At 38.3% G+C, this 72,089-nt stretch overlaps 1 protein-coding gene across 10 annotated transcripts; it reads left to right on the forward strand.

The window, feature by feature from the left end:
* Positions 1–12,443: 12,443 nt before the first annotated feature.
* LOC126713906 (NADPH-dependent diflavin oxidoreductase 1) lies at positions 12,444–49,311 on the forward strand. Of its 10 annotated transcripts, XM_050413859.1 has the most exons (14): positions 12,507–12,645; positions 15,202–15,372; positions 16,288–16,365; positions 16,481–16,585; positions 17,242–17,333; positions 18,266–18,371; positions 22,970–23,154; positions 33,527–33,624; positions 35,299–35,373; positions 35,683–35,793; positions 44,384–44,515; positions 47,702–47,821; positions 48,245–48,461; positions 48,547–49,311. In XM_050413859.1, exons 4-14 carry the CDS (start codon positions 16,542–16,544, stop codon positions 49,074–49,076), a joined length of 1,710 nt encoding a protein of 569 aa, XP_050269816.1. In that variant the 5' UTR covers positions 12,507–12,645; positions 15,202–15,372; positions 16,288–16,365; positions 16,481–16,541; the 3' UTR covers positions 49,077–49,311. The 10 variants fall into 10 exon arrangements, with proteins under 10 accessions (XP_050269814.1, XP_050269815.1, XP_050269816.1 ...); XM_050413858.1 differs by lacking the exon at positions 15,202–15,372 and having other exon boundaries at positions 12,449–12,645; positions 16,337–16,365; positions 16,481–16,514; XM_050413862.1 differs by lacking the exon at positions 18,266–18,371.
* Positions 49,312–72,089: the final 22,778 nt, after the last annotated feature.

Below are 72,089 nucleotides of genomic sequence, written 5' to 3' on the forward strand. Positions count from 1 at the left end.
CCTGCTAGCTTTTTGAGCTTGTGGGCCAGTTTCCTGTCGATTGGCAGGATCCCCTGAGTCAGGTATCCTATGAAAGGAACCCGCCAATCTTCTGCAATAAACACCGCGTAGCTTTCTTCTTTATCAATTGCCAAACGACACTCCTGGCATTTCTCCTGTATAATTGCTGCTTCCTTGTCCATATTTGGCCAGTAATATCCCATGCGTTGCATCCTTCTATATAGGCTGACCTTTTCTGCAACTCCACATGCTTGGGCATGTAATTCTTCTAGTTTCGACTTTCCTTCCTTCTTGGCGATACATCTAGACAATATTCCTCCTGGCAACCTTCTATACAATTCTCCTTTTATCTGAGTGTAATCCATTAGTTCTTTGATGTTCCCTCTAGGCCCTGCCTCTTTCATCTTTTCTTTGACTTCGTCCCTCGAGTCCCACTGTTTGGACTCTCCGGGGTACATCCCTTGGAGGATCCTTACAATAGAATGTTCCTGCCTTCCTATTTTTATCAACGTATCTCTCCCATTAAATGGCATTTGGGATCCTAGGGTGGCGAGTGCATCAGCAAACCTGTTTTCACTTCTTTGAGTGTACTCTATGCTGAAGGTCTGAAATTCCATCTCCAGCCTTTGTGCCCAAGTCCTGTAGGCTGCTAAGCTTTGTTCCTGTAATGCGAAGTCACCTTTCACTTGGGAGACTACAAGATTGGAATCTCCTAACACTCTCATATGTTTCACTCCTATGCTGAGTGCTATAGTCAACCCAGTTAAGTATGCCTCATATTCAGCTGCATTATTAGAGCATGAGAAACCAAGCTTGAAAGACAAGGGCATGATATCCCCATTTTCACAGCTTAGTACAATTCCTACCCCATTTGAAGTTGCTGTAACCGATCCGTCAAACCTCATGGTCCATTTCTTCCCTGGGATCTCCATCACTGCTACCTTACCAGGGATTTCTTCGCTCAGCGGGCTTTCCTCCTTCCCTGGGAATTGAGCTAGCAAATCTACTATGGCCTGGCTCTTGACAGCCTTGGGAGTTCTTATGCCTATATCATATTGAGAGAGCAACACTAGCCATTGTGCTACCCTTCCCATAAGAAGGGGCTGGTGCAGGAGTGCTTTTATGGGGTGGGACTTGGTTACCAAGAGGATTTGGTGAGCTGAGAAGTACCTCTTCAGCCTTTGGGTTGCATAAATGATCACTAGGCAGGCTTTCTCTATTATGGGGTACCTGGTCTCGGTATCCTTGAGTGTTCTGCTTACATAATATACAGGCTATTCATTTCCTTGGTCATCTTCTTGTGCCAGCAAAGCTCCTATTGCCTGGGAGTTTGATGCTAAGTATAGCAACAGAGGTCACCCACGTACTGGTGCCTGGAGGGTGGGCAGATGATTCATGATGCCCTGAATTCTTTGAAAAGCTTCTTGCTGCTCTGTCCCCTAGGTAAATTCATTCCCCTTTTTCAACAGTTTGGATAGGCTTGCTGTAACTGAGGCTAAACCAGGCACAAATTTCCTAGTATAGGAGACCCTTCCCAAGAAGCTTTTGAGTTCCATTGGTCTTCTCATTGTGGCGATAGCTGTGGCCTTGGCTGGATCCACACTTATGCCTTTGTGATGTACCAGGAACCTAAGGAACTTTCCAGCAGACACTCCAAAGGCGCACTTCATAGGGTTCATTCGTAACTTGTACTTCCTGCATCTTTCAAAGACTTGCTCAAGTACTTGGAAATGTCCTGTTCTGGTTTTTGACTTGACCACAATGTCATCTACATAATCTTCCATCTCCTCATGCATCATGTCATGGAAAATGGCTGTCATGGTTCGCTGATACGTAGCCCTCGCATTTTTGAGGCCAAAGGGCATTACAGTGTAGTAAAAGTTCCCAATCGGAGTTCTGAATGCCGTCTTCTCTGCATCTTTGGCTGCCATACGAATCTGGTTGTACCCACTATACCCATCCATAAATGAGAACATTGAGCTTCCTGCAGCTGAATCAATAAGGAGGTCGATATTGGGTAAGGGGAATTCATCTTTAGGACATGCCTTGTTCAAGTTGCGAAAGTCTACACAGCAACGGATCTGACCGTTTTTCTTCTTCACAGGTACAATGTTGGAAAGCCATTTTGGGTGTTGGATGGGTTTGATAAAACCAACTGTTAGCAATTTTTTGACCTCTTGAACTATTTGAGCTTCTATCTTAGTGTGGAAGACCCTAGTCGGTTGGACTACTGGCCTCATCCCTGGGTCCACATTAAGAGAATGGACTACCAACCCTGGGTCTAGACCAGGCATCTCATCATAGGTCCATGCAAACACATCTCTGTATTTTTGAAGCAAGGTTACCAGTTGTTCTCTTTCTTGCACCACCAATTGACTGCTAATGAAGACAGGCTTTTGGGATCCCGGTTCTGTCCCCAAATCTATTTCCTTTAATTCTTCCTCAGGCTGAATCTGGACCTCCTTAACTGGTTCTTCTGGAAATTCTTCTTGGGCCATCATGCAGCTTGGTGGTCCGGGACCTTCCTGCACAATGCATTCGGGTCCCGCGCACCTTCACAAACGATAGATTAGCCTTCCCCCAGGTTCCCGCACCACCACACATTCTCGGGATCCTGAAGAGCTGGGCTCCCTTTTTTGTCTTTTTCTTTCCAGAAGGTTCCTCAGGTCACGGGTGCCCCTCCCTCCTCCTTCTTCTTCTAGGATAGGTGTCATTGGGGTCCCCGGGGCGGGATTCTCAACATCTGGCTCCAATTCATCATAAAACATTGTTTCTGCAAAGTTCACTTCTCCCTAGCTGAAAGGATTATGGTTGGCAGGGATCCTTATGGGCCTCCCATTCAGTCTCCCTTTAATGCATTGATGGAACGTGGATGGAATAAGACGATGTTTATGAAGCCACAGGCATCCCAGCAACACATGATAAGAAACTTTTGCATTAATCACATGAAACCTTGTCAGGGCTACTATTGGCCCTACCCTTAAGGCTAGCTACACGTATCCTTCTGTTGATTCCACCGATCCTCCAAATCCTGTTATTTCCATGGGAGCCCCCAGGATCCTTCTGACAACTAAGCCCACAACTTCCAGGGTACATAAGGCTATAAGATTGAGTGATGCCCCCGTGTCCACCAGTGCTCTTCTGGCTTGAACGCCGTTTATGGTGGCCATTAGATAAAGGGGTCTACGGTGGTCTGGGTGCTCAACCTCCATGTCTTCATCAGTGAAGGTTATTGCATTGGCTGTCTCCAGGAAAGCTCGACTAGCATGTAACTCTACTGTAAAGCATTCCATCCCTGAATCTGCTGCTATGCTCATGAGAGACTCTGTGGCCACTCTTCTTGCTTCTGGTCCGAATCCTAATTGATTGAATAGTGACCTGAACTTAGGATTCTTCTGGAGGGTCCTGACTGTGCTCGGGTGGAAGGATCCTTCAGATTCTCCTGCTTCTGCCGGGTTCCCATGTATTACTACTAATACCACCCCTTTTCCTTTGTGGTTAGGCAAGGGGTTCCTCTACACTTCTGGCTCCTTCTGAGTGAGTTCCAGGGTTCCTTCTCTCAACTTTTTGGGGAAGAGTCTGCAAAGGGTCCAGCAATCCTTGGTGGAGTGCTTGACATAATTATGGATTCTGCAAAATAAAGGATTCTTCCTTTCTTCTTTAGTTGGTGGCCTGGACACAGTGAATGGCCTAACAACCCCATCTCCGATCCATTTGTCTAAGACATGGCTTAACTCCTCAGTTGTACATGGGATCACTGGTGGTTCCTCGAACACCTTCCCATCTAGTTTCTTCCTTTTTTCTCCTACTGATGCTGTCATAGCTTGGGACGCGGGCAGCCTTTTTGTCCTCATGGTTTGCGCCGTCCTTCTGGTTCTCTGTAGCAAGTCAGCAAACTGCGTGATACATAGATTTTCAAGGTTGAGCCTGCAATCAAAAAGCATGTTGGCTACACAGGTTTCCATGAGCTCCTTTTCTTCATGGTCCCCATAGCAGTCTAGGGACACATCTTTAAATATTTTAATGAATTGGACGGGATCCTCTCCAGGTCTCTGCCTCACTATTTACAAATTCTGGAAAGTGATCTTGTTTTTACCAGGGTAATATTTGGCGCAGAATTTTTCCATCATCTCATCCTAGGTTTTGATGGACCCGGGTCTCAGCGTGGTGTACCAAGTGTATGCCTTATCCACTAAGGACTTGGCGAACTCCCTTAGACATAATTCTCTGTCTCCTGCATAGGGGCCCATAGTGTGGACAAACCTACTCACATGTTCCATGACACTTCCATTTCTTCCATCGAAAGGATGAAACTTTGGGGGTTCGTACCCCTTAGGGTATGGTTTGCCAAGAAGTTCTGGAGGGAACGGGGGATCCCGAGAGAATTGCTTGGGGATCCCTGAGAGTTTTTCCCTTTCTTGCTCCAGGAGGGCATTGACATCTGCCAGTGTTAAGTACTGAGGGTTGGCTCTTCCTCCCACTGCTGACCCTCCTTTTGGCTGCGTCCCATCTTGGTGACCAGTAGGGGGAACATTGTCTCTGATTTCCTGTGTCCTGCTTTCTTTGAGAAGATGAACTTCTTGCTCCAGATCCTTCAACATTGCTGTCATCCTGGCCATGAGGTCTGGTTTCTGCCTTGCGTGTCTTTGTTCTGACACAACCTCCTGTTCTACTAGGGGTATCCCGTCTCCTTGCCTGGAAGCTACCTCGTTTTCTCCTACGGGCTCAGAGGCCGTAGGTGGCACATTAGTTCCTTTGTTGTTTCTGTCTTGGAGGCATACTCTGTGAAGGGATTGCTTCTTCCTTCTTCTTTGCCCAGTCCCCAGCGGAGTCGCCAAGATGTGAGAGTGCCTTTTTCGTGACACTCAGGCCCAAGGATCCCGGGCCTAAATAAAAAAGGGATTTGGTGAACCGGGCCTTGACTCACCGCAGCTAACGAGCTGTTTAAGAATCAAGTGGAATACAGGGGATGCTCCTGACAATGTAAAAAAAATAACAAGCAAGGATATTCGTATCGAGGAATGCCAAAAGAAATTAACAAGGTAAATTCAGAAGGAAAGAAACAGGATTAGCAAAGCGATAAAAATTAATGCTGAGAGGATCCTGAGAAATACGAAGTATATTTCATTAATATTGTCTATTTGATTACAAAAAGCTCACTCAGACGTGATACAAGATTCAATCAAGCTCAAAAATTACAGCCTTGAATGGCTATTTCAGCCTTCAAACTTGCAAAGTTTGATTCTCGTTGAATCCGAGTATGTGCAATAGTGGCTTTTACAGGATACCGGGAAGCAATGTTTGTTTTTCCCTTAGTATTTTCTCTTCACCATAGATTTTACTGATAGTTTTTCTAGAGAATCTCTTCCTTTTTGTGTTTCTCTCTTTTTTTCCGCTCCCCTTTCTTCACAACCCATCCCCTCCTTTTATAATGGGGTTTTTGGTCTTCCCGGGGAACCGTTGGTTCCCCTGTTTTGCCTTTTTGCAAACAGAGCACGTCCTGTTCCCATCATCTCGGTAAGTCCCGTTTCCATTTTTTCTCATTCTTTCCTTCTTTCAGCTTTGATTCTTTTGAAAGTTCCTGGTTGGCCATCTTCTTTGGGATGTGCTGAGGTATGCCCTTCTCTGCATCCCCATTTCTGGCGTCTTCCACTTTTCCCTTTTCTTTTCCATTTGGGTGGAATCCTGTTCTGCCATTTTTGAAAGTCGTTTGTTACCATTCTTCTTCTCTGTTCTGGTTCCCCGAGGCTTTTTTTTCTGTCTGTGCCATGAGAGGTCGCTCGCGTTCTTTTTTGCTTTTGTTTCTTGTTTTTCTTCTTCTGTCTTTTTCTATCGAGCTGTCCTAGTCTTCCTTTGTCTTTGTGCCTGAAGGGATCTGCGCCTTTTGATGGTTTCCGAGGATCTTTGCTTCTTATCCCTTGCCGTGGTTCTTTTTTTTTTTGGATACTTCTTTGTCTGGGCTTCAGGATCCTCTAGGCCTTTCTTTTATTCCCTCATGGGTCTCCTGTATCTACTACTTTTGGGCTTGACTTATTCTTTTTGGGCTTACTTCACTATGATCCTTTTCAGACCTCAACAGTGATGAAGTCCCATTTCCCATTAGACTTCAGTTGCTAGTACAACCTCTAGGCACTGTTCATGTCAGGGAGAGGGTGACAGAAAGTTGATGGAACAATCCCTAATTCATTCTTAAGGATTTGGTTCTCTTTTAGACGCCTCCAGCTGGACCTTGGTCAAGGATGAATAAGAGGGAAGCTGGTTGTCTATTTCAGTCCTCTGCCTTTGTTGGAGTTCTTTGGATTGGGCTTGCTCACATGGGCTGGACCCTTTGGGCTAGGCTATGTTCATCCCCTTTTTACTTGGGCTTGTTCTCCTTTTACAACATATTTGGACCTACAAAATGGACATCAATGACACATATTGCCATGGGTTTTCATCCCTTATGGACTCTTATAATTAGTGAATATTTTAGGTTTTGATAGATATTTGTAATGGGTCTTTGGGCAATGAGTTGTAATATTTAAAATAACAGCATAAACTTAATTACTTCAAAATGCTTTTGTAAATAACATTTACTATTTTTTGAAATGATGAATTCCATATCATAAGTAATGTTTATGGTTCCCAATAATCACGACATAATTTAAATGGTGAGCTTGTAGGATGAATAGTTACCATGAGCTTTGAAAATAAATATTATGAATGTTGTGATATAAATAGTGACCATGAGTTCTTACCATATAAATTTTATGGGTTTATAATATGGTATGAGATAAATATCATAATTTTAAGGTAATTAACTTTCCATGAGATTTTACAAGATGATTGCCATGATTTTTGAGAATAGGTAATTTCCATAAATTATAGTAATGTTTAAGAAATTGAAACATTGTTCATCATTGGACTTTTTTGTGAAATAATTGTGATATAGTATTTTTTTTTCCAAGTGTTAATAATCTTGGGCTTTTGATAAAAGAGTGCCAATGTAAATTGGGCTTTTGATTTTGCAGTGAGAACTGGGCTTTTTGATATTGCCAGTGAGAACTAGGCTTTTTAATGTTGCCAGTGAGAATTGGACTTTTAATAAATAATTTGCCATGAGATGGAATCATGGGCTTTGCTTTTGAATTTGAATTTCATTGATAAAATTGTTTTGCCATGTATTTGAATCATGAGTTTTGATCATGGATTTGAATTTCATTGATAAAATCGTTTTGCCATGTATTTGAATCATGGGTTTTGATTATAGATTTTAATTCTATTGATAAAATTGTTTTGCCATGTATTTGAATCATGAGCTTTTCAAATATTTCTAAGCATAAACATTCTTGGGCTTTAGAAAAGAATGAGATTTTAACTTGCTCAATAAAATAAATAATTTGGGATTAGGCTTTACAAAAATATTGGGTCATATAACGTTTTATATTTGTAGCCCAATTTTGTGATGGAAAGAACAATGATTGTGGGCTAGCATAATAATAGTAAAAAATATTTAGGGAAGCCCAATAATTTGTTGGTGATGTTTGAAAATAAATAGGTGTTATTTAAATAATACTAGGTGTAAAAAAAATGTACCCTAACACTATTCAATGCTTGGATAGGGAAATTGGCTTTGATAGTGTCCGAAATATTAGCAGTGATATTCTTTCCAATTCTACTTTAGTCAACTCAACTTTTGAAAACTCTTTCCTGTGTGAGAATGCCAACTTATGTCCTACTCAGGATATTTCAAAAGCCCATGGACTTGTCCCCTCATCCTCACTCAATGCTAGGTTTGGCTAATCCGAGTGAGCCACTCATTCCCAGTACTCGGCCCATTGAAAGCACCTGGAATCGCTTCCTTCGCCCAGGCAACTCAAGCCCAAATAAAGCAAACTTGTCAGGTATGACTTATCGTAGAGCTCTAATTGAGTACGATGACCCCAAACCTCTTAAACACCCTTCCAAACTAAAAAAAAAAAAAAAAGATGATTCTCTCCTTGTATCAGCGGTGGTGGCTAGTCCCTATAAATTGTTTAAGTTGGAACTACCATGGTCTCGGGCGATCATAAGCAATTCGAGAGCTAACTGATCTGGTGAATAGCAAAACCCCATCGATTGTCTTCCTCATGGAAACACGCTTGATGAAGAAATTTTTGGAGCGCCTTCGTTGTGATTTGAAGTGAGATAACTTGTTTATTGTTCTGAGGGTCAACACTAGAGGAGGTTTAGCTCTTTTCTGGCAGAATGATATTGTCCTTGATGTTATGAATTTCTCCCCTAACCATATTGATGTTGTGGTTAACCTAGGGGTGGATGACGCCTAGAGGTTTATGAGGTTCAACAGAGCTCCAAAAACCTCCAACTGGAACACTATTAGGTGACCCTCAAGCATCTCTGTCTCAAGATGGATTTGCCATGGATTTATGTGGGTGATTTTAATGAGATTGTTCGTAGTGAAGAGAAGTTGGAAAAGCACATCGAAGAGAAAGATAGATGACAAATTTTCGAGATGCACTAGATTCTTGCAGTTTCAGAGATTTAGGGTATGTTGGTTCCCCATTTACTTGGTGTAATAATCAGTTTAAAGGCGAAGTAATTTGGTGCCACTTGGATAGGGTAGTGGCAGCCTTAGGTTGGTCTATGAAATTCCCTACTATTTGAGTCCACCATATTGATGGCTCTTTGTTTGATCATTCTCCACTTTAGGTTTGCTTAGATGACGAAAACATCAGGTTCTACAAAAAGTGGAGACTTTTCCGATTTAAGGCAAGTTGGATGAAGGATAATTGATGCAAAGGTGTGGTTCAACGAGCCTGGGATGCTCAGTCCTTAACCAACTAGATGGATTTGCTAATTTGTAAGGTTGATTCTTGTGGAAAAAATTACAAATTTGCAACAAACATTCTTTTGGGAATATTTGGAGTGCATTGGCAAAAAAAAGAAACTACTTTAACAAGTAGAGGCCATCTCTATGACAAGTAGAAATCACACTTCGGTTCGCACCTTAAGAGACGATGTTAGTGATTTAATGGCTAAAGAGGAGTGCCTATGGCAGCAAAGGGGACATGTAGAATGGTTGAAATTAGGGGGCCGTTTGGTAATGTTGTTTGTATTTTTTGGAAATACACGTGGGTGAAAAAGTGTGTGAAAATATGTGTAATATTGTTTAAAAACTGAAAACATGTGTTTAAACACATGTACCAAACGGGTCCTAGATGACCAAAATAAAAGCTATTTTCATAGTCGGGCGAGCCAAAGAAATAAACACAATTTTTTTTCTAAGCTACATCTGGATGATGACGTAATGGTGGAAGATGAAGCTCAAATCAGGGAAGCACTAGTTGACTACTTCCGTAACATGTTCATCTCCTCCAATCCTACAAGTTTTGACCCCATTCTTAATGGTGTGGAAGCAAGAATTACTCCTTAGATGAATGTAAGCTTGACTAGAGATTTCACTGCTTTGGAGGTAAAATGTGTTCTCAAACAAATGAAACCTCTCACAGCGCTTGGGCCTGACGGTATGCCTCCTATCTTTTATAAAAATTACTAGAACATTGTTGGTCAAGATGTTATAGATGCTTCCCTTTTAGTTTTAAATTCTGGCTCTTTACTTGCTTCCATTAAGCTAAGGATTTTGGGTCCATCAGTCTCTATAACGTTCTGTATAAGATAATCTTCAAGGTCATTGCAAACTGCCTGAAAAAATTTCTCCCTCAGTTGGTCTCGAAAACTCAGAGTGCTTTCATGTCAAACAAACTCATCTCAAACAACATCTTAGTTGTTGTTGAAACCCTCCATTATTTGAAGAATAAGCACAAGGGCAAAATAGGGTTTATAGCTCTTAAGTTGGATATGAGCAAGACCTACGACAGGGTAAAATGGATCTTCCTTGAAAAGCTGGTGGAAAGAATGGGCTTCGATGGAAAATGGATAACTCTGATTAGTGCCTACATCCGTTCGATGTCCTACTCTGTCTTGGTTAATGGTGAGCCGTGTGGTCAAATTCACCCTACTAGAGGACTTCGTCAAGGAGATCCACTTTCACCTTTCCTCTTTCTATTATGTGTAGAAGGTCTACACTTTCTTCTCCAAAAAGCAGAAAGTAACAGAGTTATCTAGGGAGTATCTATTTGTCAATAAGGGTTGAAGGTCTCACACATTTTTTTTTGCCGATGACAGTCTCATTTTTTGCAAAGCAACAGAGAATGCATGTCTAAAAATTCTGGAGATTCTTACTACTTATGAAAAGGTACTGGGACAACAAATAAGTATGGACAAAACTCATCTTTTTTTCAGCGCCAATACTTGTTCCCACCCAAATGAAAGACAGAATGAAGCACCTCTTGGAGTTCCAACTATAGCCCAATACGAAAAATACTTAGGTCTTCCTTCACTGGTAGGGAGAGGCAAGAAATAAAGCTTCATAAACATCAAAGAGAGAATTTGGCATAAGCTTCAATGTTGGAAGGAGAAGCTTCTCTCTCAGGCAGGACGTGAAGTCTTGATAAAGGTTGTAGTTTAGGCAACGCTAGCATGCACCATGAATTGCTTCAAATTGCTGAAGGGTCTTCATAATGAGATTGAAACACTGATTAGAAAATTTTGGTAGGGATATCAGGGTGAACACAGGAAAATTTATCGGGTAAGTTGGAAGAAGCTATGCTTACCAAGAATCAGGGGGGAATGGGTTTCAAGGATTTAGAACGTTTTAATGATGCTCTCCTTGGCAAAACAAGTTTGGAGGCTTCTCACCAATCCAAACTCTCTTTTTTACAAAGTTTTTAAAGCAAGATACTTCCCCCATTGTTTAGTCATGGATGATGAAGTTCAGTTCAGAGGCTCTTATGCTTGGCAAAGCATTTTTGAAGCAAGGACAGTGATAGCTTTGGGCTCTACTTGGCGCATAGGAAATGGAACTAATGTGTTGATCAAAGGGGATAAATGGTTACCTGATCCTCACTCTCGAACTTACCAAGTAACACACGGGTTTGTGCTTTAATAAATAAGGAGGAATCAAGTTGGCTGTTTGACCGGGTCAATCTGGAAATTTTGCCCCATGAAGCTCAAGCCATTCTTAGCATTCCTCTGAGTATCTATAAACCGGATGACTCCGTCATTTCGCATGGTACCTCTCAGGGTGTTTACTCAACTAAGAGCACCTATAAACTCCTTTTCGAATCTGATTGCCAAGCACAAGCTAATTCTTCAAGTCCATCTGCTCATAGTGGTTTTCGGAAGTCAATCGAGAGTCTAAATGTCCATAGTAAAGTGAAGCATCTTATTTGGAGGGCTAACTGCGATTCTTTGCCCACTAAATTATATCTCTTGAAGTGGCATGTTACCCAAAATTCTATGTGTGAGATGTGTAAGGAAGATCAAGAGGATGCAGTCCATGCTCTTCGGGGATGTATTTCAGTCAAGGGGGTGTGGTGGGAAGGGCAGTGATTTAGACCTTTTTTATCAGAGAGGTTTGTTAATTTTGCTGATCTTTTTGTTGGCATTCTTAGTCTCCTAGATTCACTAGATGCTAAGATTTTTGCTATGGTGACCTGGAGCTTGTGGTACAGAAGGAATGCTCTCTAACTTCAACAACCTTCCCTACCAAGCTCACAGATTTTCTCTTCAGTAGTAGACCGCCTACGAGAATTCCATAAGGTACACGATTATCCTCTATCTCCCCCTCTCCTTAGGCCCACTCACAGAGCATCTTGGATTCCCACCTTTCATGCCTCTTTCAAAATCAACTTTGATGGAGCTTTGTTCAAGGACATCTTTGTTGCTGGATGCTGGTCTGAGTGTAGTTATCCGTAACAACCAGGGGGAGGTCATTGGTGCAATGTCAGAGAAGATCTCACTCCCTTACTTGATGGTGGACATGGAAGCTTTGGCTTGCAGAAGGGCTGTAATTTTTGCTCGGGAACTCAGTATTACTGAAACTAAAGTTGAAGGGGATTCGACTATGGTCATTGATTTCATCAATTCCAAAGGCTGTTGTATGGTAGGTTACGGTCACATAATTGAAGATTCGCGGTTACCTATGCTTGATTTTGGCTTTATTTATTTCTCTCATGCAAAATGATCTGGTAATTCCATAGCTCATAATTTAGCAAAAAAAGTAAAAGGTTTGTTAAAACCTCTGTTTTGGTTGGAGGAGGTGCCTGAAGACATCACTCCTTTTATAAACCGTGACAAAATTTACAGTCTTGATATGCTACGTGTAGCTTTCTCTTGAGATATGCTACGTGTATGCATTTTTTTGGCAACTTGTTGAGATCATACTTGTGTAATGGGCCTTAAACACAAACAAATTAAAGAAAATAAACAAAACCTTGGGCCCCAGATAGCTCGTAAAAAACTCAATCCAAGAAAGTGGGCTCTGTGTAAAAGAAAAAGAAAAAGAAAAGAAAGTGGGCTCTGGGCCTAAGCCTAAGCCCAACTCATAAAAATAACAAAGTAAAAGGACGAAACCACACACCTTTTCGTGTGGTTTTGTTCAGAAACTCTCAAAGAGAGAGGAGCATGGAAGACAGACGACCGAAACTAGTGATACTATACGCTACACAAACCGGTAATGCGTTGGATGCCGCTGAGCGTGTGGCTCGAGAAGCCGAGCGCCGAGGTTGCCCAGTTATGCTCCTTTCCATCGACGAATACGACGTTGTATGTCTTCCTTCGTTTCTCTACTTTTCATTCTTTTAATTTTGTTTTTTTCAAAGCTAAGTCTGGCTATTGAATGTTAAGGATTAAAAAGAAACAGACAGTTTTAGACTCAGAATCTTGTTGTTTTTGTTTTGTTTTGTTTTAATTGATTGAATTTGAGTTTTAGGCTTGAGCCTGTTACTATGTCTATGCCAATCGATCAATGGGTTCACTTGGTTCAAGTTTTTTTTTTACTTGGTGTAACACTTTCTAATGTAACGCTACTATAATTTTCAATTAAATTAATATTTTGGCCAAGTCCAATGCTGGATTTATTCCTCTGTAAGTGTGCTATAGATGTCATTGACTGTCCAATTCAAAACTCATTTGTTTAGTATATTTTTAAAATATAAAAGAGCATAGTTTTGAATATTTTTTTAGATGAGGTAGTTTTTAATCTGTGATTATCTTTATATATTTTTAGCAAGCATAATGGAGATTTGGAGGCTGTTTAATCTAATGGTGGGTTTATCAAGTGATTGATTGTCCTATGAGAAGCTATTAAATGGAGTAGCATTGTAAATGAGTTGATTATCGGGAAAAAAAATTGTGAACGAGTTAAGGCTGATGTAATTTTTGAACTGAATCCTATATATAGACACACACACACATACACATACACATACACACACAGAATGAGATAATATCTGTGTCGTGTTTGGCGATTATGAACTCAATTCTCAAATAGTAAAAGGAGGAAGGGGAAGCTGCTTATGTGGCTTGGGGATATGGGTTTTGGCATCAGAATCAACCCCACATTACAGCGTATTGAGTTTGAGTCTGAAAGTGTGACCTGCACATTAAGCAACCTAGGTTGGATTATAGTGTCTTGGGGTGGGATAGTGGAAACATCTGTGCTAAAAGGAAATTTCAGCTTTTACTAAATGAAGCAGGCTTGATTTGATCACAGCAGGAGGCTTCTACAGACTACCAGCTGTAATGTACATTATCTAAGTAGCATGGTGGAATGTTAGAATGTCATTTTTTCAGATATTTAGAAATGTATGAGAACTGATGTGAAAGAGTGGGTTATTTGAGGTTAATTCCTTTTATAGAGATTTTATACAGCGGAAGGACATTATTTTCCTTGGAAGGATAAAGTTCCTCTTAAGGTAGCATACTTTGGGGGACTACTGATGAAGTCTTTAAATATTCTTTAGTCGCATGGGATAAAGTTTGTTTACCGATGGAGGTAGGTGGCTTGGGGATACGGAGGGTGGGGTTGCTTAACAAAGCCTTGCTTGGTAAGTGGTTATGGTGCATTGGGAAAGAAGTTCACAAGTTATGGTGTCAGGTTATAGCAACCAAATATGGAGTGGGTAGTGGGGGCTGGTATTCTAGGGATGTTCGAGGGACTAATGGTTGTGGAATGTGGAAGAATATTAGAGCAGGAGCTGAGAGTTTCTTTAGACTGTTTGAGTATGTTGTGGGGGAAGGCCATCGTGTTCGTTTTTGGAACAACCCCTGGAATGGGCCTATCCCTCTAAAGGATCCCTATCCAAATATTTTTGCTTGTTTTGTGTCTAAAGAAACTTGGATTTTTGATTTGGTTGTTTCTACTTTAGAAGGGCGTAATCGAGCTGGAATTTACAATTCCATTGAGCTTTTCATGACAGGGAGGTAGAGGGAGTACGTTCTCTGCTTGAGCATCTTTACTCCAATATGCCAAGGGGTGAGGGAGATGATACGTTGACTTGGAAGTTGAATCGTTATGGCATTTTTTATGTTTGCTCTTATTATAATTTTTTTAGCTGTTCCAGATGGTTCTCCTTCTATCTCTTTCCCATGGAAATGCATTTGGAGTATAAAGGAACCTAAAAGGGTGTCTTTCTTTTTATGGAAAACAGCTAAGAGTAGTATTCTTACTATTGATAATCTTGTTCAAAGACGTCTACCTTTGGTTAATTGGTGTTGCATGTGCCGGTGTAATGGGAAAACTGTGGATCATTTTCTACTCCATTGTAAGTTTGTTTATGTTTTGTGGAGTGAAGTTTTTTTGATATTTGGGATCCAATGGGTGATGTCAAAGGCAATAGCCTCCCTTCTTTTTGGTTGGTGGAATTGGCTGAGGAAGCATTCCTCTAATATTTGGAATATGATTCTAGCTTGTGTTATATGGTTATTTGGTGGGAACATAATAATTGTACTTTTGAAGATATTGTGAGATCTGTAGATCTTTTGAAGCCTATACTAGTTGAGACTTTATTTATTTATTTTTTTTAAAGAAAGAGTTGGGACTTTATTTTAGTGGAGTAGAATTTGGGGTTTTACACAATGTATTTCTATTTTTGATTTCTCCTTTCTGTTTGTATCTCTTCTTTAGTTACTTGTATCCGTTTTAAGTTCAGAGTGTTCACCATTGTGAACATGATGTCTTTTTTATGCAATAAATCTTTGATTACCTATCAAAAAAAAAGAAAAGAAGAGAAGGCTGGGGTGATGGTTGATCATCTATTGCCATATTGTGAGTGCGCTAGTGAGTTCTGGTCCCTTCTGTTTTGTTTATTCGGGGTGCAGTGGGTTATGCTGCACAGAGTCCTTTGGTGTTTACCGTTTTTGGTGACGTGCTGGAAGGGGAGATATGCTAGACAGTGCTGTCTGGATTGCAGCACCTTTGTTCCTTATGTGGATTCTCTAGAGGGAGTGTAATCCTACAGCATTTGAAGGCTTTGAGAGGACTGCAACGAAGTTGAGTATGATTCTTTACGTGTTTTGTTTGATTGGACGGCTGCTTTAGCCAGCCATTCTTATTGTACTTTGTTAGATTTGATTGATAGTTGTACCTTTTCTTGATGCTGTTGCTCTTTAAGCACACTTTTGGTGTACTGGAAATTGTTTTTTTCTTCTAATAAAATTTTGTTACTTAAAAAAAATGATTTTTCCATTGTCAAACAGCAAAAAAGCACGAATTACATCCAAAGAATAATCCTCATTAAGGGGAATGAAATGTTAACAGAAATCCTATAGAATTAAAGACTCTCTATAGCTCAGTGATCGACTCCCTGTTGTCTGAATATTGAAGTCTAGAAAGGCTAGAAATCATTTCCAGCCAAATATGAAAACCATGAGATCATTGAGGACCCAACCTTAAGGATCTTACCTTAATGGAGAAGCCTCATACAGTTTTATATTATGCATTGACATCTGGTTGTTCAACTTGTTAGTAAAGGAGTCTAATATTCAATCCTTGTTTGCATATTGCTTCAAAGTATAATCACAAACCTAGATCTCCTCTTCTGTTCAGATTGAGCTGAGATTGTAGCCCTCTTGGTTGGCCTTAGAGAGAGTAAGTGGATGGAGATGACATGCATTGTAGTGAGGGTTATAAGGTAGTCATCTCGCGGAGGAGTATTGAGTAAGGATTTGCAGTATTTCACCTTGTGCATGATGTTTTGACATTTTTGGTGGAGTTCCAAAGGAGATTTCTCAGGGTTTTTTTTCTGTCTTTCCTGAATTCTTAGTGCTGACTGTTACAAGTGATCTGTATAATTTTCTACTACTAAGTAATGAAAACCCGTGCTTTCTGTTAATAAAATCATCATGGTACTTCTATGATGTCTTGAATGCATTTCTTATTAGCATGTTACTTGTTTATTGTCTCAGAGTTCCTTACCTCATGAAGACACTATAATTTTTGTTGTTTCTACAACAGGCCAGGGAGATACACCAGATTCCATGAAGGTTGGTATGGAGTTACTATGAATATTATTGTTTCTGCTTTGGGAGAGGCCAAAACCTCTATATTTGGGCCAATCTCCTTTTCCTTTTCTTCTGATCTCCTTTCATTTTTATGTAGGTCTTTTGGAAGTTTCTTCTGCAAAGAAATTTAAGTAAGCATTGGCTGGAAGGTGTTCGCTATGCTGTGTTTGGTTTGGGTGATTCTGGTTATCAGAAATATAATGTAATAATTTCTAGAGTTTTATTTATTATTTAGAAAATAGATAAAGGTTGACATCTGTGGGTTTGTTATGCAATTTATGTTATCAATCACCATGCTATAAAAATTGTGAAGTTTTTTTAATCTCCCCTCTTCTGCAGTGTATTAATAGACCTATATATGTATATATGTGTATTTACTTTATAACCTCTTTCTCTTTGTTTTTGCTTTTTTCCATTTCCTTCACTCCAATTGAGAGCTCATACATTGATGTTGAGAGCCAACTACTAAATGGAAGGTTTTGATTTTTCCATCTGAAATCTATGAGCATCAAAAAGTAGAAATTTCATATCCAAGCATGCCACATGAAGGGCTTTCTATTTGAGCCTTTATCTTTTTTTACCATCTTGATAGAAAGATTTATTTATATATATCCATGGTTTGCAAGCTTAATGGTTTGTTCATATAACAGCAATATATATTTTACTATTCATATAAAAAATGTCTTTTATTATCTTCATTAGATCAATGTAATTAACTTGTTTAGCTGTTTGATTTTACGTCTAGTGCTAAAATTTCCTAAATTTTGTTCTGCAAATTATGTCTCTGTTGTGTGGTTATAAATGTTATTTAAATAAAAATTTAGTAGAGGAATTTATCTTGTATCTTAATTGCTGCAGTTTGTTTCTAAGAAGCTTGACAAAAGACTTTCAGACCTTGGGGCAATGGCTATTGTTGAAAAAGGTTTGGGAGATGACCAGCATCCCTCAGGGTATGTTTATGCTGGAATATACTAATGAACATAATTTTGCTTGAGCTTACAGAATGATATTGACCCTCATTGAATTCTTTCTGGATGATAGTCGGCAACCAACCTGTATCATGGAATTCTTCTTCTTCTCCCTTTTTTTTTTGGTTTCTTTAGATGTAGCAGAATTAATTGAGACCAGCTAAAGGCTGCTTATGAAGTATAACCAATATATGATGTGATCATTGGACATGTCCACTCCTGTGGACAACACATCTTGTAGCGATCAATTTAACTGAAACATCTGCATTCTCCCAAGTAATGATAGCTGTTAGTGTGTGTATATATTTGAGAGAAAGAGAGAGATGAGGACAGCACACCTAATTAGATTGGATTTCTTATGTAGTTGGTTTTGTTTGGGATTCCTTTGTTTATTTTTGAGATTAGATAAGTATTAGTATTTGAGTTCGTTTAGGATTAGTTTTGGTATGTTGTTATCTTTATCTCTAGCTCTATATAAGAAACTCATTTATTTGTATTTTGGAATAGATGTGATTAATGAAAATTCAGATTGGATATTTTTCCCGTTGTTAGATGCTGACTCCTAACGCCTTAGGTGCTATGTTGCACTGACATGCCAATTTTGGCCTAGTACCCATGTCCGACATGTGTCAGACACGTGTACTGGTAAGACACGCCCAAAACCCGTACCCAGCGCTTGTCTTTTATTTTATTTTTTTTGAAATTCAAACACGGCTCCAACATGGTGTTGACTTGAAGGACACGGTAAATCAAAAAAAAAAAAAAAAGGAAAAGTCAGGATTTCGACATCTAGAGACACACTTACTGTTGATCTTGTTTGACTAAAGCCCAAAAAGGCTAAAATTTTCTGCTATCTGGGTTCTCACAATCTCACACTCACACCAACGCCTCACACACACAATACGCTCGTTCAGTCCTTCTCAGCTCTCTCTATCTCTCATCTTCCGTGATCTGCGACCACCGTAGATCGGCAACCATCAAGCCTCTCTCTCCCTCCGCTGTTTCTCTCTCCATCTTCAGGTATCGCTTTCTCTCTCTTTTCGTGACCTTTTTTTTTTTTTTTTTTCCCCTGGTTTGCTTTGGTTTTACGCTTACAAGTTATTTGCCTAGTGCCTAATATGTGTTCTTATATGGTATAGGCTTATTATTTATTATTATTTTTTTTGGTTTTAACTTTTATTTGTCTTATACTTGTGGTTGGTTTTTTTTTTTTTTTTCCCCTACCTTGTGTTGTTTACTTCTTTTATGTTTTTAGTTTGACCTTGAATGTGGTCTATTTAAACTTTTGGTTTGTACTTTAAACAACATTTTATGGGTGTTATTGTACTACTTTGGGTGTTAGTTTACTTCTTTGTTGTTCTTGCTTCATTTAAATCCTAGACATAAACATATTTTATGTCTAAAAATATTAAAAAATATACCTAAATATAAATATTAATTAATTAATTAATTGCCATACCCCAGTCGTGTCATACCCTTGTTTTTCAAAAATTGCCATACCTCCGTACTTGTACCCGTGTTGGTGTCCATGCAACATAGCTTAGGTGTTGATTCCTAAGGGTCCTTAGGTGCTGATTCCTATGGGTTTAGCCTGGTGCTGATTCCAAGCGACCTAAGTGCTAGTTCTTAGGTTTATCATTTAATTTTCTTGTTCCTTTATTTTTGTCCTGCATCAAATTGGTATTAGAGCTAAATCAATTCATTCAAAAAAAGAAAAAAATAAAAATAAAAAACTTCCTTCCGTGTTTCTCATCCCATCAGACCACAGTACCAACACAATAGCCAACCACAACCCACACAGGCAGATCAGGTCCACAAGAAATCAGTGCCGTCGTTAGCCTCCATCACCAGCAGCGTTCTCCATCACACCAGCGACTTCCAGTTTTGTTGTCCAGTGCCATGACAATGATGATCCAACCTTCAGACCACCATCTGCTTACTACCAGATCATCTCTGTCAACCCACGAGCCCGATCCTTGTCATTGTTGCACCGCCGGAAGCTGTCACCTTGTGCGCCACCAACACCAGACCAAGCTTCGCTTCAGATCCTACTGCTCCACACTACTCCTTCTAGTGCTTTGAAGTTTCTGTCTGGGAGTACACAGAGAGAAAAGAAAAGGATTTTTCCTGCTGTTAATTCATACGTGGTAGCCAGCCTGTCGAGTGGACCCACACAACACAAGTTTGAATTTTCTTTCACTTTTTAGATTTAATTTGCTGGTTCAAAATTTTGTCAATATATTCTCTACATGCTTGGTTAACATGCCCTTCACAAACAATACTTGAACTTGACCTTTTTTGTTTGACATTCTAAACTGCTGGCTTTGATAAATTATTGTTTGTTGCCATAAATTTCTTGTTACCCATTCCCAAAAGAGAAAAGGAAAAAAGAAGTGTTTTAAATCCTTCAAAGTAGCTAAACCTTATTATTAGTTGTGGAGTTAGTCTTGTTCAGTGTTAGGTTCTTTGTCAACACTTTGAGCATTAGTACTACTTGATTGCAATTTAGCCAATGACTAATTTTCCTATTCTATTTGGTTAGCTTTTGTTTTATACTGGACATGAAATTGCTAGGGATTTGTTTACTGGCCTCACTTGCATTCACATGTAGAATACCCTTTGCATGAATTTATGTAGTGGTCACATAGTGTCAAATTCCACATCACAATCTACTTCCAAATCCCAATTTAGTTTTGAGTCTAGTTTTGAGTCCAAACCCATCATGGAACCAACAAAACCAACCTTAGGGGATTTAATGAAAGTTCTCCTAGACCTATCCACTAGAGTATAATCAGTAGAAGCTTCCATCCAAAGGAATGAGAATGAAACTGACCAAGAGGTTACACCACCCCGTAGGCGAGGTTATCATAATCATAATGACCATAGGGATGTTAGGGAAACTGAAGATAAGATGTCAAAAGTGACAATAGAAGCACCCACCTTTGATGGTAGAGTTTTACCCTTATGGAATTCCTTTCGTCTATTAGCTTTTCTTAGTGGTTGTTTGTGTCTTTTTGTTCACTACCGTGAACCCTTTGTATTTTAATGCTTTTCCCTTATTAATAATATTTTCTTCTTACTTATCAAAAAAAAAAAAAAAATGGTAAGAGTCCTAATCCATGGGCTTTCACTGATTGGTTGTGCCAAATGGAGCAGTTTTTTTATTGGCATAATTGAGCTGAAGATAAGAAGTTAGGTATGCAAAAATGAAACTAGTAGGTAGAGCCAACCTTTTCTGTGAGGACCTTGAAGTTACCTTTAGGCGACAACATCAACCTCTCATCACTAATTGGCAAGAAATGAAAGATACACTCTCAAGGAATTATCTTCCCCTAATTTATAAGAGTTCCCTGTTAGATGAATGGAATTGCCTAAGGCAAGGTACTAGTTCTGTGATAGAGTATATTGAGATGTTCAAAGAGTATAAAATGAGATGTCAAATTGCTGAGGATGAGATTGCAACATTATGTAGGTTTAGGGATGGGTTAAATCCTAGCATTATGAATGAATTGACCATCCGAGGAGTCACTTCCTTAGATCATGCCTATGCAATTGCTAGAAATTGTGAGTTAGCTTCTAGATCCGTATTTGTGAGGTATCTTGAAATCCATAGTATCATCACCAGTTCTCTACCTTCAAGTGGCAAGCCTCAACTCACCTTATCCCCTAGGCCTTAACTCACCTTACCCCCTTCCAAGCCCAACATAATTAGTGCACCATTAGCTGGGGATGATAAAGGAAAAGGCGTAGTTTGTGAGTCATCAAAGCTAGGTTCTTTCCTAAAATGCTTTAAATGTCAAGGCTTTGGTCATATTGCTGCTAAATGCCTCACTAAGGCCCTTATCATTCATGAAGAGAATAAAGAGGATGATATAGAAGAGGTAGTGTATGAACCCAACATGGATGAACTCAATCTCATAGATGATGAATGTGAGGAAAAATTTAAACTTAATTGCATTCAAACAATACCACCTCACAACAAACCCCATGAGAGTAGTCCGGAAAAGACAGAGTGAGGATTCCGTTTCCCATGTCACCCAACTTGCATGTGAGAGTCCCATCACTGAAAGCATGAGTCCACTTGAAGTCCAGCCTAGGAAGCCTTTAGGTACTCTCCCATTTTCACCCCATGATAGAACACTTGAGTCAATAGGACCATATAAGCATCATGAGGTAAGTAAACAATTTCCAGCAAATGATAATTCCTATAAAATCCATGCTAATTCAGAGTACATGAAATTTCAAGTAGGGGATTATGTCATGGTTCCAAGTAAGCAATTGCAAGCTTGTAGTACTGAATCACTCAAAATGTTGAAACATGTTGGACCAAATGCATGCCTTGTGGATTTTCAAACTGATTACGAAACTGACTCCATCTTTAATAATGAGAATTTGACTATTTATGAAGGTCCAGCAGTTTCCTACCAACCCCATGATTTTGTTCAAATCCCTATGATTCACCCAACACCAACAACAGTTTTGCCAGCACGTAAAGAAACTATTGATGCTATTTTGGATGAGCAGGTTATTTCTACTAGGGATGGAGAAATTCCGTGCTTCCTAGTTCGCTGGAAGGGACGACCAATATCAGATTACACTTGGATCACAAGAGAGGAATTGCAGCATCTTGATCCGGATTTGCTAGAGTACTCCTCAGAGTTATACTCGACGGGATCGAGTCTTCCCCACCCCGTGAGAGTTGATGAGGACAGCACACCTAATTAGATTGGATTTCTTATGTAGTTGGTTTTGTTTAGGATTCCTTTGTTTATTTTGGAGATTAGATAAGTATTAGTATTTGAGTTTGGTTAGGATTAGTTTAGGTATGTTGTTATCTTTATCTCTAGCTCTGTATAAGAGACTCATTTATTTGTATTTTGGAATAGATGTGATTAATGAAAATTCAGATTGGATATTTTTCCAGTTGTTAGGTGCTGACTCCTAACACCTTAGGTGCTGATTCCTAAGGGTCCTTAAGTGTTGATTCCTAAGGGTTTAGCTTGGTGTTGATTCCAGGAGACCTAAGTGCTGATTCTTAGGTTTATCCTTTAATTTTCTTGTTCCTTTATTTTTGTCCCGCATCAGATCGAATTTTTACGAAACCCTTGGAATAGATGACATTGAATTGTAGATTTTTTTTTTCCCGTTGATGCTTTGTCAAGTCTTTTGGCTTACAATTTCTTGCTTTATTGTTCCATATAGGTAAGTGGAATGATCCCATAATACTCTTAATTACTACTTTATGTTCCCTTTCATCACAAGTGGATTCTTAACATATTGAACTTCAAAATGATGAGTAATAATCAATTGATGGTTTTGTGCTTGTGCATATCATGTTTTCATTTAGATGTCAATAAACTGTCTCAATGGTATTTCCTCCCCTTATAATAATAGAATGGGGTTGGGGAGGGGCTGGGGGTAGTGGGTTCAAGACTCATTGGGTGAATGTGCATGTGTAACTTACTAAAAAAAACATATCTTTCATTTAGATGATATATTACATTTCTCAAAAAAAAAAAAAAAAAAGTGCAGTCTTCTCCAATTGAAACAAAAGTATTTCTGCGTGCCACATAACTATGATAGTGTTAAGTTTACTGAAGATAGCTTTCTGTTCAAAGGTATGAGGCTGCACTGGATCCATGGATGTCATCTTTGTGGAGTATGTTGAATCAAATCAATGATAAATTCTTCCCACAAGGTCCAGATTTTCTGATTCTAGATATGAAATTGATTGATCAACCAAAAATTCATATCACATATCACAGTGTTGACAAGGTGGATTCACAATCTTCACCAAACTCAGGTAACTTGCTTTAAGTTCTTTTCATGGTGATTGCACTATAACGAAGAAAGTCAAATATTTTGCCTTCCTAGAAAGTGTTGTTTCGTTACTCTTTATTGCTCTGTCATAATACATTATTTGAATACTCTGCCATAATACATTCTTAAGGAATAAAACCTAACAGCATATGTTGCAATAATTAGTGATCCATGGGCCTGTCTCCCGAAAGAATTGGGATAATTTGGTAGAGGAATATGGAGAAACATGATAGATGTTGACTTTTTATCTATTCATTTTTATTAGTCAACTTAATGAGATCATTGTAAACAGTTTAAGAGAAAAAATCAGGCCAGGATCCAATTCTTTCTTGGCTTCAATGACAACAAACCATCAAACATTCATACAAAAGTTCCCAAATATGAGAACAAATTAACCAAATAAACTCCACAAGTCAGACAACCAATTCATTAACTTCAATGACCAACAAGGAAACTAGTTGATAACAAATCATAGTTTTTTGATAATTTGAACCTTGGACATCTCCATTGGAAACACCAAGAGATGCCAGTTGAGTTACAAGGCTTATGGCATTTATTATAAATCATACTATTACAACATGTTTTACTAGCTCATACTTGTATTAAAAAAAGAAATGTGTTTACTAACTCATCCATAATTAAAAAAAAAATGGTGAAATTCATTCAAGAAAAGTATGGGTGTGTAATGAAACCAATTAGCCAATATAAACGAGACACTTAGTAGTGGCCAAACAATTTTGGGTTAATGATAGTAGCCTAATCAAACACTCACCTGCGACGTAACAATGCAGAATTGATTGTGGAATCTTCTTGAGACAATTTTTGTTTAACCAGTCATTGTCCAAATGAGGGAAAATTGCAAAGATTGGGAAAAGCAAGCTCTTGAGTGACTATCAGTATTGGGTTCAAGTTGTTGATCGCAATGATGGGATTGTGGTGACATGATAGTAGAGATGGCAGTTACCATGGTCAGTGTGGTGACCAATTGGGGTGGTGATTGATGGGTGATGGAATAGTGGTTGAAGTTGGTCAGCAATCATTCATTGGTAGTCAACAGTGATCGAATGTGGTAAAATAGTGGTTGGTGGCGGTCAATTGTAGTAGGGTGGTGGTCAATTGTAGTAGAGTGGTGGTAATAGTGGTTGGTGGTCAATTGTAGTAGAGTTGTGGTTGTTGGTTGTCAATAGTCAATTATGGATTTATGGTTAATTGATGGTTGATGGTGGTTTAGGGTGTACAGGGGCTTTGGTACCATGCAAACAGAATAGGTTTTATTTATTTATTTATTTTTATTTTTTTGGGGATAACTAACAATATTTTTTTGAGTAATAAACAAATAAGCATGATATAAAGCTGGTTTACATTACAATGGGTGTATACAATAGGTACACCCACAATTGAATTCTAAAAATGCAATGATCAACCAAATCTTAAAGGTTAGAAAAAGAAAACAATCACGAAGCAACCATCCATTTAAACAAGGTTCTAAAGGCTAAGAACCTTGTAGCTCAATTGATTGGCACCTCTTGGTGTTTTTAGTGGGTTATGCCACAGTTTGTTGTGGGGCTCCTAGCTTGCTGGCAAGGCAGGCTTGGTCATCATAGAAATGGTCATATATGGTTAATTGTTCCCCATTGCTTAATGTGGTGTCTTTAGAGGGAAAGAAATAGTAGGTGTTTTGAAGATAATGAGAGATCCATACTAGACCTCAAGCTATTTTTCTTTAAAACTTTATTAGATTGGTTGGCTACTTTGCGAAACCAATCATTTGCTTCCTTTCTTGATTTTCTTGATTCTTGTAATTTTTGTTCTTAATTTGTTGACCCCCCCTATACACTCCCTGTGTGCTAGGGTGTCCCTTTTTTGATATCAATAAAACTTATTACTTATCAAAAAGATTCTAGATTGTTGCATCTCTTAACTTTCACATTCCTCTTGCACATATAACACCAATCTAAAAGGTATTACCCAGTGCACAAATCTCTCATTTTTACGGGGTCTAAGAGAGGTGCTTTGGTAGGCAGCCTTACTCCCTACCTATTTTTTTTTGATAAGTAACGTAAGAATATTATTAATAATAGGAAATGTGCCAAACCGAGTACATTGGGGATGTACTATGGGGGCACAAATCAGGAAACAAAAGTACAACGGTCAAGAAAAATAGGAAATGAAGAACAAGAAAAATGAGAAAAGACCACACTCCATTCAAATAGAGTGTGCAAGAACGAAGACTTAATCTCTAACAAGGAACGCTCACAACCCTCAAAGCTTCTAGCATTCCTTTCACGCCAAATACACCAAAATAAGCAATGAGGCACTAAATTCCAAACATCAATGTGACGATGTCTCTTGAACTTTCCTTGCCAAGCCTCAAACAACTCAAGAACTGTATGAGGCATAACCCATTGAATACCAAACAGGCAGAAAACCAAGGACCATAACTCCCAAGCAATGGCACAATGAAGTAGAAGATGATCCACCGACTCCCCACAACTCTTACACATATAGCACCAGTCAAGCACTATCACACGTCTTTTACGAAGATTGTCTGTTGTCAAGATCTTACCTAAGGAAGCAGCCCAAGAAAAGAATGCCACCCTTGGAGGAACCTTCGAGTGCCATATCATTCTCCATGGAAAGGCAACAAGATTAGTAGGGTAGAAGGAGTTATAATATCCTCTAACCTCAAAACCTCTATTCCTTGCAAGCTTCCAACAAACCTTATCCGGGCCAAACCCCCGCACTGTCGAAGAATAGACCAACCCCATAAACCGATCAAAGGCTTCTTCTTCCCAATCTTGTGGTGGACGACGAAATTGCACATTCCAGTGAAACCTCCCAGCAGACCAACCCATAACTTCAGCCACCGAGGAATCCTTTGACCTACTAATACTATAAAGTTCCGGAAAGGCCTCTTGGAGAGTACAATTCCCACACCACACATGCTTCCAAAATTTCACTCTAGAACCATCCCCCACATCATATACAAGGAGTTTAGAGAAATTCAACCAGCCACTTCTAATGTATTTCCATAGGCTGACCCCATAAGGACTTGTCACCTTTTTCGTACACCAACCACCCCAAATATTCCCATATTTTGCCTCTATAACCCTCCTCCATAAAGCATCAGTCTCCATGCCATACCTCCACAACCATTTACCTAGCAAGGCAGAATTAAAGCTTCCCAACCTTCTAATACCCAACCCTCCAACCTACAAAGGCTTACAGACCTTTGCCCAATTAACTAAGTGTATTTTAGGTTCACCATCAATCCCATTCCACAGAAAATCTCTTTGTAATTTCTCCATACGCTTTGCCACCTTACCCGGTAGAGGAAGAAGGGAAAGAAAGTAAGTAGGTAAAGACGAGAGTGAGCTTTTAATGAGTGTCACCTTACCCCCTTTAGATAAATACATTCTCTTCCAACCTGCTAATCTCCTCTCCATTCTCTCTAGGATAGGATTCCAAACAGATAAATCCTTAAACTTTGCACCTAATGGAAGTCCCAAATATTTCAAGGGCAGAGAAGACTGCCCACACCCTAACAGACCAACCAAAGCCTCCAAATTAAGCACCCCACCAACAGGTACTAACTCAGATTTTCCCAAATTAATACGAAGCCCTGATACTTCCTCAAATCTAGCAAGAATCGCCCTCAAATTAGCAATCTGGGAAGGATCAGCATCACAAAAAATCAACGTGTCATCTGCAAATAAAAGATGAGACACCAACACTGATGGACCAGCCGTACTACCCACAGAGAAACCTGAGAATTGCCCAGCGGAGGCAGCCACATCCAACATACGACTTAATGCCTCCATCACAATATCAAACAACAATGGAGATAATGGATCCCCTTGTCGAAGCCCCCTAGAACTTCCAAAGAAATCAGATGGGCTACCATTGATCAGAATGGAAAACTTTACAGTTGAAATGCAATACCTAATCCATTTTCTCCATCTTTCTGAGAAACCACAACGCTGAAGCATATACATTAAAAAATCCCAACTCACATGATCATACGCCTTCTCCACATCCAATTTACACAACACACCTGGAACTCCTGACTTCAATCTGCTATCAATACATTCAGAAGCAATCAATATGGAGTCCAAAATCTGTCTGCCCTTCACAAAAGCATTTTGTGAATTTGAAATAAGCCCATGCGCCACCCTACGAAGCTGATTAGCCAACACCTTAGAAATAATCTTATAAACCCCCCCAACTAAGCTAATAGGCCGAAAGTCCTTAACCTCCACAGCATCCACTTTCTTGGGAATAAGGGCAAGAAACGATGCATTAAGACTCTTCTCAAACACTGCCTGAGTATGAAAGTTGTGGAATACAGCCATAATTTCTGTTTTCAAAACACACCAACAAGATTGAAAGAATGCCATAGAAAAGCCATCTGGGCCAGATGCCTTATCACCATTAAAATCATTAATCACCCCAAACACCTCTTCCTCCTCAAAAGGCCGATCTAGCCAACTTGCATCTTCCATTGAGATACTAGAAAAGTCCACTTCATCTAAGACAGGTCGATGAGCCACATCCTCAATATAAAGCTGCCTATAGAACTGAGAGATACAGTTTGCTATAGCTACCGGGTCCGAAGATAACTCCCCATCCACCATAAGCCTATCAATAGAATTAACCCTCCTATGAGAATTAGCTATACGATGAAAGAACTTGGTATTCCTGTCTCCTTCTCTAATACACAGGACTCTAGACTTCTGCCTCCAACAGATTTCCTCCATCAAAATCACTTTTTCTAAATCACCTCGAACTCTCTCCAATTGCAGCCTTTCCTCCTCCAATAAAATACGACTTTCCTCAATCATCTCTAAATCACTAAGATCTTTCCACAATTTTCTCACCCGATCTTCAACATGTCCAAAAACCTCCACATTCCATTTTTTCAAATCATTTTTCAAGAGTTTCAGTTTATTGGCCAACACAAAACTCGGAGCTCCTAGGAGATTATAAGAATCCCACCAAGCTCGCACCTTCTCCACAAAACCCTCATCTTTAAGCCACATATTCTCAAATCTAAATGGCCTCCTACCTCTCTAAAAAGAACCACCTTCAAGAGCAATCGGGAAGTGATCAGATAACAGCCTAGGCATGCGTCGTTGAGAGACAGATGGAAACTTATCCTCCCAATCTACAGAAAATAAAAATCTGTCCAACCTAGCCTTCGAAGCAACTTCACGAGAATTAGCCCAAGTGAAGTCTCCCCCTTGAAGCGGAATATCAATGAGGCCTTTCTCAGAAATAAAATGGGAGAAGTCCCGCATAGCAGCAGTAAAAGAGGTAGAACCAGAGCGCTCAGAAGGGAATCTTACCACGTTAAAGTCACCACCCACACACCATGGAACATTCCACCAACTGCTCAAACCAAATAATTCCTCCCATAAAAACCTTCTGTCTCTTGAAGAATTAGGACCATATACGCCGGTAAACGCCCATACAAACTGGTCACACACACTTGTAAATTTACAAGAAACCGAAAATCGCCCCACTGCTTCCTCCACTTTATTCACCACCCTTGTATCCCACATCAGAAGCACCCCTCCAGAAGCTCCACAAGAGCCTAGATAAGACCAATCCACATGTTGACCACCCCACAAACTGCAAATCACGGCTCTAGTTATTAACTCCATTTTAGTTTCTTGAAGGCAAATAACATCTGGCCCCCATTTCCTAACCAAATTTCGAACCCGTAACCTTTTATCCCTATCATTCAGCCCTCTAACATTCCAAGAAATAATCTTCAAATTCATTGATGAACCACCACAGCCCTCTCCTTACTTACAGTCCTAGACTTCGTTGAACCAGCCTCAACATTCAAAGAGGTTAATAAATTTTTCAACTCCCGCTGACCTTTCTGCCCCGACTTGCCCTGCTTCATTTGATCATCTACTGCATGAAGCTTTTTATTTTTTTTCCTGGCCTCTATAGCTAACAACAATCCCGTAATTTGCTCCTCAAAACCTTCCAAAGAAGTGCCCACTGATTTCCTAAAAGCCTTAATCCGATTGGATACCCATTGTGATAAATGAATACTATCTACCATCTTCGACTCCTTACACCCAACCCCCAGCTCAGAACAATACTCCGACTCCAAGGGAACTTCTGTGGCCAGAGGTACCACAACTAAAGGCTTACCACTACACTCCCAAGTCATTGACCTCTCATCAAGTTCCCACCTCTCATCCTCTGACCCAGTAACAATAGACAAAGAATCTACTAACCCATCACACTCCTCTGCCCAGCTAACTATCTGACCTTCATTGCTAAAAGAATCATTACCTGTTACAATCTCTATATCTGTGGCTGAGCAGTCCTACATACTCTCTGGAGATCGATATAGAGACAGAGGAAGCACTATTTGCCGACCATCACGCAATCTAAGCATCCACTCTTTTGAGTTACCCCATGATTTATCCAAATCACCTACCAATTCCCTAATAGTGGGATAAGAATGAAATTCCCCCTTAACATCATCAGACTCTTGTACTGTCACCCTTTCCTCCGGACCCAAAGATTCCTTATCCTCATCCTTCGTCTCAGCCAGAGATGACGGATTCACCACCAGATTTTCTGTCGTGTCCCCAAACGACAGCACCACCGCCTCCGCCGGCTCCAAAGAAGCACTTATTGGTGCTGAGGATGATGAACCCAGCTCGCATGCAGCCTGGGCCAGTTCCTCTGTCAATATCGGCAAGGTGTGAGGCTGGGTAAGCCAGCTCGGACTCACCGGATCGCTAAACCCACTCCCTCTTGAGACTTCCGGTAACGGTACGGCAGACCTTGAGCCCAAAGTGACCATCGGAGGACTCGCCATCCTCCTTGGTGGTGGGAAAGTAGTCGCAGAACTCACAGGGTGCACCGTAGAGTTCGTGCCACTCAAATTTGAGCTCGGGCCAGAGGATTGTGACACAATATTGCCTTCCGCAACCTTTGGGCCCGTAATAACTGGGCTGGGATTCTTTTGGGGTTGCTTGGAACAATCCCCTGCCTCAAAAGTAAACGGGCTTGTCAACAGTGGGCCTGAACAACTCTTAGTACTACCCAGCCTAGGTACATGGGCTTCTGAAGGCCTAAGGTCCACTCCTTTAATATCATCCTGGGCAGAATTGGCCCCACGTGCTACCCACTTTGTACTTTGCTTATCACCCCTATAACGTAGCCAAGATACCCGCCTCTTTCCAAACTCATTTACTTCCACAGTCAAACCTTTCCCCAACCAGCTAGACCTCCTAACTTTACTCTCCCTTCCAGACTCAACGTCTTTCAAATTCAAATTATACCAAGGAGATCTGAATTTATTTTGTTCCTGAAATTTCTCCTTAATTTTAGTCTCCCCCTTAATACCAAAGTCTCTCCTCTCCACACCACCCATGTCAATCGGAGTAGTGTTTTCAGCCGGAACTTCAATAGCCACCACCTGATTACAAGGTTCTTCTCTCTGAGGCAGCACTGTGTTCTCTACTGCTTGAAACTTGTCCTTCTCACTAATGGAGAGCTGCCGCGTATGCTTCCTTACTTGCAAAGAAGCTTTTACCGTTTCAACAAAGGACCAAGAAGGGTGAATCTCAGAACTCACCTTCGGCTTGTACAGTAAAGCTTTTGGACCACCTAACGCATAATGGGAAGGTTCCAACATTCTCCTTAATTCAATCCCAAAGGCCCTCCAACCTTGTAGTACCTTGCCTGCAGGAATAATGATAGATCTTCTCATCCCGCCTACTTTGAGCTCTGTTACTAACAAATATTGGCCAAATGAATTAGAACCCCGTTGCACTGTGTAGGCAGTGTCTCCTTCCCTGAACGTGAAAAAGTGTTTGGGGTTAACCCCAATCACCGTGCGTTCCAAGCTATGCAATAACCAACGTGCTGCATTCTTACCCATAAAAACTGATTGCATGAAATACTTCCCCCTTTCGAAAATCTTAAGGGAGAAAAAGTTCCCCCCTTCCTCAACCATCAACTGAAACAACTTTGATTCTATAAAAAAACTGCGAAATCCACCCATACCGATCCAAAAACAGAAATAAAAAAAACCGAGAACAATATTTCTGACTAATTTGAGGTAGCCGGGCCTCTCACAAAATCAAACATCTCCATGACTTTGAAACTTTTGTCATGAAATATGAGGGATTTGAACCATTACTCCCTACCTATTGCTTTGGGTGGAAGGCACTTACCATCACATCAAGGCCTGATCTCTTCCACAATAATATGTCTTTTCCTCAAGTTTTCTATATTCTCCCCATAGATGTAGCCCACAAGAAAAACATGATTATTTTGGGACCTTAGGCTTCCAAATGCTTTTCCAGGAGAAAATCACTCTGCCATTCAAGACTAAGGCTTTGTAGTAGGATTTAACCTCAAACCCCATTGGTTTAGAAGGGGTCCAACAAATTTTATCCTTGCCACTACCTCTCATTGAAGTAGATTAAACGTCCAAGGAGGATGATAAAGAAAAAAAATTGAAGTGTTTTTTTTTGAGAATAGGGTAAAACTCAGTTAACCCTGATACACATATAATATTTTATACTTTAAGATTTCATACCCTATGACTCAATAGCTTTTGTAATTTATGTGCATAGTTCCTAATTTGTTCTATGTTAGATCAACATAGAGGAAATCATCTGATGATCTTAATAAAGTTTGTATTAAAACATGATTAGGGTGCTCAACAAAATCCAAAGTTCTTCCATTCCTCTCTCGCCAAAGATTTCACAATACATACAATGGAACTGTGTTCCAATCGCAATTAGTTATTTCGATGAAATCTGCCTTGCCAACGCTCCCACATATGTTGCACAATCTTCGGCACAACCCAAACTATACCGAATAAACAAACACAAAAGACCTTATGTTTTGTGCCATTGAACAATGGAGTAAAAGATGCACAACTGATTCCCCACTGCTTTTGGCACATATAGTACCAATTAACAAGCATAATACTTTATTTCCAACCATTGTCCACCCTTATAATTTTATCTAAGGCTGCTGTCTTAGTGAGAAAAAAAACCCTGACAATGCACCTTACCACCCCATATGCATCTCAAAGGGAATTGCACTCCCAAATGCTCTGTATATAGTCAACCTCCATTCTAATTGATCATCTATTAGACAAAAAATTAGAATACAACAAATCAAAGAGATTTTTGACAAACTCTACTTCCTAGTCTTGAAACGAATGAGTAAACTGAGGATTCCAACCTTGAAGACCTCGATCATCTGCATTGACCAAATATGATGCTATTGAAGCTTCTTTATACACTTCCAATCTTAACAAATCCGGAAAGAGGTCTTTGAGAAGACAATCTAGACACCATAGTTCCTATCAAAAATGAACACGAGAGCCATCCCTAACAACAAACTTAATAAATATGTCTTATTAATTTATGAATGGCTTCGGATAGATGTTTATTTATTTATTGTTATTATTATTATTTATTTATGAGTTACACATGCACTCAATGGGTCTTGAATCCACGTTCTCACCCGCAACCTAGCACTTAAAGGGGCATAGGTACCAGTTGAACTAGAGCTCATTGTAAGCTTTGGATATACTCTTTTTCCTTTAAATGCACAAGAACAACCCTCATTTTTTTCAGAGTGCTATTAGAATTTATTGCAGGACATGAAATGAGGCATGTATTTAGTACACACTGAAGGAATATTCAGGTGCCACAAGTTAAAAAATATACTGTTATCCAAATTCCATTGCTGAAGGGGCTACTCATTCTTCATTGTTCTTTAGAAACCTATAATGTCATTATTAAACCTTTGGCCACTATGAATTTCAGATTAAAATATAATAATGTGTGCATTTGGGGCATTTGACCCCAGATAACTATTTATCAATCAGAAAAGAGATGGTAGTATTGGATATGTTGAAGACCTTGCTTGCTAGGACTTTGTTTGAGTGGTCTAGTATTTGGGGGCTTACGCATTGTAGTTCCTTGTCTGATTTCCTTATCTCTATTAGTCTTTCCTTATGATTTGTTTGTATTTGTTTCAAGGGCAGTGAGTTTACAATCGTAAACACATTGTTCTTTTCCATCAATAAAATTCTTATTATCTATCAAAAAAAAAAAGAGATGGTAGTATTGAGAGAATAAATTTGAACAATTGAAGTGGTGAGTTGAGTTCACGTTGTGTAAAACTGATTTGACACAATAAATGAATAGGTAAATTTGATCTTTTAAGTAAATTCACTTTTTTGATAAGTATTAAATCTCATGGATAGACACCAAATGTGATTATAGTGGCTTTGTTTAATATGCACAGAATTGGATTTTAACTGACATACCAAATATTCCTTGTGGTTATCTCAGATTTAAAATGGATTGAGATGCAAATTGAGAGGGCCCGCTCAATGTCTCCTGGAAAATTTACTCGTGACAAGACTAGGCCCAACTGCTTTCTTAAATTGGTATTGGTAGCATGCCCTATCAGTGTACAGAAAAAAGTATTTGTTGTACTTCTTTGGATACACCATTTCACTTATTTTTTATTGCATCAGTCAATATAAAGTTCAATACATTGTGATGGTATTTTTGTATGGTATTTTAAGTTTCAATTTTGTGATTTCCTAGTTAATGGGGGAGATGATGATGAAAATTGCTCTTATAATATGCAATGCAAATGCCCTTTGGCATTGCTTAAAATTGAAGTCAGATCCATTGGTTAATTTGGATTTTGAACTAGCCCCGAGATATGATGACTACATATGGGTATCTGATATGCTTCCTTGTTCCCATCCACTATCAGTTCTTCAAAATTAAACTTCGGCCTCACAATCTGTTTAAAATAGCTAGGATAGTTTATTACCTTATCAAGTAGTAAACATCTGTCTTCCTGTACATGTTTATAACAAAAATAAGGGGAAATTGCATAAAAGTACCTACAGTTTATTTCCTGCTTCAGCTTAAGTCCCAGGTCTTTAATTTTGTTAGTTAAAGTCCCAACCTTATGAAATTGTTTCATTTTGAAGCTCCTGTCCATTTTAGTTATTCATCTCCATTCTTTTGAGCAGTAATAGAGTAGAGAATAACAGGAAACTGTTGATAAAATTGGGTTTCACCTAGCTAACCAATTTTGATTTTCTAGCAATCACTTTATTACTCTAAGTGAAGCTTTCTCTCTATAAATGGATCTATCTCTTTCTACCTTCTCTGTTCAATGGTTCTGAAATTGATTTTTGAAGAAGCCCTTGGTGAAACACACAGTTTAATCACTGAGTTCCCCCTTTTCTCTGCTCCGTTGCTATCTCTAGAATAGCAGAGATGGAAAAAGGCTTTAAATTGAAGCGATTTCATAAATTTGGGAATTTTTTTTTTTTAAAAAGAAACCTAGGACCTAAACTGAAATATGGGTTAAACTCTTGGCCTTTTTATGTAAATTTTCCCCCAAATAGTTTTATTTGTATTTATGAAAAAGAATGTTAAGGAATCCATTTGAAAGAAATAAATGACTAAGAGTTAAATATTATATGTGCAAGCATTGTTGTAGTTTTTTGGACTGTCAGTGCCTTCTAACATAATTCAAAGATCATTCAATTTATTTTTTCAAGGTTTGAAGATGAACTGAGGTTAGGGACTTAATTATTTTCCATCCATGTTTATCCAAGGACTCTCTAAGCCTGCTTCCCAGAAGATTTATTTTTATTTATTTAGTGAAGAAAATGGATGTTTTCCTCATAATTGTCCATATGAGGTTATTTTATTCATAAGTTTTTTGCCGAGGTATCTATCTGCTCTTTAAAATTCAGATCCTTTTCAATTTCAATATATGGTTAAATTTGCGTCTTGCATCTTTAAAATTTTCTTGGATTACTGCTTCTTGTTTGACATTTATGTTGTGTATGATATATGCACGTATAATGTTATTTCATTCATAAGTTAGTTGTCAGAGATATCTATATGCTCTTTAAAATTCAGATCCTTTTCAATTTCAATATATGGTTAATATTCTCATCTTGCATCTTAAAAGTTGTATTGGATTACTGCTTCTTGTTTGACATTTATGTTGTGTAATATATATATATACCACCAGCATATATTAATTGTCTATTGATTCCTTAGTTTGATGAAATTTGCCCATGTAGATACAAAATCAACGATTGACCAGAGCAGAATGTGGAAAGGATGTGCGGCACTTTGAGTTTGAATTTGTTTCATCTGTAAGTTGTTTACAATGTGTGCTTATCCACAGATCAGCACTTGTCACTGTATTGTAGTAATTAGCTAGTGCTAGTACCACTCCCACTTAAGTGGGGTCCTGGGAAGGGTGGCTTTGATACAGTCCTACCTCTACCCTTCAGCATTTTTGCATTAAGTGGCCACTCTAAGGACTGGAATTCATTTACTTGTGCTTGGCAGCCCAATAATTTTACCATTGCACTAGACAATGTACCATTTTCAAATATGTATTCTAATACTTATTGGTAACTATACAAAAATCGTCATTTTTCCTTCCTTTGAATTTTCAGACTATTGAATACAAGGTTGGTGACATTCTTGAGGTCCTCCCTAGTCAGAATCAAGCGGCAGTAGATTCATTCATACAGCGTTGTAATTTGGACCCTGATGCTTTCATTACCGTAAGCAGTTCTCTTGTTTATTGGCTGAATCTGGGTGATTCCTGTTTTTCATGTCCATGAGCATAAGTTGATTCTAAGGCTTGATTTATAATTTGTTCACATAAACATTATACCTACAGTAGTGATTTCTTGGCTTGACCCTTCAGTTACAGCATGAATACTGTTTTCAAAACTTTTGCATTCTTTTGTTAATGTTTTGAGGTTTGAACTGAAGGTTCTTCTTCTTCTTGCTACCAATTTATGCACATATTTTTCAGCAATCAATTTTATTATGAATCCTTCAATTTGCACTTCCTCTTGAGATAGATGCTTTTTACGTGCTTTCTTTGTGCATTTTTTAATTAAACTTTTCTAAATGTTGGACTCATGTATCCTTATGTCGTGAGCTTGACTAAAGTTAAACTGTGAATCTCCATTTCGTGGTTGCTTACTAAGTTGCTTAATGATACATCTGGTCACATTCCCAGTTCATAGAAAATTTGTTTCATCACTTAGAAACCCTTGTCCTTTCCATTGCTTTGTTTACATGTTCTTATTGCTCAGTGAATATTTTTTTTTAGGATCTATTTGCATGTGTATAATATGCTTCATTTTGGTTTATTATTTGTTACTTCTTGAGACCGGTGACTGCCTACAATTGCACCCTTCTTGTGTCATAAATTTCAAATGTGCCTCTCAGGTGCCCCTAATGGACAATTTTTTTTTTTAATAAGTAATAAGAATCATATTAATCATGAAGAAAAATCGAAAACAACAAAAACAAGGTGTTCATGATGGTGAACACAAGAAACAGCAACCAAAAGCAACAAAAAAAAATGAAAAGCAACTTAAGGGGCAATACTAAGGGAAGTAAGAAACTCCAGAGTAGAAGAATAGTTTGAAGAACCCCAGCACCTAGCCCATTCAAAAAGAGTACTTTGGCAACTTGTAATTGAACAAGTGATTTCTCTTTAGCCTCAAAAGAGCGCTGATTTCTTTCCATCCAAACAACCCACATCAAATAGCCAGGAACCATATTCCATATGTCAGAAGAAAATTTCCCCAACCAATTACTCCAACAAAACACCAAACTCTCCACTGAACCTGGCATGACCCATTGGATCCCAAAAACTTGTAACGTTTGCACCCATAAAGAATGAGCTACATGACAATGTAGGAGAAGATGGTCCACAGATTCCTCGTTACAGCAACACATACATCACCTATTCGCCAAAGGGAGACCCTGGAGCATCAAATTATCCCAGGTAAGTATCTGACTATGAGCTGCGGTCCACATGAAGAAAGCCACCCTTTTTGGAACCTTGACTTTCCAAATCCCCTTCCAAGGGAAGCTAGAGAGAGAGGTACCCCTGATCTTATTCTAAAAGGACCGAATATCGAACTTACCATTACCATTAAGACACCAATGGGGACTATCACACCCAATGCCTCTCGGAATTCGAGACTGAATGAAATCCAAGAAAGAGAAGGCAACTTCTAATTCCCTCTCATGAAAATTCCTATAAAAGCTCAAGTTCCAAAATCTATTATTCCCACTCTCCTAATGACACAATAAATCAGAAATGCAAGCTTCCTTGTCATTTGAACATGCATATAACTAAGGATAGAGCATTTTAAGTGAGGTATCCCTAACCCACCTATCATGCCAAAAAAGAATGCGAGAGCCATCACCCACCACGAGCCATCATCCACCATAAGGGCCAAATGTTTGGAGAACCTCTCCCAATTGTCATTAATACCACGTCAAAGACCACACCCGTTGGCCTTTCTGCAAACTTTAGTATTCCATCCCCCTTGACCCTCTTCATATTTGGTGGCAATAACCCTCCGCTAGAGATGAGTTCCTTCTTGGCCAAACCTCCATAACCATTTGCCTAAATGGTCTTGATTGAAGTGAACTAACTTCCTAACCCCCAAACCACCCATCTCTAAAGGTGAACACACCTTCTCCCAAGCCACCAAAGAATGTTTGAAACGCTCCTCCAAAGACCCCCATAAATAATTCCTCTGAATAAGCTCCAATTTGTCAGCCACAGTTACATGGATGGTAAATAAGGATAAGTAGTATGTAGGAATGCTAGAAAGGGTACTCTTCAAAAGAGTAAGTCTACCACCCTTAGACAAATATAGACGCTTCCAACCAGACAACTTCTTCTCCATCTTCTCCAAAATAGGATTCCAAATGGATGCAGTCTTGTACGGAGTACCCAAAGACATTCCCAAATATTTCATAGGTAGGCTACCCACCCTACAACGGAGAATGTTAGCCAAAGCACCTATATTACCAACCTCCCCTAGCGGGACAATCTCACTCTTCCCCACATTTACTTTGAAACTAGTGAAAGCTTGGAAGCAAGACAAAGCTAGTCTAATGGACAACAACTATTCTCTAGAAGCATCACAAAACAAAATGGTATTGTCTGCAAACAACAAATATGATATGCCTACCCCAATAGAGTTAATTGGTCCCACATGAAAACCACGAAGCAGACCACTATCCTTAGTTTTCTTTAGAATCCGACTTAAAACTTTCATAATCAAAAGGACAAGAAGAGGGGACACAGGATCACCTTGTCTCAAACCACGAGAACTTCCAAAAAAGCTTGCTGGGGATCCATTCACAAGAACAGAGAAGCGAATGGTAGAAATGTAAGCCTTAATCCACTCCCTCCACTTCAACCCAAAGCCCATCCCATTCAACAAATAAAGTAAGGCATCCCAATTAACATGATTGTAGGCTTTTTCTATGTCCAACTTACAAACTACACCTGGTGAGTGACACCTCAATCTGCTGTCTAGGCACTCATTAGCAATTAGCACCGAGTCCAAATTTGTCTTCCACCAACAAAGGAATTTTGAGTCTCCGAGATTAAATTGTATAACACCACTCTCAACCTATTCGCCAACACCTTAGACAGCAACTTGTAAACACTGCCCACAAAGCTAATAGGCCGGAAATCCTTTATATTGACAGCATTAGTTTTCTTAGGAATTAAAGTGAGAAAAGAAGCATTTAGAGATCGTTCAAATATTGAATACCTGTGAAAATACTTAAATACAGCCATAACATCATCCTCCACAACCCTTCAACATTTGTGAAAAAATGCCATGGTGAACCCGTCCAGACCAGGGGCTTTATCCCCCTCCATCTCTGCCAGAACCTGGGTGACTTCTTCTTTTGAGAATTCCCTCTCAAGGGACAACCTATCATCCTCCCCAATACAAGCAAAGTCCAACCCATCCATAGTTGGACGCCACATGTCTATCTCTGTATAAAGCTCCTGATAAAATTGGACCACCTGAGAGCATACAGTAGATTCATCCTCCTATAAAATACCATCTACCCCTACACTACTAATATGATTAGCTCTTCTATGAGAATTCGCTAATCTATGAAAGAAGCGTGTATTGTTATCTCCCTCCTTCACATACAGAGCACGAGACTTTTGTCTCCAGAAAGTCTCTTCCAAGGAAGCTAAAATTTCGATCTCACCTTTAACCTGTGTTTTGCGAGCTTGTTCCTCATGCGAAAGACCCAAAATTTCATCCTTGGCATCCAAATCCAATAATTCAGACAACAAACTCTTCTTCTTAAAAGCCAAATCACCAAATTCTTCCTTATTCCACTTCTTTAGGTCTTCTTTAAGAGCCTTTAATTTCTGAGCCAATACAAAACTTGGAGAACCTGTAAAGCAATAACCATTCCACCATTGTTGAACCTTCTCAACAAAACCCTCAACTTTTAGCCACATATTCTCAAACTTAAAAGCACAACACCCCCTACCCACACCACCAGTTTCCACCAAAAGCGGACAATGATCAGAAATAACAAGAGGAAGCACCCTTTGAGACACATTTCCAAAATGGTCCTCCCAATCTGCAGAGACCAAGGTCTTGTCAATATGGGACATAGACTTCGGTTCGAAGTCCCTAAACCAGGTGAAAGAAGCCCCATCTAATGGTAAATACACTAGGAAATTATTCTCTATGAAATCCGAAAAAGCAAACATGGCTGGGCTGAAAGAGTCACAGCCAAGCCTCTCACTAGATATAATGATGTTGAAATCTCCAAATAAAAACCAAGCCTTGGTCCATCAAATACACACCCTTGATAACTCCTCCCACAAAGCAGCCCTATGCAGGTCTGCATTTGGACCATAAATGCCAGTACAAACCCATTCAAAACCATCCAATACTCCCCTAAAATGTACACTAACTAAGAACTGACCAACCAACACATCAATTTTTTCAACCACCCACTTATCCCAAAGCAGCAGAACCCCCCCCCGGCGGCGATGTTTGAACCGCATCTAGGGCAGCCCAATCAGTGAAAGGACTACCCCATAAGCTTTGCACAATAGCAGAATTTACCGAAGAAAGTTTAATTTCCTGGAGACAGACTATATCACATTGCCATTCCTTAAGGAGATTCTTACAAACCTCCCTCTTTCGGGGATTATTCAAACCCCTAACATTCCAAGAAAGGAGTCTTAAAGTCATTTATAACTACCAATAGCCCTAAAACCATTCGATGAACCTCTATTACGAGAAGAGGACCCATCATAATTTACTCTGGATACTAGACCCCGAAGTTCTCTAAAGACCTTTCTGGCCAAATTTAATAGGTCTTTGAACACACCCATCATTTACAACCTCAAGACATTCTTGTTCCAGTAAACGAAATAAAGCCATGCACTGAGCTTCATGTCTTACAATAGGAAAACCCACCATTTTGCAAAAACTTCTCATCATTGTGGACACCCATTTAGACTGTTCACCCTTTTCATCAACCCTGGTCAGCACCTTATCCTTAACTGCCTTAGGATCCCACCGAGACAGTGGCACACACTACAGAGGACCACTCTCTTGCTCCCCACTACTAGAAACACTAGAGTCAGCTCCACTTTGCTCCCATGGAAGAAGCAGAAGCTCCGATCCTTTTGCAACCTATCTACAAGCTCAACCCCCGAAAACATCGTATCTGTTTGGGAAGCACCACCATCGTTTAACCTCAGGATGGGACTTCGTAAACACATCTTCCACTTCCTCCTCAGACCAAGGATCCCCCTCCCTATACAAGTTTGACAAGAGAGAAAAACGATTTGAAGCTTTCCACTGAGGACGATGAAGATGGCCATAAGAAGCAAGATGATCGTCGCCAGTTAGAAGCTTGATTTACTGTATTGACATCACCGGATTTGACCTTGAGCCCACAATTTCAAGATACCTAGGTTGCCATGGCTCCACCGTGGTTCTTGGATTGACCTCGGAGAAACTTTTGCTTTCCCTATTGGGATGCGAAACCGGGTTGGAGGCGAGAAGCTTCGTAGCTTGATCGGGAATTAGAGCCTCAGGCACCACCGATACCACTACTGACTCCATCGGTAGCCTTGAACACTTGCCCACCACACTCTCACTCTGATCGCTGTGCACACTCACACCCAAACCACATGGATAGGAAACCTCCAAATGGGCCTTTCCTCCCAAGTTAGCCACTTGGGCTTTGTCATGCTCAAATTCACTTTTTAAAACATCAGGCCCACTTTTATTGGACATGTGTGAATTATTTGGGTTCATCCAGGATACATCTCGTTTTCCCCTATCTGATTTAAACACCCTCAGTGCCAAGTTGGTAGTAGTTAACTTAAAAATAAACTCATGTGTGGTTCTGCCATTTATATTAGATATTGTAACGGCAGAATCACCCTTAATCATGCTATGCCCCAAAATAACTCCAGTATTTTCAAAATTCCTTAACTTCTTCTGGTTACCATAATTGAAAGATTTCTTCCCATTTTGTCCACCGCCATCCGTCGGACCACCACCAACAGCATCATCGGAAGTCCTCCCTTCCACCCATACAATGTTTGCACCTGATAAGAATCTATCTAATTTTTTTGTAAACAAGCACCACCCAGAACAGTTGGAACTAGCAGGTATCATAACACAACCACAACGAGCTCCACCATAATACACAGCTATATCCACAAAAATACCAACCTTATTCGACCTTCCCTGGAATTCAAAAAACATATTGTTTTCTCTATATCGTTTGCACAGATAATCCTTTCCTAGAACCCAATCTAATGGACAATTTTGTATGGGCTGGATGCCTCTTAGGGTAGGCAACTAATTTCCCCTTAGTGCTCCTGCCTGGGATCAGAATTTACTCTCTTTTATATTTGGCATGTACAAGAATTCCATTTCCACAAAAAGGACATAAAAGAATAAGATATTTAGACCCAAAATGTGTGTTTTGTGGAGCAGGGTAGAAGTGGAAAGAAAAGAAAATTATATAGTAGATTGAAGATGTGAAGTGCAGTTATGATACAAATTCTTTATCACCATGGTATGCAAACATGTACATGTGATGAACTTGCCTTGGTGCATCTTTGTTGCCAAATTTTAGAGTAATTTGATTTTTTTATGATGGGATTCATGGGAATGACCTTATACTACTCAGCAATGGATGTTAACTTATAATTTTTAGTCCTAAATTATTCTGAACTTCATGAAAATATATCACAATATCAGAAGTACTCAAGAGTAAGTGCCCTGAAAATTGATCATTTGTAGCAGGTCTAAAGTCGGTATCTGTTCAACTTAGCAAGCTCAGATAGCCTAGAAATCAGTTAAGTGAATCTCCTATCAAAAAAAGAAAAAAAGAAAAGAAAAGAAAGAACCAGGTAGAATTCAGTTCAGATGTAGGAGACCTACTTAGAAGTTTTCACAACTTAGTCATATATGATGGAGTCATCAAAGATTTGGCCTTTTCGAAATTTTTATAACTCACTATAGGTTTGAGAAACAAAGAAAAGATGTGTATGAACAAGATATCAAACTATACAAAGAAAGAAAAAGGATTGAATGGAGGAACTTCCGAATATTTGGCAATCAAAGATGTATCAATATCAATGGTGACTCATTTTTACTTATCTGAAAAGAAAATGGTGACTCATTATTTTGATAAATTAGAAAAAAGAAGATTTTGTAAACACTTACTCGAAATCTTACTTATGACAGTCCATTGTGGAAGACCCAAATTTTTTCTGATGATTTTGCTATGATATTTCTGGTCCACGTATAATATAATGAAAGATTGATACAAATTTTGGGCTGCTACATTGTATTGGTAATAGGTCTGAAAAAAAATATAAAAAGATCAGATTTAGTCTATTTAGATAATTTTTTCCTGTTGGAAGTAAGGAACCACATCATATATGTTTGGAATGGGTTCCCATGTAATGGATTGAATATTTCTTCCTAATGTGTTGAGTAATTTGAGGCTGAGACTTGAACTTTAGTATGATCTTTTGAAAACATTGTTTGTTATTTGTATATCAATGCATGTAGGTGTTTTGCCTATTGCATTTCTTGATTTTAGGGAGGATGATTTTAAACTAAAGCCACTAAAGATTAATGGGCTTGGATAGAATATATGAAATCTGAATTCTAGGCAATTAAGAAGTAACAAGTTGATAAAATGAGTGTGGCTAAAATGAAAATGTTGTGATGGATAAGTAGAAATACAAAGAAAGATAGGATACGAAATGAAGAAATTCATTTAAAGATGATGGTGGGTCCTATTGATGAAAAGATGAGGAAGACTTGCTTGAGATGGTTTGGTATGTCAATACACTATTGAAAAAAGAAAAGTGATTTGATTTAAGTTGAGGGAACGAAAAGAAGTAGAGAAAAACCTAAATAATATTGGTAAAAGTAGTAAAAAATTGAAATGTTATTTAAGGAAATGATGGAATATGATTTTTGGATATTTATTCTTCTACGTATTCTTCGATAGAATGACAAAGAAGAATACCTGTGGCTGATCCATAACTGACCACAAGGTTTTGGGAATAAGGTTTTTTTTATTATTGATTTTAGTGTATTAGGGGAACAAATGAGAGAAATCTGCAGATTTAGGTTAGGTTCCATGAACAACCATTTTCTTTATTTGTTGCTACAGGTATTTTGAAAGGAAAAAAGAAATAAAATTGGGCATGGAGTATGAGCAGGATGAAGGTGGGAAAATATTTTCAGGATGTTTGTTTAATGCATAGCTATAAAATCTCATAGAAACCATAACCATACTAGGTGATTATGCATAATTGTGTGTTATACATAAATTACTTTTGGCTGTTTAGGAGTGTGTACAGTGAATGAAGGTCACCAAAAACAAAACGTTGAGATAAAAAAAAAAGGTATAATTAGAAATAAAGCACTAAAATTGCAGACAATGGGAGCACTAGGTTGAGATGGTTTGTGTGTGTGTGAGACATGGGTGAGTGGATGTAACAAGATATGATTTGATCAATATAGTGAAAGAAGGCTGAAAATATCAAGAATATGGTTTTTTCTATAACTGGCAAAATAGGATTCTTGGGACCAACCCCAAAATTTTGGGCTAAGGCTATGTGTATATGAGATGTCTCTTGCTTTTCAATATTGCCTGCACCTTTTTGTTTTGCTGATGCATCTTGTGGAAACATTACTTATTGAACTTGTCTTATTTCTTTTGATGATATTGTATCTGTCTAGTAGATGTCACGTGTTTCAACCTTCTTATGCTGAAAATTTTACATGATTATAGGTCCATCCTAAAGAGATGAACAATCACCTTCTTCATACTCATACGAGTGCAAATGTTCCGATCAAATTAAAAACTTTTGTGGAGTTGACAATGGATGTTGCTTCAGCTCCTCCTCGGCGCTATTTTTTTGAGGTAAGAACCCTGTTTGTTTGAACTCTTTCATGTGTATTTTGTCCCTCTTTTTTTGCTTTAAGTGGGAACTTTCTTCAGAAAACTACTGGCTTATATTACATGTCATGTTCTTGCTTCCTTAATTTTCTTCATCATAATGTTGGGCAATGGGTATTGATCTTTAGCATTCTATTATGAGTTTTAGTTGTACTACTCATACTCCCAAGAAAATTAACCGGTAATGAAAGGGAATATTTGAAATTGTTCTAACTTCATAATTGGACATATTGCATGTTTACTTATAGAATAATGACCTTGGAGAAAAGAAAATGATGTAACAATAAAATTGAACCAAAAAAATAAAGGATAGGTAACCTAGGAATTAGTACCAAGCTTGAGAGAACAAAATCTCAAGAAGTTAGCACCTAGTGTTGCCAGTGTCAATACCAAACCATTGGAAGATTCAAAAAGAAATCTTATTAATCAATCAAACTTTAGACCAAGGCTTTGTTTATTATTAGGTATTATAATCAAACCATAGATTGTCTTTTTTTTTTTTGGATAAGTAAGAAAGATGTAACTTCAAAAAATTGCTTTATGCAAGGGAGCACAAAGCATACCAAAGATTACAACAAAAGAGAGAAAAGCAGAAACAAAAAAGAGAAGCTAATTACAAAGAGAGAGAGAGAGAGAGAGAGAGAGAGAGAGAGCTAAGGAACAAAGGGAAAAAATCATTAGATGTGAGTCTCCAAGCCCTAGACCAATCATAAAGAGAACCAATAAAAAGAGCAAGCAACTAGTCATTGGATCTATCCAAGTCCTCAAAAGTCTGCCGATTGCATTCCCTCCAAATACACTACATCAAACACAATGGAACTATATTCCAAATGTTAGATGAGCACTTCCCCAACCAATTCCACCAACCAAAGAGGAAATCTACCACCGACCTTGAGAGAACCCACGAAATCTCAAAAGTTCTAAAGACATAGCTCCACAGCTGATGAGCCTTTCCACAATTTAACAATAAATGATTCATTATCTCTCCACAACGACACATAATGCACCAGTCAAAAAAATCAAAGCCCCTACTCCGCAAGTTATTGCCCGTGAGAATCCTATCCCATGCGACTGCCCAAACAAAGAAAGAGACACACCGGGGTGCCTTAACCTTCCAAATACCTTTCCAAGGAAAAACAATGGAAGATGAACCACGTAACTTATGATAAAACAAACGGATATTAAAATCCCAATTCTTCGTCAACTTCCATCTCAATTATTGAATTACTAAATTACTAAAATAGCCTTGACTCTAAGAAATAAAATAAAATACTAGTAACATTTTTTAAAATAAAAAATACTAGTAAACTAAGTTGTGCTATTCTCACAAGCACAAAGGAATAAAAAACAAGAAAAATTCTTCATTTTTTGGATTTTATATATAAATATAAAATCCAAACAAAAAATTAGAGAAACATGCCCGAGTGTAACTTACTAATATTTTTACTAATATATTTTTTTTTTTGATAAGTAAGAAAGAAGTATATTCAATTTACTAATATTTAAAAATAAGGTGAAATGAAAAACAACCCCGGGGTTTCATTTCTTCCCTATTACTCCATGAGGTTTCTATATCCGCCAAATTAACCCCTAGGACTAAGTTTTGTTAGTTCTTATGAACAGATAATCATGTGACCATTACATAAACACATAAACACATTAAGAAGACTTAGTAACTGATTCACACCACTAGTATTGTGACTGTAATGTGTTTTTTCCGTCCATAAAACCTAATGAAAGATAGTCTCAAGGGTCAATATGGCAAATATAAAAACCTTAGGGAGGGGGGTGTTTTGCAATTGACCCAAACCCCTTAGAGGAAATTTAGCTGTTAAAGTAGGTCTAAAGTATTCTATGTGCTTATGTTAAGGCTTGGACTCCCGCCTCATATCATTTTTTTTTATAAATATTTTGTATTAAAAAAATTAATTAATAATATAATTGAAGATACCGAGCATTTTATGTCTAATCTCAAGTTATTCTTTTTCCAAACTTTATTGGACTAACTGACTGCCTTGAGGCATCTTTCTTTCTTTTCTATTGTTGATTTATTAGATTTATGCAATTTTTGTAACTGATTGTTAGTATATTTCCTGTATACTTGGGTGGCTCCTTTATATATATATATATATATATATATATATATATATATATTATTACCTTCAATGAACCAATTATGCCTTTGACCCTTGTTGATGCGAGAGCACAACCATATTACTTTGGAATTTTTTATTTTTTATTTCCTTTATCTTAGGAGGGAATTTATCTTATCATATGTATTTGGATTAGTTTAGACTACTTTCATGGATTAGTAGTTTGAGTTAAGCTAGGATTAGTTTTCATTGATGTTATCTTATCTCTTTATTTCCTAAAAGCTCTATAATAGCTCCAAATGGTTTATTTTTAGTCAGACTATTTTGATTAATAAAATTTCATTAGTTAAAAGTGTGTTTTTTGTTTGGTGGTGAAACCTAGGCTGTCCTACAGCACTTGTACTTATTAAAAAAGTACATACTACCATGGTATATAAAAAAGTATGTACCAAATACTATAGTTAATAATATACACATTGGATTACTGTAGCTATATATATGCCTAATTAATTTGTAATTCATTTTTAAATGTTACATTTTTTTTAATATAAATTTGATTACAATTGCTATATACGTATTCAATATAATTGATTTCACTTATCAAAAAAAATATATATATATATAATTGATTTAACTAAGGTTCTTGAAACAAATTATTCACCCTAAGTTGGCATTTCAAAATAATTTGGGTATTGATACTTTCTCATTTGCTTATTATTTTCATTTACAAGAAATTCTGGACTTAATGTTATCACTTTAAATAAACTACATTATTATTTGTTCATTTTTGTTAAACTGAACAAATATTAGAACTAAAATCATAAATTTACAAAATTGAAATAAATAAAAACAACATGCATAGCACAGGTCACAAGCTAATCAGACTTATGAGTAATAAGTCCTCAAAATCTTTCCATGTTTTAGAGGAGAAAAATTAAGCAAAGCATATTTCATCCTAAACATTGTTTCTCCATGCTACTGAAGTTCTACTGGTTGTGCTTCTGGAAGATTTTTGTGCTCCTGTTTAACTTCCATACTAATAAGATCAATTTTGCAGGTCATGAGTTATTTTGCAACAGCTCCACATGAAAAGGAAAAACTTCAATATTTTTCTTCACCTGAAGGAAGAGATGATCTATATCAATACAATCAGAAGGAACGAAGAAGTGTTCTTGAGGTGATGTCAAATTAGTGCATTGCACTCTTCCCTCCTTTGTTACTTGATAAACATTTTCTGTGTTGCATGATGGTATTGTGTTGTTGCATTGTCTTTCTTATATAATTAAAGGAATCAAATTTGGGAGCACTGAACATTCTACGCCTGCAGTCCCATGTAGATGTGATACAATTGGTGCTTTCTCGTGTAACAGATTGTCGTCTTATTACAATTCCTAAAATATAAGGGAAAATGTCATTTTAATTAATTTTCTTTTTATCCTGTTATATGGGCTTTAGAGAAAATCTTTTTTTAGACATCAAATAGCTTGTTAAAACTTAAAATTATGAATTATCTGAAGAATCCAAACCATCTTCATAAGTTACTCTTTTTTTTTCCTTACATGCTCCACGTGAGATTAGTGATTTTATTTTCCTAATATAGGTATTAGAGGACTTTCCGTCTGTCCAAATGCCATTTGAATGGCTGGTGCAGTTGGTTCCGCTGTTGAAAACCAGGGCTTTCTCCATATCTTCATCCCCTATAGCTCATTCCAATCAAGTGCATTTAACTGTCAGTGTAGTGTCATGGATGACACCTTTTAAAAGGAAGCGAAGTGGTCTGTGCTCAACATGGCTAGCCAAACTTGATCCTGAACAAAGTATGGCATAAATGAAACTACCAAAGCACATTTTGAGTTTAAGCAACCATGTATTACCTGTTAACATACTTTCTGTCATGAACAGGCATTTATATTCCAGCATGGTTTCAGAAAGGTGCCCTTTCTCCTCCACCACCATCACTTCCACTAATTCTTATTGGACCCGGAACTGGTTGTGCGCCCTTTCGTGGATTTGTGGAGGAAAGAGCGATTCAAAATGAATCCAGTGCAACTGCTCCAGTTCTATTCTTCTTTGGTTGCCGAAATGAGGATGGTGACTTCCTATACAGAGATTTTTGGTTGTCGCTTACCCAAAATGGTGGGGTGCTTTCAGAAGCTAAAGGTGGAGGTTTATTTGTTGCTTTCTCAAGAGACCAGCCACAGAAGGTTTATGTGCAGCATAAGGTGCGGGAAAACAGTCAGAAGATTTGGAATTTGCTGACTGAGGGGGCTGCCATCTACATTGCAGGTTCATCTACAAAAATGCCTTCTGATGTATTGTTGGCCTTTGAGGATATCGTATCCAAGGAAGGTGGGCTTCCAAGGGAATCTGCTGTGAGGTGGCTTAGGACTCTGGAAAAGGCTGGCAGGTACCATGTTGAAGCTTGGTCTTGATCCCTGCTTTAATTCTTCATGTTATGGGAAGACCAAACAACAGTTTTGCAGTTTGAGTGTTGTAGATTGAATATAGTCTATGAAACTCTAAATTGATTTATTTGACTAAAGTTTATACTCCGAGCAGTTTAGGTAGAGGAGATTGGGTCCTCAATACAGCATATGTAACAGTTGTATGATATTGTATAATGGCGTAAATTTCTTCCAAAAGTGTGAAATATATTTCCATTAATCAGTGTGTTGTCAATAAAAATTGGAGAATACTGAGGTCACGTGTACCTTCGCATGTAACTTTGCTAGATAAATGTGAAGATTTAAGATAAATTATACTCTTTTTCAATAGGATTTGGATTTGTTACAAATCAAGTTGCAGCAACTCCTACAAAAATGCATGTGTCAATGCCTTGGATAAACACTTTTCTAGGCTTACATTTAAATGAATACTTCCATGTCAAGATTGAATTTTTCACCAAATGGCCACTTGACATGTGTGCATTTGTAGGAGTTGCTACAACTTAGTTTGCAGCAAATCTTTGCGCTTTTCAATATCCTAGTTAATCTGCATAGAAAACAATGTTTTATTTTTATTTTTATTTTATTTTATCTTAGTGAAGTAGATTTTCATTTAGTACCCTAGGAAAATCTCTCTCAATACTAGACTGAACAAAAAATAGAAGGAATTAAGTAGAAATGAATGTAACCATTGGTAGTGGCACTGCTTTTTTCTCAATGTTGCATCTAAGCTTATTTCTCAATTCTACATCGATTATGGAAATTGATAGGGAATGTTTTGAGCAAGAATTTTTCTAACTCAGTTTGTCCTTCGAGATGGAAATGACCTTCAGGTTTGAGGTCTCCTTTGGGATAAAAGGGCATGTCGGGTTGGAGGTCTCCTTTGGGTTTTGATGACAACGTAGCAGCTTCTGCACCCTTCACCTACATTCGTCATTAGGTATGAAACCTCCCGTTGGGTTACCTAGTACTGACAGAGGAGTACACTTAGTCCCACACCATTTACGTGTTCTCCACTCATGCCTCCCTACATGGAAAGAGCTTGCATACTACGTCCAAAGATCCTTCTTCGTATTCTTATCCTGCTAGTATGGAAAGTGAGACCCCAAGATCTTGAAACATTAACTTCATATCTTCCTTACAAGGAAAGACCCTAGATCATGGGATCTTGGTTAGCTCTACACCACCATATAAACACCAAGTCTCCTCTTCTTCAACGTACTAAAATTTCCTAGTTTTTGCACTTTTGAGTTATTGGAGATTCTTCTATCATTGACTTAATCTTTAGAGGGTCTTTGGCTGGCACCTTACTGGTGCTCTTTGTAGGTCTTTTATCTTTTTTTTCTTTAGGTGCTTCAATCGCCGTGCTTGTGGACAATCAACTCACTGACGATTTTTGTACATCATCAAAAACCGCCATCAAAAGTTAGGCATTCTAAATCTCCACAATGTGGTGGTGGTTTGAGATTTTGATCTCAACTGCTCTATGCAAAGAACCCTTTGAAATCGTTTTAGTTTATTGATGAACACCACTAGTACCCTAGGCATCTCTCTCTCTCTCCATACTTATAAAATTGAACAGCAGAATATTGAAGGAATTGATAAACAGGAATAAAACAATTGGTAGCGACACTCTAAGCTAATATGTTCCACAAAACCTTCAATTTTTAGTCTTACGTTTTCAAATTTGAATTGCGCCTATGCGGCTATGCCCTTGTTAACTCTATTTACTTATCCAGTATGATAGGGAAATGGTTTGAAAGAGGTTTATAAAGCAACATCTACTTTAAATTGTAAAAGTGCTCTTCCCAATCTGGTCTAGTGAGGTAAGGAAATTGTCTAGTTTAGACATTGATGAAGGGGCATTCTCAAATCTCAATTAAGCAAGTTAAAGCACCATTTTTAATGATAAAATCCAATATACTGTCATATGAGTTGAATTAGGAGAAATACCATATCGTCCTTCTTGTTCTTGATATCCCCGGTCTTTCACTTGGAAATCGAATAATGTTAAACTCCCTCTCCCTCAATGCACCAAGGAACCCTTTGCAAATTATAAATCCTTACCAAGTCTTCCCATAACCACCAATTTGTGTTTCTCAAAAAAAAAAAAAATCCACATTAGGAATATACACTCCAGAAATAGCCCATTTGAATTTATTAATGACAAATCTAATGAAATTGAATAAACCTCAATTATGTCCTGATTTTTTCAACAAATCTTTTCTTACAAAGCAACATAATTCCTCTTGATGCTTCCAAAGAAACACAATGAAACAAATTTGTAATATTATATCCTCAAATATTTCTAATAACGCTTTTATACATGAGCTCTCCATTTTATGCTATGAGCGAAAAAAGTTTAGTATTAAAAAATGTAGGTCAAAAGAAAATCAACTTTGGTCAACAAAAAACACAACACAAATTTTAACTTATAAGCACCATTTTATGCTATGTTTGTTTTCCTTCACTTGCTTTCTTTCTAATTTTTTTTTCTCAAAAAACAAGCCTATAAGCTCTATCTTGTCTCTTGTCCCTCTGTCTCTTTACTCTCTCTCGTCCTTGGTCCCTCTCTCTCCTCGAATCCACCATCAACATTCATAGTTTGCCTACACAACTGCCTCTAAATCAATGACCAACCCATGTTCCCCACCATTTCCACCAACCATCTTGGAGTTGATGATGATAATGGTGGAGGATTTAGGGCTATAAGTGGGAATGTATATGGATTTTGTGGAGGTTTTGGGTATTGGATGATGATGATAGTGGCTGTAGTGTTTTTGGGATGTTCCAACTCACCTTATGAGTTGCTAACAAACACTGAAAAATGAGTATATTTTTCAAATAACGTTTGTTTTTTTAATCGAAACAAACAAAATCTTAGTTTCTCAAAGAGAAAGACAACATTAGCCTTTCAATCCCATCTTCTCAACAAAAAAAAAAAAAAAAAAAAAAGCCTTTCAATACCACAGTAAAATTTTCACTCGACTCTTTTACCCTATGAAAATGACTAAAATATATCAAGCTCTTTTGATTCAACAAATTTTGATTTGAGATTCCAATCCATAAATCCATATGCGCAATCTGTCTATTCTTGTACTTTGGCTTGTAGTCCCTTTTGTTATGGTACATTCTTCATATATTGGGTATAAGCCCAGAAATCGAATTTAATTCTTTCTCTTCACAATCATTTAATCCACGTTCCACACACACTTATGATATAATCTATAGCTTCATGATACATTTAAAAGTAAGCCGGTCTCTCTTCTTGAGAGGAATGGACTTAAAACCAGGCCCAATGCAATTAATATGTAAAGATGGGTTATCAAGGCCAACCCTTCGAGCCTTAATTGCTTCACTTGGTGATTTAAAGAAAGGAAATAGTCTAAGACAATAGTTTTAGAAGAGAGTGATAGAAAGAACAAGGATTCTTATTCAAGTTCTTCCTCGGGCTAGCTAAGGAACAATGGTTCTTTGGATTACATGCTTCTCACTTATATAATTCTTAATTCCTCTCCCTTTTACTCTCTATTTCTCCTTTTTTTTATCCCTCTTCTAGGAGGATCTTCCTTACTATATATAGCTACTGGGATTGCATCCTAACCTTCCACTTGGATGGCTATTGATCTTTCCTTGGATACTTGTCCCATCATTGCTTTGCTGTTGGTGGTAAAGTAGGATGCAGGCTGTGGGAACATTGTTCAGAGATCATTTTACCATTAATGTGGCAGGGTGAGTTGGTATAGTGCATTAAATGTGGAAAGAATGGGTGCTTAATTAGGAAGCTTCCTCCTCCCATTGTTTGCACGTCCCTAGTTCCTTCCTCGGCCTTTAGTCCTATAGCCTTGGTGGTTTGTCTACAGTCTCCCGTGGAGTGTATGCTCCTCGAGCAGGCCGCCTTCCTGGATTTCATTATCTAGATTATCCCTATTGTGCTAGGCTTAAGCTAATGAATAGTTGGGCCCAATTGCTTCTTGATTCGAGCCTATTTGATAATCTTCCTTCTTCAGGATTCCCCCTACCACAATAGCCCCCCGAAACTCCACTTCCTTTGCCATCTTTTGGTAGGAGGCAGGAAGTCTGGTACGCTTTGGGTGCGTTCCCATGTAGAAGTGTCTTTTCAACTATCCCAAACACATTCCTGACACTTCAGTATCCTCAACGGGCAGTTAATGCTGCAGGCAAGTACTATTGTATACATAGGTATATACATGGATAGGTTGTAATAATAATGTTTAAGTTTGGAGAATATTGTTTCATAAAGTGAAAATTCGAAATTAGGCATTTTCGATCGGTCAAAGCTTTGGCTTGATCGATTGAAATGGTAAGAAAATAATCCTGGAGTTTCTAGAAGTCTAGATCGCTACTCGATTCCTGTTCAACCAATCGAAAAGAGCATTCGATCGATAGAAAGTAACTTTCAACTGATCGAAAATCGTGAATTAGGATTTTCTATAGAATTTTCAAATGATTGTTCAGAGAGTTTGAAGAGGTTTCAAGCCCAGTGAATGGTTTTATGAAACATTTTAACTCTCCATACATGCCTTTTGATGAAATATAACCCTATGGGTATAAATAGAGGCTTATGTTAACTCCACAAAATAGTAAGTTAGAGAGAAACACAAGAAATTCTGTGGTCATTCTCCAATATTGTTATCTGTAGAACCTAACATCTTAGTTGTATCCTAGGGACAAATTTGTGATAACCCTTTAGCAACAAGTGTGGGGGGCAAATATTGTCTATGGAAAACGATATTGTGCCTCCAAGTTATTTATTTTCTGTTTGTCTTTTATGTTAACCTTGTTCTTCCATTATTACTTTGTATAACATCCCCAACAATCTTAGACAATATTTCCTATGATGGAAGGAACAAGTGATATTTTAGCGTTGAAGATGTTGAATCATGAGTTGATGAAATTGGATCGCTTTGATGAAACCAATTTCTCTCGATGGAAAGACAAGATGAAATTCCTACTGACTGCACTTAAACTCTTCTATGTCTTGGACTCGAATTTGATGCCTTATTCCTACTGTGAGTGATGAAAACACTAATGAGATAAAGGCACAAAGAAAGAAACAGGAGCAAGACGAACTGATTTGCAGAGGGCACATTCTCAATACTCTTTCGGATCTTCTCTATGATCTCTACATATCAATGAAGTCACCGAAGGAGATTTGAAATACTTTGGAAGCAAAGTACAAAACTGAGAAAATAGGTACAAATAAGTTTATTATTCAAAAGTATTTTGATTATAAAATACTTGATAATATCTTAGTTTTGGATCAAGTACATGAGTTAATTTTGGTCAATAAACTCCGTGATTTATCAATCAATATTCTTGAATCATTCCAAGTGGGTGCAATCATTGCGAAACTCCCACCAAGTTGGAATAATTTTAGGAAGAAGCTTCTGCATACGTCAGAAGATCTCACTTTAGAAAAATTTGGACAACATCTTCGAATTGAAGAGGAAAGTCAGGTTAGAGATGGGACTAACACCAATTCTAAAGTGAATGTGAACAATGTGAGCAATGTTCAAAGTGGTAGTTCGAGTAAGGCCAATAAGTACTTGAAAGTGAACAAAAGTGGGAGTGATTTCAAGAAGAACAACTCCAATAATCCCAACAAAGACAAGAAGAAGCGGGCTTGTTTCGGTTGTGGAAAGAAAGGCCATCACATTCACGAATGTAAACTCTTAAAGAACAAGAAAAAGGATGAAGAAGGCAATGCCATTGAAATGAATGTCATTAAGGACATTGTTTCTATGGTAAGTGACATACATATTGATATGATCACTGAAGTCTATATGGCTGTGATTGCAAATCCTTTTGATTGGTGGTTCGATTCAGGTGCAACAGTGCATGTGTGTAACAACAAAGAGCAATTCATGACTTATGATGAGTCTTCCATAGAACAACAAGTGCTGATGGGTAACCACACTAAAGCAAAGGTTCTTAGAAAGGGCACCGTTGAAGTGAAAATAAGTTCTGACCAGATGCTGATCTTGATCAATGTTTTTCATGTACCCGATATCAAGAAGAATCTTGTTTCTGCTAGTTTGTTATGTAAGAGTGGTGTAAAAGCTGTACTTGAATTGGACAAGTTAATCTTGTCCAAGAATGGGATATTTGTAGGAAAAGGATATGCTGCTGATGGCATGTACAAACTAAGTATTATTAAGAAAGAAGTTTCTGGTTGTGCTTATTTTGTTGATTCTTCATATTTGTGGCATGCTAGATTAGGACATTTAAATTTCAAATACTTGAAGTTTATGTCAAAGCATGGTATGATTTCATATAAGCATGATGATGAAAAGAAATGTGAGATTTGTATTCAAGCAAAGATGACAAAAAAACCTTTTTCTAAGTCGGATAGAAATTCTATTATGCTTGAACTAGTACATTCTGATGTTTGTGAGTTGAATGGTGTATTATCTTGAGAAGGTAAAAGATACTTCATTACATTCATTGATGATTTCTCTAGATTTACATATGTGTATTTAATGAGAAATAAAGATGAATCTTTTGACATATTCAAACGTTATAAAACTAAAGTAGAAAATCAAAAGGATAGGAAAATAAAGATCCTACGAAGTGATAGAGGTGAATATTTTTCTAATGATTTTTCTATGTTTTGTGAGGAACATGGTATAATACACCAAAGTTCAGCCCCTTATTCTCCCCAACAAAATGGTTTGGATGAAAGGAAAAATAAGACTTTGTAGATATGGTAAATGCCATGATCTTAAGTGCAGAGCTCTCATTTAATTTTTGGGGAAAGGCATTACTTACAGCATGTTATGTGCACAATAGAGTACCTTCCAAGAAGATTAAAGTATCTCCATATGAGTTATGGAATGGAAGGAAACCAAACCTTGATTATATCAAAATGTGGGGGCGTTTAGCCTTTTATAGAGTGGTTGATCCAAAAAGAACAAAATTAGGATCAAGAGCTATAAAAAGTGTGTTTGTAGGTTATGTTGAAAATTCAAAAACATATAGATTATTAGACTTAAGCTCTAATACAATGGTGGAATCAAGAGATGTTGAGTTTATTGAGGATAAATTCGATAAAGATTCCATGGATGCTTTGATACCTACTCAAACACAACAAGGTGACTCTAATCCTAATACTACTTTGGGTGGTACTAAAAGGATTGAAAGCAAGGTAGTCAATTATGTACCGTATCGGCCGGTATATACCATACTGGCCAACAAACTGGTACAGAATACCCCCTTGTTTCGTACCAGAAAAAATACCAGCCGTATCGGCGAAATCCGACTGTTCTGGCCGGTAAATGGATACCGAGCCGAAACATGAAAAGCTTTTTTTTTTTTGGTTAATTTTGACATTTTTCAAGGGCAAGATGGTAATTTTTCTAAATCCTAATTCTGACCTAACACTACTCGCACAACCCTCTTTCTTTCTATCTCTCTCACGCTCTCTCTCAGCTGCTCTGTGTCTCTCACTCTCTTGGCCACTCTGTCTCTAGGCTACTCTGCCTCTTACTCTCAGGTAAAATTTTGTCTTAATTTTTCCTGTGTGGAATTATATTTCATGTGGAATGTGATAAATAACAAATTGATTACTGTGTTTGTGAATTGATAGCAAAATTGATTATTGTGTTGATATATATTGTTGTTTCATTCTTGATTTTGGTTAGCTTGAAATATTGGGTCAGTAATTTACAACTTAGTATGACTATTAATAAAAATGTAACTTAGAGTTATTAACAAATAATTGATGGTATATATGCAGTGTGAATTATGACTGAAAATCAGTCAAGTGTAGCATCTGGTCTGGCTGTAAGATCCAAGGATCCAACATGGGCTTATGGTCGTGCTGTGTCGGATGCGAGAAATAACACCTAGTGTACTATTTGTTGTAAAATGATAAGGGGGGAAGGAATTACTAGGCTTAAGTATCATTTAGTTGGGATTCCGGGTGATGTTGAAGCATGTAAAAAAGTATCTGAAGATGCAAAATGGAAAATGAAACAGTTGATTGAAGATTTAAAGAAAAGTAATCAAAAAAAAAAAAAGAATGAATAAAGAAATTGCAAATCCCTATGATTTAGAGGAGGATGATGATGATCATCATCATGATGAAGGTAATAATGATAATGAGAGAGGGGGTTCAAAGAGTCATTCATCAGTTAGTAATTATAATACCAAAGGGAAAGAAAAAGTTGGGGAAAAGTCAAACATTAAATCTTTTTTTGCTCCAAGAGCAACTCCTAGTTCTCAACCATCCATAAGATCTTCTTTGGTCTTAAAGCAAATGGTTGAGAAGGCAAGAATGAATTTTGCAAGATGGTGGTACCATGCTAATATACCTTTCCATGCCGTTCGCTCTATGTATTATCAAGAAGCTTTAGATAGTGTAGTAGCTATTAGGCCTGGTTTTAAGGGACCTTTTTATCCTGATTTGAGGGGCCTTTATTACAAAAACATGTGGGTGAGATGAATTATTATCTCTTAGATGTGAAAAATGATTGGAAAGTTTATGGGTGTTCAATAATGTCAGATGGGTGGACAAATCAAAAGAGAGCTCTAATCATTAATTTTTTAGTGTATTGTCCAAGAGGTACCATGTTTCTTAAATCCCTTGATGTGTCAGGCTTAACAGAGGATGCAGATACATTGTTTAAGTTGTTTGATAAAGTTTTTCAAGAAGTTGGGGCTGAGCACATTGTGCAGTTCATTACAGATAATGATTCTTCTTACAAGTTTGTAGTAAAGAAGCTAATGCAGAAATATGGGTCATTCTATTGGTCTCCTTGTGCAGCCCATTACATTGATTTAATGTTGGAAAATTTTTCAAATAGTAGATATTTTCCTATCATTGATGAAACCATTCAAAAGGCTAAAAAGATTACCTAATTCATATACAACCATGGCAAGATTTTATCTTTGATGGGAAGCGACTTCACTAATGGTAGGCATTTGATTCATCCAACCATCACAAGGTTTGCAACTGAGTTTTTAAGTCTTCAATGCTTGACTAAATTCAAGAAAGAACTTAGGCAAATGTTTACTTGTGATCAATGGGTTGAATCTTGACATGCTAGAGATGACATGGGAAAGGAGGTGGTTGCAATTGTTTTGGAAGATAAAGAGTTTTGGTTACAATGTCAACAAATAGTGAAGATTAGTGAGCCTTTGGTTAGAGTACTACGTTTTGTAGATGGGGATGAAAAAACCATCAATGGGATACTTGTATGAGGCAATGGATAAAGCAAAGGAGATTATAAAAGCAAGGTTTAAGAATAAAATTTCTACATATATACCATTTACTAATGTCATTGATGCTAGATGGGATAAACAACTCCATAGTCCATTACATGCAGCAGGTTGTTATCTCAACCCTGGAATCTTCTTTAGGCCTTCATTTAAGAAGCAAAAAGATGTTACAAAAAGCCTACTTAGTACCATTACAAGGTTGGTTCTTGATCTTGATGAGCAAGACATTCTTAGTTCTCAAATTGAATCATACGAAAAGTCTTTTGGTGACTTTGGAATGCCTATGGCAATCCACCAACGTGAAAAACTAATTCCAGGTATGCTATATGTATCTATACATACATAAATATATATATATATATATTTCATTTGAAAGTTTGTTATTTGCTTTGTACTAAATTAATACTTTCTTTTATTTTTGGAAGTTGCTTGGTGGGAGTAATTTGGAAATGACACTTCAGAATTACAAAAGTTTACAATTCGAGTGCTAAGTCAGTGTTGTAGTGCAACTGGTTGTGAAAGAGCTTGGAGCACATTTTAGTTTGTCCATTCCAAGAGGAGAAATAGGCCTGAGCATAAATGTTTGAATGACTTGGTATATGTTCGTTATAATCTATTGTTACGAGAAAGGTATGTTTTTAAATATATTCAAATTTTATTTTGAATGATTAGAAAATGTCACCAATGTATGATATTGATTTTGGTAGGAACATTAGAAGGACAAATGATTACTTGGATCCTATAAACCTTGATAATATTGATTTAATGGAGGATTGGGTAGCTAAGGAATTTGAATTTTTGTTACTAATTGAGGAAGATGTGAATTGGGCTAGCATTGAAGAACCATTATCAACAATGACTTTGGAAGATGATGATGATGATGTTGTTGTTGCTCTTGATGAGGATGATGGTGACAATGATGTTGTGTTGACAAATGCTTATACTCATGTATATTATGGTCTTGATGTAAATCCTTTGAAGGATGGGAGTAGATGATTTTATGTAATTTGTGTTAATTATTTGTATTATTCGTGTGCAATGAACAATTAAGTTTTCTGTTTTTTATATTGTGTTTTTTTTTTTTTTTTAGTTGATGCTAAAGTTTAAAATTATGAATAATTTGTTCTTAATTGAAGTAATGTTTTATGGCAAATAGGAATTTTTGAGGTAATGTTTTATGGTAAATAGAGATTTTATGTATATGTGTGTGTGTATATACATATATTAAATATATAAAATAGCGGTAAACCTGAAATGGTACATCAGTATTGACCGATATTTGAAATATATCATATCGGTGGCCAAACCGATACAGCCTCCGATACGGTATTGACTTCCTTGATTAAAAGTGGTTCACCAAGTGAACAAAGAAAGAGTCAAAGGATAAGAAAAGTAAAGGACTTTGGTTCAGATTTCATTTTTTATCAAGCTTAATTTTTTCTTGTTGAAGGAAATAGACAAGTAGTCCTAAATAAAATACCTATAGTGTTTAACACAAGGGATGATCCTAAAACATATGAGGAAGCTATGGCTTCTAGAGATTCAGCTTTATGGAAAGAAGTTGTGAATGATGAGATGGGCTCAATATTATCCAATAATACTTGGGTCCTAGTGGATCTACGTACTGGTTCAAAACCAATCGGTTGTAAATGGGTATTTAGAAGAAAATATAATACTAATGGATCAAAACAAACCTTTAAAGCAAGGTTAGTGGCAAAAGGCTTTAAACAAAGGGAAGGAGTAGACTATTTTAATACCTATGCGCCGGTGGCTAGGATCACGTCTATTCGTGTATTGTTAGCTCTCGTATCCATATACAAGTTGATTGTACACCAAATGGATGTTAAGACAGCTTTCCTAAATGGTGATCTTGATGAGGAAGTTTACATGGAACAACCTGAGGGTTTTGTACTTCCTAGAAATGAAAAGAAAGTTTGCAAGTTAGTCAAGTCTTTGTATGGCTTGAAACAAGCTCCAAAACAATGGCATGAGAAGTTTGACTTAGCAATTGGATTTTTACACAATAGGTCCAACAAATGTATGTATTCCAAATTCACAAAGGAATATGGAGTCATTGTATGCTGTTATGTGGATGATATGCTCATATTTGGTACAAATATGAAAGGTGTATGTGAAACTAAAAAGTATCTATCTTTTGTGTTTAAATGAGAGATTTAAATGATGTGGATACTATTTTGGGAATCAAAATTAAAAGGCATAGTGAGGGATTTTCATTGTGTCAATCTCATTATGTTGAGAAGGTGCTTCAAAGATTTGAAAATCTTAATATGAAGGAAGTAAATACACCTTTTGATTGGAGCATAAAGTTGGGTGAGAACACTATAAGAGTAATTGCACAGCTCGAGTATGCTAATGCTATTGGTAGCATGATGTATGCTATGCATTGTACAAGAACAGACATATTGTTTTCAGTGGACAAACTTTCTAGATTTACAAGTAATCCAAGTATGGATCATTGTTAAGTAATTGGTAGAGTTCTTGGTTATTTAAAGAAAACCATAAAGGGACTCTTTTATTCCGAATTTCCAGTTGTGTTGGAAGGTTATTCAGATGCTAGTTGGATTACTAGTGTGATTGATAACAAATCCACGTTTGGTTGGATATTCACTCTTGGTGGGGGTTCAGCCTCTTGGGCATCAAAGAAACAAATGTGTATTTCTCACTCCACCATGGATTTAGAATTTATAGCCTTGGCGACAGTAGGCAATTAAGCGGAATGGCTAAGAAATATGTTGTTAGACATAGACTTGTGGCCACAACCAATATTAGCCATTTCGGTGTACTGCGATAGTGAAGCCACCTTGGGCAGAGTATACAATAAGATGTATAATGGTAAGTCTAAACATATAAGTCTTAAGACATGATTACATAAGACAATTAATAGAATTTGGTACCATTTCAATTGTCTATGTAAGGTCAAATAGTAATTTGGTAGACCTTTTAACCAAAGTAGTGTCTCGAGATATGGTTGGGGTAACATCCATTGGAATGAGACTAAAACCCTTCTTTTAAGAGAATCATCAATAGTGGGAACCCAACCTCAAACTGATTTATTCTAAAGAGGTATAAAGGGTAACAACAAGCTATTGATACGTGATTAATAAGAACACTAATTTTGTGTCTCATTCAGGATAGAGTAGTGCAGACTGTTACAATGAAATTGAGGATGAGTTATTACACTCTTAATAAAGTTCATAGAGTATAAATGTCTGTGTAACAGGGACATAAGATGGAACTTCACCTTTGTGAACATAGAAGTGGTGCCGCTTCTAGCAAGAGTAAAGGCTTTTCTCTTGTAAATGTTCACTAAACCGGGACGAGCACAAGGCCATAAGAGTGCTAACAATAGTGGATTTCTAAATGTGTTGTGGATGTTCTCATGTGTGTGTTGTTTCTGATTTCAACACATAAAAGTTTTGGTTTAAGCACCAGGCCACCATTAACTCTGTTGATTTCTTAAGCAATTACACTAAGAGGAGGTTTAAGTTGAAAAACACCTTTCATTCTGCATGATAGAATATCAATCAACTGAGACATATATTATTACAACCTAGTGGGGGATTGTTGTATATATAGGTATATACATGAATAGGTTGTAATAATGATGTTTGAGTTTGGAGAATATTGTTTCATAAAGTGAAAATTCAAAATTAGGGATTTTTGATAGGTTAAAGCTTTGGCTCGATTGATCGAAATGGTAAGAAAATAATCCTAGAGTTTCTGGATGTCTCTATCGCTGCTCGATTCCTATTCAACCAATCGAAAAGAGCATTCGATCAATTGAAAGTAACTTTCAACTGATCGAAAATCATGAATTAGGATTTTCTTCAAAATTTTTAGATGACTGTTCAAAGAGTTTGAAGAGGTTTCAAGCTTAGTGAACGGTTTTATAAAACATTTTAACTCTCCATACATGCCTTTTGATGAAACATAATCATATGGGTATAAATAGAGAGAAACACAAGAAATCTTGTGGTCATTCTCTAGAATTGCTATCTGTAGAACCCAACATCTTGGTTGTATCTTGAGGACAAATTTACGATAACCCTTTAGCAACAAGTGTGGGGGGCAAATATTGTCTAAAGAAAACAATATTGTGCCTCCAAGTTATTTATTTTTTGTTTGTCTTTTGTGTTAACCTTGCTCTTCCATTATTACTTTGTATAACATTCCCAACAGCTATGTGTCCCCCACATTCTATAGTGCGATGTAGATCCAACGGCTAGAGTTTTCCAGAGTCAATAGGTGGGAAAATTATCCTTCCCTTTTCACCCCTATATAAGGGGAGGTAGGGATCATTTTCCCCACTTTTAGAAAACTTTACCTTACCTTTAAAGAGGTTGCTCGAGGAGCCCAACTTCCTATGCTTGTAAGTGCTTCGAGCCTTTGCTTAGCGTAGAGCTTATCTTTTTTATTTATTTATTTATTTTATTATTCTTCTTCAGAATGGATAGATTTGTTAGCTTAATAGACACACTCGAAGGGAGAGAGGCTTTCAAGCTAGGTATAACATTTTCGTAGGAGTGACCATAGAACATTGTGAACTAGGGGAGTGGTATAGGCAAATTGGGGATGTAGTTATCCCTATGATAGCCTTTATAGGAGGGGGATTAAGGATCCCTATGCATAGGGTTATGAGGAACTTCCTCAATTTTTTTAGGATCTGCCCCACCTAGTGCTCCCCAAACCTTTTCCGGGTAGTAAGTAGTGTAGCTCGGCTGAACGAGAAGATGGGTGTGGGCTTAACCCATCACGACATCAACTGGGTGAATAACTATCAGGATAGAAATGATACGAGTTTTACCTTAGGACTAGGGTTCCCACGGTTAGATTGATTTCCTGTCTTCCCGAGACAAAAAAGGGCTTGGATGAGGATATCCTAATCATCTCGGGGGACTGACTTGATGGATATCATTGCCCCATTAGAGATGGAACTCCAGGTGGGGTAATTAGGGGCCTAGGATTTTGATATCATTTCTTTTCACTATTTTTTGCTCAATTGCCTCTTTTCGTATGCTTTGTATTTTTTATGTACTTTTTCCCTCTCTTTTTTAACAAACAAGGAGTTCACTGTGAAGAAATTCAACTTAGTGAACACCCTCGACCTCAATAGGATCTTGAAGTTCGAGATATTCTTGCACATCGATAGGCAACTTCATGCTGCCCACGTCATTCTTGGATATACCCTAATATCCACTCACTTCCAGTCTTCAAAGAACATGATCAAGGCCAAAAATCCTCAGCTTGCCAAGATAGATGTGGCCATTGAAGGATTCATCAAACGTCCTCCCCCTTTAGGAACTCTTCTTGTTGACCTTACCGTTCAACAAGTCTCTGAACTCATGTAGGTTGAGAAGGAGCCTATACCATCTGAGGAGGAGCCCAAAGAGGTCGTGAAGGAGCCTTCATTCATGGACCTCGAGGAAGATTTTGGAGTCTTTGACTGGCTGGACCCGATCATAAGCCCATGAACCAGTTCGAGGGCTCGGCCTATTATACAATTTAGCATCAACTAGGAGGTTACGGGCATGCTAGAAGGGATGGAGATCCAGAAAAGATCTTTCAACCTCCTTGCTCTTCTAGAGTCTCATGCGGGAGTGGCCCTTTCCATCAGATGCCTCCATAAGGGACTTTGCCAAAGGGTGAAACGGATATATGGCTAACTCGGTGGAGCAGGCACTCCTGCTTAGGAACATGGCTGAGCTAAGGAACCTCAAGAGGCATGATGTGTTTCTATCATTAAAAAGGGATTTGGTGTTGGTAAAAATTCTAACTCTAACCCCCATTTTTTTTTTTATAAAAATTTTAACTATATTCTTTTCTTCACAATAAGTATTGGATTGACCCTTTAATTTTTTTTTTAGGTTGTTCAAACATCCCACGTCATCAATGAATGGGTGGACCTTGCTATGACTTAGTTTAAAGAAGAGAAGTCAAAGAAATTTGCGGCTACTAAAACCTAGGCTCAGTTTGAGAAGAAAGCTAAGGAGACCCTTAACCTCCTAGCTGAGAGTGAGAAGGCCAAGAAGAGCATTGAGGCTGCAGTGCTTAGGTTCGAGAAGCAGGCCCAAAAACAACGTAGTCATCTTCGGAAGGCAGAGGAGCAATTGGCCATTGCTAAACAAAACATTAAGGCCCTAAAGAAAGAGCTGGAGGGCAACAAGGCCGAAATTGAAAAGACTGAGTAGGCAGCCTACAAGCTTGGGAAGACAGAAACCGAGGCAGAACTTTAGGCTCAACTTAAATAAGGCAGCCGAGGATTTTGCTAGTAGGTCTGGGCCGAGGCTTTGAATGCGGCTGAGGTGAGCCCTTCATCAGAGCTGAAGAAACTAGAGAGGATCATTTTTCCCCTTGCTTTTAGGACCAAGGCTGTCAACTCGTCTACTCCGGAAACTAGCTCTTTTGCTTCGGCTCCTCAACCTCCAGCTAGAGGTGGGCAAAAAGAACATGAGAGTGAGAAAGAGGCTGACAAGGAAACTTAGAAGTAGGGGTTAGGAATATAAGTTTAGACAAAATTCCATTGTAATGAGATTTGCATCCCTATTCCATCTCTTCCTTTATGTAACCCTTTCTTATAATTAATGAAAATTGTTTTTTATTTATTTAAATGACATGTACATAGCGCATTGCATTATTCTTTCTCTTTTCTCCTTCCCTTTTTTTTGTTTAAAAGAAAAGTTGCCAAAGACCAGACAATTAAAGCCATCCTGAATATCTTAAGGGCTTAAGAACCATGTCAATTTCTGGGTCTATGTTCAGAAATTAAATAAGTTGAGATTTTGTTTAGATTATTATAGTACTAGCTTTAAGTGAGGCAAGAGTCCCAAGGAATCAAACAACAGAGGCTCTGTTTAACCCTTAGCTTATCTTAGAGCGAATTTACCCGAGGCAGGTGACCCGAGGAGTCAAACCTAGCCGAGGATTTGTTCAACCCTTAGATTAGTTTTTAGAGTTAATTTACCTAAGGTAGGTGACTTGATGAGTTGAACCTAACTGAGGTTTTGTTTAACCCTAAAATTATTTTTAGAACTAATTTACCTGAAGCAAGTGACCTGAGGAATCGAACCTAGTCAGTTTAACCCATAGATTATTTTTAGAACTAATTTACCCAAGGCAAGTGACTCGAGGAGTCGAACCTAATCGAGGTTCTGTTTAGCCCTAAGATTACTTTTTGAGCTAATTTACCCAAGGCAAGTGACCCGAGGATTTGAACCTAGCCAAGGTTCTGTTTAACCCATAAATTACTTTTAAAGCTAATTTACCTAGGGCAGGTGACCTAAGGAGTCGAACCTAGTCGAGGTTTTGTTTAACCCTTAGTGTGAGAGGAGACCTTTTTTGTTTCGAGTTTGGTTTTGGATCTTGGTAAGCCTGGTATTAGTAATAACACACCTGGACAACATAAATTTACACCATACACAAAGCATGAATAACATTAGGTTTCTTTATTAATAATAATAATACCTACATAGGTTATTGACATTCCATGATTGGGGGAGTGAGTTTTTGTCCAAGTCTTTTAGGCGATAAGCTTTAGTTCCTGCCACTGATATGACCCGATAGGGCCCTTCCCAGTTGGGGTTTGGCTTCCCCCATGTGGAATTCTTCATATTTCCTACAACCTTCCTCAAAACTAGGTCCCCAGGTACAAATACTCTTGCCTTAATGCCTTTATCTGTCTGAGCTTTTGCTGATAATAAGCTAACTTGACGGTGGCAATTTCCCTCCTTTCTTCAATCAAGTCCAGATTGGCAAAGAGGAGTTGTTCATTCCCATTATCATCAAACTAGTTGATTCTCATCGTCAGGAATCTTATTTCTAGGGGGATAATCGCCTCCAAAACATACGGCATAGAAAAAAGGGGTTTCGCCAGTCGATCTCCTTGGCGTGGTGCGATACACCCATAGAACCTGGGGTAGCTCATCCACCCACTTGAATTTTATCTTGTCTAACATTTTCTTTAATCCATCCATTATAACCTTATTGGTAGCCTCAGCCTATCCATTACTTTGAGGGTAGGTTGGTGTGAAACATATAGTTCTTATACCCAATTTGCAACAGTATCTTCGGAAAGCTTTGTTGTTGAATTGGAGACAATTGTTCAAGATGAGAGTGTGTGGTATGCCAAATCTCGTGACAATATTCCGCCAAATGAACCTCTTCACGTCCTGATCTTAGATATTAGAGAAGGGTTCAGCTTCAATCCATTTGGTGAAATAATCAATCCTGACAAGGAGCCATCTATAGTTTCCAACTGCTTTTGGGAATGGCCCAACAATATCTAATCCCTACAATGCAAAGGGCCATGGACTGGAAAGATGGTTAAGGATCCCTCTCGGCTGATAAACATTTAGGGCATACTGCTGGCATTGGTCGCACTTCTTAACAAACTTTTAGGCGAACTTCTGCATGCTAGGCCATCAATACCCTTAGGTAAGAGCTCTATGCAACAAAGACTTTCCCTTGTGGGATTGCCATAGACTCCTTCATGAAGTTATTCCAACAAAGCTTATACGACCTCAGGATATATGCACAGCAAGTATGGGCCCAAATAGGAGCGCTTGTACAATTTGTGTTTCTCGAAGAGCCAATATCGTGGGGCCTTCTTTTGAATCTTTTTAGCTTCTACTCTATCTTTGAGAAGTGTTCCATTTTTTTATGAATGAGACCACTAGGTCCATCCAGCTCGATTCGATGTGCACTACACTTACTGGTATGGGAGTTTTATTATCATGACTCGAGGTTGACAAGCTTTCCACTATTATAATCCTCGGCAAACTTTCTCCTATGGAGGTGTGTAGGGTTGCAAGCGAATTAGCATGAGTATTTTTGCTCCTGGATACTTGGCTTATGGTAAAGGTTCCAAAGCTGGCCTATAATTGCTTTACTTGGCCCAAAGACCACCACATTCTCTGATCTTTGGCTTCAAATTCTCCTCGGACCTGTCCCACTACTAGCCTTGAATCACAAAAGACTTTAATGGATTCCCCCTCGAGTTTTTTGATAGAATCCAAGACAGTGATGAGGGCTTCGTACTATACTTCATTATTTGTAGCCAAGAAGTCTAATCTTAAGGATTTCTTGATGGTGATGTGTTCTAGGGAGATAATGACTGTCTCAATTCTTGAGCCCCTCATATTAGTGGTTCCATCCACGTACAATGTCTACTATGGCAGAGGGGAAACCACAATAGCCATCACTCCTTTGATTAGCATACCATGCTCCTCGATGTCTCCTTTCTCTGCCTCTTCAGTGAATTCAGCCACTAGTTTGACCAGAACTTGCTCCTTTATGGCTATCCGAAGGAGAAATTTGATGTCAAAAGCCCTTAATATGGTCCCCCACTTTGCCACTCTCCTGATGAAATCTAACTTCCAGAGCAAAGCCTGTAAGGAAGTTAGGTGAGGAAGACAACCGTATAGGCTTGGAAGTAATGTGGAAGCTTCTTCATGGCACGTATGATGACTAAGATGACATTCTCCAAAAGGAGAAAGTGGGTTTCCATTTCTTGGAAGGACTTGCTCACATAATAGACAGGTTTTTGTACCCCTTTTTTTGTTTGAACTAGAGCTAAGCTAACCGCATAAGTCATAACTGTTACATAAGCATACAAGATTTCTTCTTTTTTAGGTCTGGATAAGTTAGAGGATTGGCCAAATACTTCTTTAATTCCTCAAAGGCCTTGTCACATTCCTTAGTCCATGCAAAATCCTTCCATTTGTGAAGCAATTGAAAGAATGGCCTACATTGGTCAACTGACTAAGATATAAATCTATTTAAAGCGGCTGTCATTCCAGTCAAGTGTTGTACCTTTTTCGGGTTTTGAGATGGGTGTAGATTATGAATGGCCTTGATTTGATTAGGGTTAACCTCTATTCCTCGGTGGGTGATCATATATCCCAAGAATTTTCTAGATCCCACTTTAAAGGAACATTTAGAGGCATTCAAGTGTAGCTTGTATTTCCTTTGAATTGAGAAGACTTTATCCAAATCTCCCAATTGCTCAGATACTTCTTTGCTCTTCAGCACCATATCATCTATGTAGGCTTCCACATTTTTACCCAACTAGGCTTTGAACATTCTTGTTACCATCCTTTGGTAGGTGGACCCAGGATTTTGTTAAGCCAAATGGTATTACTTAGTAATGGTAGTTATCGATTGGGGTGAGGAAAGCAGTTTTTCCAGGTCGGGCAATGCTAATAGGATCTGAAGATAATCCTGGAAAGCATCTAGAAAGCTCATTCAAGGATGACCAAAGGTCGCATCAATGAGCTAATCGATCCTTGCAACCAAGAAGGGATATTTGGGGCAGGCCTTATTAAGGTCGGTAAAGTTCATAAACACTCTCCACTTGCCTGTTTTCTTCCTAACCACAATAGTATTGGCCAACCATTCAAGGTAAAATACTTCTTTGATAACTCCTGCCCATTTCAGCTTATTAACTTCTTCTTTTTTCTACATCCACGTGTTCCTTAAAGGAACGCTAGGGTTGTTGCTTCCTCGGTATTGCTGCTGGGTTCACATTAAGGTGATGGCATACAAAATTCGAATTGACTCTCGGGACTTCATACATGATCCATGCAAAAACATCCAAGTTATTCCTTAGGAAGGCCAGCAGTTGAACCTTTTTGGCTGACGGTAGTTATGTCCCTACTTGGAAATATTTCTCCTTGTCTGCCCCAAGGATCACTTTTTCCAATTCTTCACATTGTATATTGGCTCTCCCCGTCTCGTTCGGAGCCCTCTTCTCACCTATTGCTAATTGCTATGCAGTGAGGCTTGAGTCCAGATGACTGATTTGCAGTGCTTGATGCCTCATCGCAGCAACCATGCATTGCCTTGTAACTGTTTGGCATCCCAATAACTCCTTAACACACCCTTCAGTTGGGTACTTTACTTTCACATGCAGGTTGGAGGATAAGGTCTCCATTGCATGGAGCCAAGGCCTAGTCAAAATAGCAATGTAAGGAGAATAGGCATCCACTACGATGAAATCCACTTCAACTATCTCATTTCTCATCTGCACTGGCAACCTGATCATCCCCATGAGGGTAACTGTCTTTTTATCAAATCCAACTAAGGAGATATCGTACTTACTGAGATCCTCGAGCTTTAACCCTAGCCCTTTATATAGATTTGGATACATGATCTCAGCTCCATTTCCTTGATTTATCATCACTCTTTTCACGTCAAATCCTCCAATTCGGAGTGTAACCACGAGAGCGTCATCATGGGGTTGGAAAGTGCTTACCTTATCTGCCTCAGAAAATCCTTCGCTCTTACTCCACTTAGACTTTTTGCGCTCTTCTCTAGCTGTTAGTTATGGAGAAATGGCCGTCAACCCAAACGAGGTACCAATCTCCCTTCTTGGAGCAGCAAAAATAACGTTAATGGTCCCCAAAGATAGGGGCAGTGTCAAATCCTTTTAGAGACTAGAGCCTAATTGCTCTCCTCGCCCAGATGGTTGGTGCATAAACTGCTTCAGCTTTCCACCTTTAGCTAACCGATCCAAAAAATCACGCAGTGTCCTACAATCTTCAGTTGTATGACCTTAGTCTTGATGATACTAGCATTATAGGTTTTGATTTGACTTGGTGGGATCCCCCCCATCTTGTCCAGCCACTTGAAATACGGTTTGTTTTTAATCTTCTCCAGCACCCAGTACACGGGCTCCTTGAATATAGAATTCATTGCTTGTGCATTATTTTGGGGTGCTTGATTGAAAAACTCCCTCCTCAGCTTGTTGGGGCTGAAACGATCAGGCCAAGGGTCTCTTTGCTCAAGAATGAAGACCTTCGCTTTTCCTTTACCCTAAGATTGGTCATCTTCCACCCTTTCGTGCTCCTCTACTCTGTTCATTAGTTGGTGCATACCACAAGTAGGCTACATGGTAAGGGATTTTCTTAAGTCTGAATTAATAGGAGCCCCATTCTAAAGGTTCGGACTGCCACATCATCGAAGTCTCGATTAATCTCATTGAAGAGTTCCCAATATTTGTCCAAATATATTTTCAGAGACTCCCCCTCCCTCATTGCCATAGAAAGCAGGGAATCCAAGGGTTTGGGGACCCTACTGTACGTAACAAACCAGGCACCGAAAGCCCTTGTTAATTCTTCATATGACCTTATGGACCCTTCCTTTAACCCATCAAACCATCTCATGGCCATGGGTCTGAGACTGGAAAGGAAAACCTTGCACATAAAGGCCTTGTTTCTAGAGCGAATGGCCATCCTTTGATTAAAATGACTTACATGCTCCACTGGGTCTATCTTTCCATTATAAATGGTAAACGTTGGCTACGTAAAATAGTGGGACAACTTAACATCCTCAATATAGCAAGAGAAAGGGGACTGAGAAATTTGACGTAAGGCGCTCATGGCATCACCCCCCAAGCTTCTTGAGGGAGGTGTTCTATGTCTTCTATGAGGATGCCTCTCTCCCCCCACTGAATGAAAGGGTGTTGCATGGATCACAACTTGCGGACTCCTAGTTCTCCGTTTATAGCCCCTCTTATCTACAAAGTTGGAACTTGGGCTTGGTGAACTGCTCCTAGACTCCCTTATATGCACCCTTTGAAGAAGCCGTTGTCATAGATGACAAACCTCCACTCCGAGATCATGCATCTGCTAATCTCTTGGAATGTGCCTTGAGGACACATAGTGGCTTCAACTTATGTGAAGTAAATGAATAGGTTCAGCCCTTATGCTAGGAGACTGTGCTAGAGCTTGATCCCTTCCACGCTTAAGGTTCACAAACTCATCCCTATGACTGGACCCTACTGACTCTTGTCCTTCACTTTGAACCATAGTTACACTTCTCCTTGAGTTTGCCATTTCTTAATCACTCAAAAATATGAGTAAAGATTTAAGGTAACCTTCCCATAGACAGTGCCAATTGTAAAGGGCGTAACCAATTATGAAGCCCAATTAAGAGAGGAATGGACTCAAAACCAGGCCTGATGCAATTAATTTGTAAAGATGGGTTATCAAGGCCAACCTTTTGAGCCTTAACTACTTCACTTGGTGATTTAAAGAAAGGAAACAGTCTAAGACAACAATTTTAGAAGAGAATAATAGAAAGAAGAACAAGGATTCCTATTCAAGTTCTTCCTTGGGCTAGCCGAGGAACAATGGTTCTTTGGATTACACGCTTCTCGGTTATACAATTCTTAATTCCTCTCCCTTTTACTCTCTATTTCTCCTTTTTTAATCCCTTTTCTAGGAGGATATTTCTTACTATATATATAGCTACTGGGATTGCATCCTAGCCTTCCACTTGAATGGTCGTTGATCCTCCCTTGAATACTTGTCCCATCGTTTCTTTGCTGGTGGTGGTAGAGTAGGACGTAGACTGTGGGGGCACTATTTAGAGGCCATTTTACCATTAATGCGGCAAGCTGAGTTGGTACAGTGCATAAAATGTGGAGGTGATGGGTGCTTTATCTTGAAGCTTTCTCCTCCCATTGCTTGCACGTCTCTACTTCCTTTTTTAGCATTCAGTCATATGACCTTGGTGGTTTGTCTATAGTATGCTCCTCAAGCTCTTCAGGCGGGCCGCCTTCCTCGGTTTCACTATCTAGATTATCCTTATTGTGTTGTGCCTAAGTTGATGAATAGTCAGGTCCAATTGCTCCTCGGTTCGAACCTATAAGCTTCCTCCTCCCACAATTGTATTGTACTAATTAATTGAACTAGACTAGTTCTTCAACTGACGTATCCCTTTAGCTACATTTCTTATATT

This window comes from Quercus robur, chromosome 2, assembly GCF_932294415.1.
Source record: "Quercus robur chromosome 2, dhQueRobu3.1, whole genome shotgun sequence".
Taxonomy (NCBI): Eukaryota; Viridiplantae; Streptophyta; class Magnoliopsida; order Fagales; family Fagaceae; genus Quercus; species Quercus robur.

What these genes read in the sequence shown, in the direction of transcription:
- LOC126713906 (XM_050413857.1), top strand. Translation starts at nt 12,505, where the DNA reads ATGGAAGACAGACGACCGAAACTAGTGATACTATACGCTACACAAACC. An exon ending in CCATCGACGAATACGACGTT is followed by an intron (nt 12,646 to 16,287) that starts GTATGTCTTCCT and finishes TTATTGTCTCAG; the next exon opens with AGTTCCTTACCTCATGAAGA. An exon ending in ACAATCTTCACCAAACTCAG is followed by an intron (nt 23,155 to 33,526) that starts GTAACTTGCTTT and finishes TGGTTATCTCAG; the next exon opens with ATTTAAAATGGATTGAGATG.